A 72,089-nucleotide genomic window follows, 5' to 3' on the forward strand; every position below is an offset into this window, starting at 1 on the left:
AGATCATCAATTTGTTTGAGGTGCAGTCTTTCGGATAGCTCACTAAAATAAAATAAAACAAAGAAATGCAGATGCTGGAAATCTGAAACCAAAACAGAAATTGCAAGAGAAACTCAACAGATCTGGCAGCATCTGTGGAGAGAAAGTGGAGTTAACGTTTCGGCTCCAATGACCCTTCTTCAGAACTGAGAACTGCAGTTCTGAAGAAGAGTCACTGGACTTGAAACATTAACTCTGTTTTTCAAACATGTAGCTCCTTACTCCCTGTGAAGATAGGATCCAAGACTTTGCCAGCAAGAACATGGACCGAACTGTGGACATCTCCATTTCCTGCACATACCCCAATCCCCCACCACCCCACAGGAGTCTGTGGGCTTGATTCCTGATGTTGCGTGATTTGGACCAGAATTTGGTCTCCACACAGCAGACTAAGGCCTAAGAATGACAGGGAGAATGCAGTACTGTCTGGGTTTCTTTGTGATGCTGTTGCCCTTTGAACGGCCTCACATGGCCCAAAAGTGAAGTCACCCTTCCTCACAGAACAAAACACTCACTGTGGTGGCAGCCATTTCCATTCCTATTCTACACTTGTTATTTACAGTGTATTAGAAGGCCATTCCTCACTTCATGTTTCTCAGGGCTTAGCTTCTAACTCTTGGCGAATCACCAAATGTACACATTCCCTTCCTGCTGGTCCTTCCTGTCGACTCCATTGGTTCTGAACTTTCCCACAATCCCACTTAATTCATCCATTTAAATCTTCATTTCCCCGTTTAAACCCCTAAGCCCAGACACATCAAGCCAACATTTTGGTTATGACAGTGAACTGCTCTCCAAGCCCCCCGTTGAAATCAGGGTGTTGCTGTTGATTAGCACCCACAACACATTATCCTTTACCTGCAATGCTCTATCATCTCCTCCCCTTGCATATTGAGTTTCTCATTTCACAATATTTTACTCCCTCTGCATCCCAAGTTCCAAACCCCATAAGTAAATAGCCTATTGTTTCTCCCGCTGCAGTGATCCCTGATAACCCTCCCTTGATTAGTACTGGATATAGCCCCAAGGCTGGTTAAGGTTCACCCTCTTGAGTGACTTAGATTGACAGCCTGAACAATTAGTTACCAAAACCCTAACTGATATTCTTACAGCACACTAAATGACTTCCCATGGCTCCCCGGGCTGGTTACACTGGACCCAAAGTGGGTAGCGTATGGACTGTAAAGGTACAATTCCCCTGACCTCCCCAAGTGACTGACTCCCCATGCAATGACCCCAGACTGACACTGAAAGTAACCTTTGCATTAATGAGCTGACACCCTCTGATTGCAGGGTGCCTACTTTGACTGAAGTCTATTCCCCTTAAGATTTGAAACACGGCCATTTAGTTGAAACACATGAAATGTATTTGGTATATAAGTGGCTGGCATATGATGCAGGTGTGGGACTGATGTAGCATTGTGCCACATAGCAACATGTCCACTCCCTTGACTGAAGGCTGTATGCAACCATCATGACAAACTGACTGGCTTTGCATCTGCGCTAAAAGGCGATTCAAGATAATGCAAGCTTTTAACCTCTGGTTGAAGGGGCAAAAAGCAAAACAGCAAAACAAGACAAGGATGCTGTGAGCATCCAAGTCGGCATAAACTGACTGCGCATTAAGAGAGCAAATGCGCAGTTTTTAAATAACCCATGGTGCAGTCCACAAGTTGAGTCCCTGACCCTCCAAGAAAAGTTTCCTGGCAGCAGCATTGCAGTGAGATGCCCTTTTTTAAAATTTCATTAACAGGATCAGGGTGTTGCTGGCCAGGCCGCATTCATTGCCTATCCTTAATTGCCCAGAAGGCAGTTTAGAGCCAGCCACATTGCTGTGGATCTGGAGTCACATATAGGCCAGACCAGGAAAGGACAGCAGCTCCCTCTTCTACAGGACATTAGTGAACCAGATGGGTTTTTCCTGATAATCAACAATGGATTCATGGTCATTCTTAGATTCCCAATCCCAGATTTTTTTATTGAATTCAAATTCTACGATCTGCTGTGTTGGGATTCGAACCTCGGGCTCCAGAACGTTATCTGGACTTCTGGATTTACAGTCCAGTGATAATACCACAAGGCCATTGTCTCCCCTGGTTGTGATCCAAGTGTAGCATTGAAGTGCTTAACCACACTGTGAGATGTTCAGAAATGCGCTACAATGATGCAGTGAAAGTGCTACATGTTGGATGCCAATGTCCATGTATGCAGTGTCTGCCCAAGGAGTGTACCCTGAGATGGTGCCTGGTACCCAAGATGGAGATTCCAAGGAGCTGACATTAAGATGGACTCATCAAGTGACGACCTCGTGTCAAGAGGTGCGACTGTCAGTGCCTATCTGACTGGGAGGACGATGAAAACTGAGATAAGATTTGGTAATAATGAGATGTTGATGTATGCAAATAGGCCTCTCCCTTCTCAATAACAAGAATCTCATCTCACTGTTCAATGCCTGGTTGGAAGATTGGACATTTTGCTGTCAGCTTCAAGACGTTCTATCCTAAACATCTCCACATAATTACCCTAACTCTCTTACCATAGTTTATGTCATTCAGGGGATGGAAAGCTTCCACTCTATGTATTCATCTTTCATTGATGTGGTGCCTCCACTTCATATACATTGTATTATTTAAGACTGCTACCATCACTTCTAGGTGTTTCCTCATTTCCCATCAATATGAGGTGGCTGTGAATTCATGATAATTACTTGCATATGGCAGTAGAGGGTCAGGAAGCTGCTGGTTTGAGCCTCTTATGCCATAGGCGCCCTTTTACTCCTTCTGGAAGACAATAAAATGGCTCTGTTACTCTGTTCAGGACCCTCCTGCACAAGATAAGAGCAGAATAAGGCCATTTGGCCATTTGAACCTATTCCACCATTCTTCACGATCATGGCAGATTATCTAACTCAAAAGCCTAATTCTGCTTTCTCCCCATAACTACTTCCTGTGGTAATGAATTTCACAGGCTCACCACTCTTTGGGTGAAGAAATGTCTCCTCATCTCTGATCTCAATCGTCTACCCCGAATCCTGAACTGTGACCCCTGGTTCTGGACATACTCACCATTGGAAACACCCTCCCTGCATCTACTGTCCAGCCGTGTTAGAATTTTATAAGTCTCCATGATATCCCCTCTCATTCATCTGAACTCTAGCAAAAATAATCCCAACCAAGTCAAAGCAGGCCAGGTTGCATCAAAGGAGCAGGAAAGCTGATGTTTCGGGTTGAGACTCTTCAGACCTGAAAGATCAACTTTCCTGCTCCTCTGATGCTGCCTGACCTGCTGTGTTCCTCCAGCTCCACACTGTGTTATGTCTGACTCCAGCATCTGCAGTTCTTACGATTCCTAACCTTGTCAATCTCTTCTCATACTCAGACCTGTCATCCCCAGCATCAGCCTGTAAATCCTTTGCTGCACTCACTTGAGAGCAAGAACATCCTTCCTCAGAAAAGGAGATCAAAACTGCACATAATGTTCCAGGTGTAGTCTCACCACGGGACTGTATTACCACAAGAGCACATCTCTGCTCCTGTACTCGAAGCAAGAAGACCAACACACCACTTGCCTTCTCCACCGCCTGCTGCACCTGTATGCTTACCTTCAGTGATTAGTGCACAAGGACATCCAGGTCCCACGGTGCCCTCCCCTGTCCCAATTTACAGCCATCAGTAATCTGCCTTCTTGTTTTTGCTTCCAAATTGAATCACTTCATATTTTTCCAAGTTATATTGCATCTGCCAATGATTAGCCTGCTCACTCAACCTGTTGATATAATGCTGAAGAGTCTCTGCATCCTCGTCACAGTTCACCCTCCCTAACAACTTGGTATCATCTGCAAACTTGGAGATGTTACATTTTGTTCCCTCGTACAAATCACTAATATATTTTGTGAGTCACTGGGGTCCTAGAACCAATCCCTGTGGCACCCATTAGTTACTGCCTGCCAATTTGAAAAGGACCCATTCATTCCTATTCTTTGTTACCTCTCTTGAAACCAGTTTCCTATCCATCTATATACACTTCCTACAATCCCATGCACTTTAGTCTTGCACAATAATCTCCTATGTGCGACTTTATCAAATGCTTTCTGAAAGTCCACTGCCATTAGGGATTGAGAGCCAGATGGCCCTCACTTGCCTGGATGGATATAACTTCAATAACACTCAACAAGCTTGACACCATCCAGGGTAAAGCAGCCCGCTTAATTGGTACCACATCCACAAACATCCACTCCCTCTATCACTGACACTCAGTATCAGCAGCGTGCACCAACTACAAGGTACACAGCAGAAATTCATCAAAGATCCTCAGATAACACCTTCCAACTTGATGGCCAGCGCCATCTAGAAGGACAAGGGCAGAAGATACATGGGAACACCATTGCCTGCAAATTCCATTCCAAACCACTCAGCATCTTGACTTGAAAATATATCACTCCCCCTTCACTGTTACTGGGTCAAATTCCTGGAAATCCCTCCCTAACAGCATTGTGACTCTATCTGCAGCAGTTCAAGAAGACAGCTCACCACACCATCCTCATGGGCAGACAATAAATGTTGGCCCAGCCAATGATGTCTACATCCCACTCATGAATTAAAAGAAGTCCTGATTGACAGTTACCGCACCATGTCAATCCCAGTCAATCTACAGCTATTGAGCACTCCCAATCTTTCCAGTGATCTGAATACCATGGTATCTCCCAGCAACAATAAGGCAGTGGAAAATTATTGTTCCTCTAGGCTTACTTCCTTCACTTCAATCTTCAACACCGCTTTTTGAACATTGCGCCTCAGAGTCTATCCAACATATTTGAGGACTCTCGGGACCTTAAAGGATCTTCAGACAATGTCCTTGCTTCTGTTCTTCCTATCGCATGGGTCATAGATCAAGATGTGTTGTCTAAGTAATTCTGGAGAGTTGCTGCAGTACATCTTGCACTGGAGCCATAGTTGTGAACATTATCTCCAGTGTCAGAGGCACCACTCAAGCATGCTGTCTCGAGTAGCATCAATCATTCTGAGTTTTGTTGTGGTTTTCCAGTCCAATAAATGGGGTACACTCCATCATGGTCCTGATATGGGCTTCGTCCATAATGACAAGACTTTAATTGAGTCAGGGAGGATGTGTCACAAAGCACATAACCTCTCAATATGTTTGATCCAGTTCTGCTTCTGATCAAAAGTGATATCATACCGGATATAGCCTGTAGCTTGAATGTTACCTGCTATTTGTCAGACTGGATCTTGGTGGTATCTGGGTCCTGCTGTAAACTGGGGCATGTTGGGTAACAAGTTACATTATCATCTTATTAAAGTTCTCTGAAGTACCATCAAGGCATTTTCAGATTGCACCTGTTTTCATGAGAAATGGAAAGCAGTACAACATGAATAGGGTAATATTAGACTTAGTTCATTCTGATTGGATTTAACTGTGTTCTTGAATGGATGCAATGGATCAAACCATTAAAGTGATCATTTACTGTGTCACTTTCTATTCATGGCAATCATGTTAATTTTGCCAAGATAAATAGACTTTTTTTTTCAATTTTACTGCAGTTATTAATTTTGTTTTTGCTGCAACGATTAAGTGTTAGTTTCACTAATGCAAGTACTCTCACTGCAGTGAATATAATTTACATTTCACAATTGTAATTATTTTTACTTTGCCTATAGTGAACTCTCATTATAATTCATCACAGTTATCATCATTTTAATTTCACTGCACTGAATTAGAACATTGCTTGGCAGTGAGATTACCATTCACTCCTGAAGATTAACATGAATGTGTGAACAATAAACTGTTGGATTGTTTTTAGCTTTCCCTCAAAAAATATTTACTTAACAGGTATTTGTCTGGTGGGAGTTGATGGGCATTTGATTTTGAGTCAAAAAAGTCTTTGAGTTAAATTACGATTAATGATGACCTGATCCAATGTTCAATGAGTTTTTCTTTTGATTGGGTAAAAGATGCTTGAAAACTCAATGGAAAAAAAGTCTGTGTATGTGGCCTGATTGAGACTTGAAGATTAAACCCCAACTATGTGGCACAATGCAGCTGCTACATTTTGGGGCAAATCTTCAGCTTGAGTGCACCTTTGACCCACTTTAATCACCACCAAAAATGACCATCTGACAGGCGGCGGCAGCCTCAGGTCAGGGAACAGGTGCTGAGAAAGGTCACATTTAATCGCCAGCTACAATACTCCACTCCATTGTTCCAAACAGCTGACAAACAAAAGGGCCAGTAATAGTGACTGACAGGATTCTTAATTGTATGCAGTCAGTCATGACAATTTGATTAAAATATTACTAAAAAGTCTCGCCCCCTGTTTGTTTTGATCCTTGAAATCTAATTTTAAATTTTCAAAAGGAGATTAACTTCACAAGCATGACTTGGATGCCATTAACTTCTACTTAATCTTTATTACTGATGAGAATTTAACATATGTATGGGTTTGTCTCGGTGCTTCTGGCTCTCCGAAGTAATGTCTAGAAAATACAAATGGTGGACCCTAATTTCCAATTAAAGAGATAGTATCCTGTTTTATTGCTTGACTAAATTGTCTGCATTTATAAACCATTTAAAAAAGAAAACATAACCAAACCTTTGATAATCAAAGCAGGTGTCTTCATTGTTTGTTAGCGATCAATAAATACATTTTTAAAAAAAATTTGTTAACATTGTTGGAGAGGCCCTATCCACCTCTGTATATAACACAGGCATGGTTACCAAGCGGAGGGATACTTTTTTACATTCGTTCATCAGATGTCAGCATCATTGGCTAGGCTAACTTTTATTGACCATTCGTAATTCCCAGAGAGCAGTTAAGAGTCAACCACATTGCGGTTGTTCTGAAGTCACACATAGGTGAGACATGGTAAGGACAGTAGTTTCCTTTGTTAAGGATGTTAGACAACTTCACAAACACCAAGCTTCCATCGCATGAATTTACATAATATCTTATTATGGGAAAATTTTCAAACTGCTTTGCATTGTTAATAACTTCTGAAGTAAACAAAGTGTGCTTATATCAGCAACCTGCCATTCTGCACTAGCAATGGTAAACAATACCTTATAGAGAATAGCAAGATTAATAATCCATTAGTCTATTTTGTTGAGGTTACTGACTGAGGGAGGTATGTTGACCAAAGTAACAAGAAAACTCATGAAGTGGTAAAGTGGGGTTTTAAGCATCCACAGACCATAAAACAAAAACAGAAATTGTTGGACAAACTCAACAGAGTTCTGTTGAAGAGTCACCGGACTCTAAACTTTCACTTCCAACAGATGCTGCCAGGCCTGCTGAGTTTCTCCAACAATTTCTGTTATTCTTTCAGAACTCCAGCATCTGCAGTTCTTTATTTTATTCCACAGAATGTGAAATAGATTAACATCTCATCCATTTTAACAATCCAGCTAAATTATTTAAATTGCTTTGAACAATACTTATGCATTGTGTATTTTTAAAGGAGGTGTCTTTATGACATTGATTTTCTCAATAATAGGAAATATCTTATTTCTCCAAAGGAGCAGGTTTAGACTTTGTGATGAGGAGGAATTTCTGTCAAAGGATTGAGAGTGTTTGGAACTCCTTACCCCATAGAGCTGTGGAGCAAAGTCCTTGTACATATTTAAGCCTGAAATAGACATACTCACAACTAGTAGAGGAATTGAGAGTTACAGGGAAGGGGCAGAAAAGTGGGCATAAGGAATGTCACATAAGTGTGCATAAGGAATGTCACGTAAGCCATGATCCTATTAAAGGGCAGTGCAGATTCAAGGGGCTGAATGGCTGATTCTGGCTCCTATTTTTTGCAGTCTTATGATATAGTGGATTGGCAGCCTGTTTTACATGTACACCAATAAATGGAAGAGATCGGAAGCCACTTCTGGAAATCAAATGCCAAAGAATGTTTGGTAGCATTGGAATCAGGATTCTTATGTAGCACAAGAATGAAGAACATAGAAAAGTACAGCACAGTACAGGCCCTTCGGCCCACGATGTTCTGCCGTGGAATATTCCTAATCCAAAAATAAAATAACCTAACCTACATTCCCCTCAATTCACTGCTGTCCAGGTGCATGTCCAGCAGTCGCTTAAATGTCACTAATGACTCCGCTTCCACGACTACCACTGGTAAACTATTCCATGTGCTCACAACTCTCTGGGTGAAGAAACTCCCTCTGACGTCTCTTCTATACCTTCCTCCTAACACCTTAAAATTATGACCCCTCGTGGCAGTCAATCCTGCCCTGGGAAAAAATCTCTGGCTATCGACTCTATCCATGCCTCTCATTACCTTGTACACCTCGATCAGGTCACCTCTCTTCCTCCTTCTCTCCAGAGAGAAAAGTCCGAGCTCAGTCAACCTCTCCTTGTAAAACAAGCCCTCCAGTCCAGGCAGCATCCTGATAAACCTCCTTTGCACCCTCTCCAAAGCCTCCACATCTTTTCTATAATAGGGCGACTAGAACTGGACACAATATTCCAAGTGTGGTCTCACCAGGGTTTTGTAGAGCTGCAGCATAACCTCACGGCTCTTAAACTCGATCCCCCTGTTAATGAAAGCCAAAACACCATACGCTTTCTTAACAACCTTATCCACCTGGGTGGCAACTTTGAGGGAGCTATGCACTTGAACACCAAGAACCCGCTGTTCCCCCACACTGCCGAGAATCCTGCCTTTAAACCCTATATTCAGCATTTAAGTTCGACCTTCCAAAATGCATCACTTCACATTTATCCAGGTTGAACTCCATCTGCCATTTCTCAGCCCAGCTCTGCATTCTGTCAATGTCAAGAAGACAGAGACTTTACAGAAAGACTGTCTGCTAAATTATGTCAAAGGCTGCGGAGAATGTGAAGAGGAAGAGGAAGAAAATCTAACAAAATCACACAGAGAAATTCACTGAAGAGCTTAATGGCTGCCAGTTCAGTGTTATGGCAGAGGCAGGACCTGATAAAAGAGAGAGAGAGAGAGAGAGAATGAATGACCAGGCATGGCTGCTCAGGGACATGGGTTCAATTCCACCCTCAGGCAACTGTCATGTGGAGTTTGCATGTGGTTCCTCCAGGTGCTCTGATTTCCTCCCACAGTCCAAAGTTATGCAGCTTGGATGGATTGGTCATACTAAATACAGGGAAAGGTTAAAGGCTTGGTCTGGGTGGGATGCTCTTTGGAGGGTAAATGCAGATTTGATGGGCCAGCTGATTTCTTTCTGAACTGTAGGGATTCCATGACAGAAAAAAAAACAGAAAAAGTCATAATAAGAATAATGGAGAACAGATGAGCTGTCCTGAAAGCAAGCCTTATAATGTGATAGTAAGTCAAGGAGTAGGTGAGTAATGAGCTCACGGCAACCCATGTCATAACAGGACTGGGTGTGGAGTGTGTGAGAAGCATAGAAGGATGGAATCACACTTGGAAGTTATTAAACTCCATGTTGAGTTTCAGAGGCTGTAGGGTCCACATGTGGAAAATGAGTTGGTGTTCTTTGAACTTGCATTGAGGCTCACTGGAACACTGCAGCAACCTGAGACAGAAATGTTGGCATGGGGGCACAGTAGTGTGTTGAAGTGGCGGGCAACTAGAAGCTCTGGGTCATTTTTGCAGACACAATGTAGGTGTTCTGCACCTTCTTTCTCATCTTTCAAGCATATAGGAAAGAGCTACAAGCCAATAATCAATACATTCAGCCATGCTATGAATACACCTTCATTAGCCATCAATTTCTGGAGTGTGACTCGCATCCAGAGTTTAACACTACTGACTGCATCACAAGCTGGGGGGGTTTTATTGAATACATGACAGCCAAGAGATAGGTGGAAAAGGGATACTAACCAGATAAAAATCAGTCCGATGTCTTATAAGTTGCATCAAACATATTTCAATTTTGTTTTCAGAAGAGGTTTTGTCTTAATGACTATGAATGAGAAGAAAAAAAATCCAAATGGTGTGCCCTGCAGCTTTAAGTGTCCTCCTACTGTTCTCTACTAAAAGTTTATTCATATATAATGGACATAAAATAGAACAATCAGACACACACTGTGTAATGTGCTTCATGCCAAGATGCAGATGACCGTTACTCTGCTCACTTAACTAAACTAAAATGAACCTTTCTTTGCCATGCATTCATTTAGCATTGCTAAAGATTACAGAGGACTGGATTTAAAAACCTTACACCTCTTTCTCAGCAACGGAGAGTTCACAATCTTGGCTTGGCCATTAGATTTGCCCTTGGAAGTAAGATTTTTGCCTTTGAGGGGGATGTTGTTGGGGGAGATGATATTGGGAGATAAATTATTACATTCTTTTCTACCCTACTCACTGTTACGCAGAAGTCCTTGTAAAGCAAAGGTAACCACTTTAATAAAACAAGGAGAGACTCAAAATGGGAGCATATAAGCTGATGAGTTTTTTTTAACACTAGATGCAGACAAGTGGTTCAAAAGTTTATCTATCATTCCGTTGGAAGATTACTGCTTCTGCATTTTTATTCCCATTACTGGTGAAGGTTCTTCCTTGTTTATACTCTCTATCTCAGTCAGCGGTTTCCTATAGGAGTAGCAGTAAAATCTTAAAGACATCTTTACTTTGCTGGGCAGGTGCTAATTGCCTGGAACATCAGAGCCACACCCATCCCACAGAAAGGGGAATAAGAAGATGCTTGATAAACTACCAGCCAAATTACAGTGGTGAAGTAACAACTGTTTCAAGAAAGTTCATGCTGGAGTGTTTAATTCAGGTTCTTTCATGAACTGACTACCTAGAGTCATAGAGTCAGACAGTATGGAAACAGACTCTTCATTCCAACTAATCCAAGCCAACCTGATATCCTAAATTAATCTAGATCTATGTGCCAGCATTTAACCTCAATCCTTCTAATCCATTCCCGTTCATATACCTGACCAGATGCCCTTTAAATGTAATTGTGCCAGCCTCCATCATTTCCTCAGGTAGCTTGTTCCATACATCCGCTACCATTTGTGTGAAAAAGCTAGCCGCTTTGGTCCATTTAAGTCTTTCCTCTCTGACCTCAAACCGAAGACCTCTAGTTTTGGAATCCCTTATGGTAGACAAAAGAGCTTGGAAATTTGTCCTATCCATGCCCCGCATGATTTTATAAGCCTCAATAAGATCACCCCTCAGCCTCCAATGCTTGAGAGAAAGTAGCTCCAGCCTATTCAGCCTCTCTCTTAGCTCAAACCCTCCAAACATGGCAACAACTTTGTAAATCTTTTCTGAATCCTTTCAAGTGTATCAAAATCTTTCCTATAGCAGGGAGACCAGAATTGAATGCAGTATTTCAAAAGTGGCCAAACCACTGCACCATATCGCTGCAGCATGACATCTCAACTCCGATCCTCAACAGACTGACCAATAAAGCCAAACATACTAAAAATCTTCTTTACTGTCCTGTCTACCTGTTACTCCACCTTCAAGGGACTATGAACTTGCACCAGATGAAAGTGTGTAGCAAGGCTGGTACAAGTGAGGGGAAAGCAGGTAAAATGTGCTGAAAGACAGGAGAGGCACCACAGAGAAAATGCAGGGTCAGTGGTGCGTGAGAGAATGAGGGAACATTTTGCATGCAATATTGAGCATGGGCCTCTTTGGGTTATGGGTACAGTAGCAGAATGAGGTTGAGGGGGCAGAGAGAAGGCTGTGGCATTTACACTGGCAGATTGAAAAAGGTCACTGACCTTTATTCTGCATCGTTAGCAATTCTCTGCATCTTGGTACTGATCCAGGTGCTGTGATCAGAGCAGGCTGGCAGAGGCTGGTGTTATGTCTTACACTGCCACTACTCTGGGAAGAGGACACCTCTCCTCTGGACTACCCCATTCACCAAGACCGCCAGGTTCCTGCCAGAGAATCTCCAGTAGGTTCAGTCTACATCCTCGATTGAGCAAGGCACATTCAGAACATTAATGTCCATCCAGGTGCAGAATGGGCTTTTAAAAATGGTGTAGGCGCAAGGAATGCCAGTCCTTAAGTGTAATATGTTAAGTGCCAAGTTGTGTTGGGACTGGCTTGTGGTAAGATGGGGTCAAAACTGGACATGAGAGACACAACAGGAGCATGAATAAAAGCTTATAGTATCCTTGGCTTTATTAATGGGGCATAGAGCACTGTTAGGCCATGATGGGAGTATTGTGTATAGTCTACATGCTTTAGGAATGAAGAGAATGCATTATAGCGAGTGCAGTCAAGGTTTGCAAGAATGTTCCTGTGATGAGAAACTCAGTTATGGGGATTGTTTGGAGAAGTTGAGACTATTTTCCATAGAGACAGTAAGGCTAAGAGGGGGCCTGATAGATGTTTTCAAAATCATGAGGGAATTGGATGTAGTAGATGGTGCGAAACTGTTGCCTCCCTTAAAGGATCAAGTATAAGTGGATAACGGTTGTAAGTAATTTACAAATGAAGCAAGTATGATGTCAGAAACATAAACACTTTCACGTAGTAAGTAGTTAAGGTCTGGAAAAGTGGTGGAATCAAATTTAGTTTAGTTAAAAAACTAAAACTTAAACCAGGTTTAGTTGTGGTGCTCAAAAGAACAGTAGATGATTACTTAAGTAGAAACAATATTTAGGTTTATTTGGAAAAGGCAGAATGCCATTAAATAATGATACTGTTTCAAAGAACCAGTGCTGACATGATAAGCCAAACAGTTTCCTTCTGTACTATAACAATCCTGTGATTCTGAATCTAGATTTAGAACATAGAACATAAAACATAGAACATTACAGCACAGTACAGGCCCTTCGGCCCTCGATGTTGTGCCGACCTGTCATACCGATCTGAAGCCCAACTAACCTACATTATTCCATGTATGTACATATGCTTGTCCAATGATGACTTAAATGTACTTAAAGTTGGCGAATCTACTACCGTTGCAGGTAAAGCGTTCCATTCCCTTACTACTCTCTGAGTAAAGAAACTACCTCTGACATCTGTCCTATATCTTTCGCCCCTCAATTTAAAGCTAGAGAGTTGGTGCAATCACAAAGTCTTGTTTGAAGCCTATCTAGATATGAAAGGACTCGGTCTTCAGACCACTCCAAATGAAATTTGTTTTCATACCATCATACGGGAATCACGAGATAGTGACAATCTCTCAAATCAAAGACAAAGAAGATAATGCAGACCTATTTGCGTTACTCCTGACACTATTCTTGTATTTGTTAAACAGCAAAAATCATGTTAGTGGTTCTCTTGTATGGCTGGAAGCCACTACAGGCCTTTGGAAGAATGGATTTCACCAACAGGTATAAAGATTCATGTGAGATTGTATCCACAGTTTCAGAAGGATAGGTCTCTATAGTTCTGACAAATTTATTTAAAGATGGAACACTTATAGAATTGCAAAAGTCAGATTTTTACTTTTACATTTTGTTCCTTCCAGATATTTGTAAAAGGATGAATGTTCCAGTGAAAGTTCCTGAGAACCAGTTTTTTCAATCACTATAGGAATGTTGTCCAGCCCTCATACCTGCTTGGTCTTCATCTGTTTGATATAATTATGTATCCCAGCAAATGCTGGCAATGTACTCAAATCTGACCTCTCAGGCTGTTAAGGGTTTATTTACATCTATGGTCACTCACCTTAATTAATCCACACTTCTCCTTGTGACTATAAATATTGTCGCAAATTAAGATTCCTAACCTTTGATGTTAAACTGATTGATCTGCAATTGTTTGACTTATCTTAACACCCTTTTCTTTTAAAATTAAGAGTATGATATTTGTAATTCTCCACTGCTTGTTTTAAGAATGTTTGTAAAGACTTCTCTGAGTTTGCAGCAACTTCAAAGAAATTAGTTGTATATTCTATATCATATTTGTGGAACATGAGAAATACTGACCCTTGACCTGGAAGCAGTAGCAACAAGAAATGGTTAGGATCAAAAATCGTATAGCCAGAAACAAAGGACAGCTGCAACAGAGAGGAGAACATAAAAGGCATATTTGCAAAGAGCTCTGTGTGTATGTACATAATACTGTTGAGCAAAATAGAAATCGGAAGATATTGTTACAGCAGGGTTTGTCAACTGGCCACTTTTACTACTTGGGCTTTGTGTGAACCAATAAAATGGTTTCATGGGGATTTGGTAAAGGAATCACTGTGGAATTTGTGACAAAAGGACTGCCATGAACCTAACTAAGGAGGTTCCCTTGCCTTTATTTTTTTATGGGATAAGGGCATCGCTGGCCAGGCAGCATTTATTGCCTATCCCTAATTGCCTAGAGGGCAGTTAAGAGTCAACCACATTGCTATGGGTTTAGAATCACATGGAAACCAGACCAGGTAAAGATGGCAGTTTCCTTCCCTAAAGGACATTAGTGAACCAGATGGGTTTTTGCCCAACAAACAGCAATGGTCATGATTAGACTCTTATTTCCTGATATTTATTGAATTCAAATTTCACCATCTGCCATGATGAGATTCAAACCCATGTCCCCAGAATATTATCTGGGTCTCTGGATTAACAGCGATAATACCACTAGACCATCACCTCCCCTCTGAATTGTTGATCTCCTCTGAGGACCTTAAATAAAATAGGGGCTGCCAGTGAAAGTGGGGCAATTTGGTTGTGTGGGAAAGTGAGATATCCTAACTTTCAGTGGCTGATTTAGAGAACTTTGGTACTACACATTGTGCCACATGACTGTGAGGAATTATGCAAGTGCTGATGGCTGTGTAAGGCATATCATGTTGCATTGACTAAAGTGAAATTTACCTTTTTTATATGCAATTCACTTTGCCTGTTAATTAATTGTTAATTTGCATTAGTTCTGGTAACTAACAAAGTAAAAGATATTTTTTAAAAATGCTGGTGGTAGTTATATAATTAGAGAGTTGGCCAATAAGTTTGTTACAGTTTGTGACAGCCTGACAGGAATCATGACAATTTAATATTAGTAGTTGTGCTACAAATATTTCTAATCCTTCGCAAGTACGCACTAATCTGCCCAGGCATGTTCAAGTGTCAGAAGGTAATAATTGTATGTAACTGTTCCATAGAGTCAAATCATGCGGTACTATAGTGCATAACTCTATGAATAGTGTCTCTCCATGGTTACTTGACACTTGACCCCTGGTGTACTGTAGCAACTAGCATACTGGAAAATTTGCTTTAATGATGGTCTTCGGTTATAGAGTCGTAGAATCACACAGCACAGAAGCAGGTTCTTCTGTTCTGTGTAGAAAAATTGCCCCATGTCTTTTAGAAAATCTCACCTTAAAAATATGCCCCCTAGTCTTGAAATCACCAACAATAGGATAACGAAACCTGCCATTCACCGAATCTATACCCCTCCTAATTTTATAAACGTCTAAAAAGTCACCCCTCAACTTCCTACACTCTAGTGAAAAAGGTCCCAGCCTATCCTATCTCTCCTTGTAACTCAAACCCTCCAATCCCAGCAACATCCTGGTAAATCTCTTTTGGTTAGCAGCACTGCATCTTGATATTATCCATTATTATGCTCATTACTATAAATTAGGATCGAACCTGTCAGTAAAATACGAGTATAGGAAAAAGCCAAGTAAAACATACACACTGGAAGTTATCATCTAATAACATCTGGAGGAATGTCTGAGGTTTAATGGAAATAGAAAACAAGAGAAGGGCATGTTAATTGAAGGTTAATTGGGTTAGAACTGGTGTCATAAATATGGGAATTAAGTTATCAGTTGAGATGAGTGTGGTTCACTGAAATAAAACTTTCACTGTAAAGTTTGAAGTTGGACTTGGATCAAAAATATGTATCTTCCAGTATGTAATGATGGGAGAAGAGGATAGTTGAGACAAAATGCAAATTTTCAGGTTATGATTACCCATTCCAGTATCTGAATCTGTGCCTTATACACAATGAAAGAATAAAGCAACTGTGATTAATTGTAGCCTAAGCACTTCTTTTTGCATGCAGAAACCCAGGTAATTGAGAAGTCTGAACAGAAGCAGAAGAAAATGTATATGAATGAGAAAAGATGGAGGATTATGAGTGGAGTTTTAAAACAGATGCTGGAGAAGGGAGAAATCTCAACTTGAAACAGCTGGATAGTAACACTCAGCTATCTGATTGGCTTACACAGAAAGAAGCAAGGTCTCAGAAACTGTTGGACACACTGGAAGAAGGATACTTGTAGTCTAACTGTGCAAATAAAACAAAACTGGAAGACAGTCTGTATTTTGTATGTTTTGTTTTGTTTCGTTTTAAATTATTGTTTTACAGTCACTTGTTTCAAAAAGAAAAACGACTGAATCCATTATCACCTAAAGCCTGAAGGAGTGCTTGAAACCTTATGGAATGAGGAAATAGGTGACTGATGTGTTAATTAAATTGGGTTAAACTGGTCAATTGGATGAGAATGCTTTGCATAAATATGGGGACATAGAAATCAGTTGGATAAGTTTTATGGAGTATGGTTAATATAAAAAAGGTCTCTCTAAAAATGTGAACCTGGAATCTGTTCATAAACATTTATGTTCCGATGTATAACATCCTGCAATGTATGGCCAACATGTAATTACTTCATCACTATCTTTCTGTAAAATGAAGGCATGTACATGCATTAAGCATTGCCATATGGAATAGCACGTCTACAATTTGGCTCCACCTCTGTGCATCAAAAATTAGAACATAGAACAAAGAAAAGTACAGCACAGTACAGGCCCTTTGGCCCACGATGTTGTGACTCAATTGCTTACAGCTGAATAAAATATAGTTTTCAACATATTTCTAGGACATGTGGAATAGTAATTCAGGCAGACAACCCGAAATACTGGATAATTTCTCCAAACACTGTCCAGTCTGGCATGACCCGGCTCAGAAAAGTTTGGGAAACTATCAAGTAAACTCCAAGAACTGCTGAGTAAGTTCAAGGAGCTGCTGACTCATGATTACCAAATGAAACAACTTAATTCTAAAATCATCTCTGAGGTCTGTAATTTGTAATTAACAAGAACCCAAGAGAGTGATGAATTAACCTTGGGATGTGACCAATTCTGCAAGCTTCTGGCATGGGTTTTTAAAATCAACGCAATAAATCATGAAATCTCAAATTGAATCAAATGCAAGTTGTGCTTAAAATTCCCAGATCTTTGAGATAGAACATAGAACATAGAACATAGAACAGTACAGCACAGAACAGGCCCTTCAGCCCACAATGTTGTGCCGACCATTGATCCTCATGTATGCACCCTCAAATTTCTGTGACCATATACATGTCCAGCAGTCTCTTAAATGACCCCAATGACCTTGCTTCCACAACTGCTGCTGGCAACGCATTCCATGCTCTCACAACTCTCTGCGTAAAGAACCTGCCTCTGACATCCCCTCTATACTTTCCACCAACCAGCTTAAAACTATGACCCCTCGTGCTAGCCATTTCTGCCCTGGGAAATAGTCTCTGGCTATCAACTCTATCTATGCCTCTCATTATCTTGTATACCTCAATTAGGTCCCCTCTCCTTCTCCTTTTCTCCAATGAAAAGAGACCGAGCTCAGTTAACCTCTCTTCATAAGATAAGCCCTCCAGTCCAGGCAGCATCCTGGTAAACCTCCTCTGAACCCTCTCCAAAGCATCCACATCTTTCCTATAATAGGGCGCCCAGAACTGGACGCAGTATTCCAAGTGCGGTCTAACCAAAGTTTTATAGAGCTGCAACAAGATCTCACGACTCTTAAACTCAATCCCCCTGTTAATGAAAGCCAAAACACCATATGCTTTCTTAACAACCCTGTCCACTTGGGTGGCCATTTTAAGGGATCTATGTATCTGCACACCAAGATCCCTCTGTTCCTCCACGCTGCCAAGAATCCTATCCTTAATCCTGTACTCAGCTTTCAAATTCGACCTTCCAAAATGCATCACCTCGCATTTATCCAGGTTGAACTCCATCTGCCACCTCTTAGCCCATCTCTGCATCCTGTCAATGTCCCGCTGCAGCCTACAACAGCCCTCTACACTGTCAACGACACCTCCGACCTTTGTGTCGTCTGCAAACTTGCTGACCCATCCTTCAATTCCCTCGTCCAAGTCATTAATAAAAATTACAAACAGTAGAGGCCCAAGGACAGAGCCCTGTGGAACTCCACTCACCACTGACTTCCAGGCAGAATATTTTCCTTCTACTACCACTCGCTGTCTTCTGTTGGCCAGCCAATTCTGTATCCAAGCAGCTAAGTTCCCCTGTATCCCATTCCTCCTGACCTTCTGAATGAGCCTACCATGGGGAACCTTATCAAATGCCTTACTGAAGTCCATATACACCACATCCACAGCTCGAGCCTCATCAACCTTTCTAGTCACATCCTCAAAAAACTCGATAAGGTTTGTAAGGCATGACCTACCCCTCACAAAGCCGTGTTGACTGTATTTGATCAAGCCATGCTCTTCCAGATGGTCATAAATCTTATCCCTCAGAATCCTTTCTAACACCTTGCAGACGACAGACGTGAGACTTACCGGTCTATAATTGCCAGGGATTTCCCTATTTCCTTTCTTGAAGAGAGGAATTACATTTGCCTCTCTCCAGTCCTCAGGTACGACTCCAGTGGAGAGCGAGGATGCAAAGATCTTCGCAAGTGGCGAAGCAATTGCATTTCTCGCTTCCCAAAGCAGCCGAGGACAAATCTGATCCGGGCCTGGCGACTTGTCAATCTGAATGTTTGACAAAATTTTCAGCACATCAGCTTCATCTATCTCTATCCATTCCAGCATGCACACCTGCTCTTCAAAGGTTTCATTCACTACAAAGTTGGTTTCTTTCGTAAAGACAGAAGCAAAAAACTCATTTAGGGCTTCCCCTACCTCCTCAGGCTCCACACACAAGTTCCCTATGCTATCCCTGATCGGCCCTACTCTTTCTTTGACCATTCTCTTATTCCTCACGTAAGTGTAAAATGCTTTTGTGTTTTCCCGGATTCCTTCTGCCAAGCCTTTCTCGTGCCCCCTCCTGGCTCTCCTCAGACCATTTTTGAGCTCCTTCCTTGCCTGCATGTAATCCTCTCTAGCTGAACTTGACCCTAGCTTCCTCCACCTTATGTAAGCTACCTTCTTCCTTTTCACTAGAAGCTCCACCGCTCTCGTCATCCAAGGTTCCTTAATCTTACCCCTTCTTGCCTGTCTCAGAGGGACATATTTACTCATCACTCCCAACAACTGTTCCTTAAACCGTCTCCACACGTCTATAGTTCCCTTACCATGGAACAACTGCTCCCAGTCCATGCTTCCTAACTCATGTCTAATCGCATCATAGTTTCCTCTTCCCCAATTAAATATCCTCCCATTCTGCCTAATCCTCTCCTTCTCCATAGCTATGTAGAATGTGAGGCAGTTATGGTCACTATCACCAAAATGCTCTCCCACCACAAGATCTGATACCTGCCCCGGCTCGTTTCCGAGCACCAAGTCTAGAATGGCCTCTCCCCTCGTCGGCCTGTCAACGTGCTGCGTTAGGAAACCCTCCTGAACACACCTTACAAAAACAGCTCCATTCAAATCTTCTGCTCGAAGGAGGTTCCAATCAATATTAGGAAAGTTAAAGTCACCCATTACAACAACCCTACTGCGTGCACACTTTTCCAAAATCTGTCGACCTATGCTTTCTTCAATCTCCCTGCTGCTATTGGGGGGCCTGTAGTAAACCCCTAATGAGGTGACTACTCCCTTGCTGTTCCTAATTTCCACCCATACTGACTCAGTAGGCAGATCTTCCTCGACAAAGGAAGCTTCTGTAGCTGTGATACCCTCTCTGATTAGTAGTGCTACACCCCCTCCTCTTTTTCCCCCCTCCCTATTCTTTTTAAATGTTCTAAACCCTGGAACATCCAGCAACCATTCCTGCCCATGAGAAACCCATGTCTCTGTTATGGCCACAACATCATAGCACCAGGTACTGATCCATGCTCTAAGTTCATCACTTTTATTCCTGATACTCCTTGCATTAAAGCAAACACACTTTAACCGATCCCTTGGTTCCTTCCCAGGAAAATCCTTCCCACTAGCTGGTCTACCTCTTGCTACTGCCTCACCTGCATCAACGCTCACCTCTGGTATACAGCTCAGGTTCCCACCCCCCTGCCATACTAGTTTAAACCCTCTCGAACTACTCGAGCAAACCTTCCACCCAGGACATTTGTCCCCTTCCAGTTCAGATGCAACCCGTCCTTCTTGTACAGGTCCCACCTTCCCCAGAATGCATCCCAATTATCAACATATCTGAAGGCCTCCCTCCTACACCAGCTGCGTAGCCACGTGTTCAGCTGCGCCCGCTCCCTGTTCCTCACCTCGCTATCTCGTGGCACCGGTATGAGATGGCTGTCCTTATTTTGTACAAATTACACCCAAAGAGTTTCCTCAATGGAAAACGAAAACCTACATATTTAACTTTCTTTCCCAAGAGAGTGTGTGTTTCTGATTGAATTCAAGCTCTCCATAGAATTTTCCTGACAAATCTTGTAAAACAGCATGGTTGTCAGATTTGAAGGTTTCTACCTGTGTCCAGAACCAAGCGCCATTTTTCTTTTTATGAACTGGGCCATTCAGATATGAAATCAGGAAGCAATTTTTCACACAAGAGGTTGAGGCTGGGAATCAGTTGAAAACCTCAAGGCCAAGATTGCAAAATGTATGTTAGGCAGGAAGTGTGAGGATTACAGAAAACAGATTTTTTCTTTAATTAATCATTCAGAGGACAAGGGCATTGCTGGCTTGGCCAGCATATATTTTCCATCCCTACTTGCCCATTGAGCAGTTAAGAGTCAACCATACTGTTGTGCGTCTGGAGTTACATGTAGGCCAAACCAAGTAGGGGTGACAGAATGTAGGAGAAAGTTACTGCAGATGTTAGAATCAGTACAGTTTCCTTCCCTAAAGAACATTAGTGAACCAGGTGGGTTTTTCTGACAATTGACAATGAATTCATTGTCATCATTTGACTCTCAATTCCAGATTTTTATTGAATTCAAATTCCACCCTCTGCTGTGGCAGCATTTGAACACAGGTCCCCAGAACATAACCTGAGTCTCTGGATTAACAGTCCAGCAATAATACAATCAGGCTATTGCATCCCCTATAGGGTGAGAGAGGCAGATGGTATTGTGATACAGATCCACCATGAGCCAATTGAACGGACCAGGTGGGCTGAATGTTCTGTTCCTGTTCTAATGCATATATACGCACACGCGTGTATTACACAAACAATTTAATATGTCTTTCAAACCAAAACATCACATAGCTCATTTTGGATCTCTTACATTCATTGACAAAGGAGGACATTGTGAATTCTTCTACCACACAACCTACATGTAATCATCCAGGCCTCATTTTGCTTCCTATCACCCTCCCAAAATATGCAAGATGGAGATTGTCATCACTTGTATTCGACCAGTGGGAAAATCATGGTATCCCAATATATTCTGCCACATCATATTTCTCAGGGGTCATTATTTTTCAATTCTTCTCTGAAGATCACAATCCAGCACTTTAACAGCAAAACCAAACAATGTGAGGTTTTCATGAACGGCAATTGCACAACCATATTTACACCACAAATATTTCAATACCCATAAAGTGCAGCATAGCATTCGTTTAATTGGGCATGACTACATATTAAAATAGATTAAGCTATTTGCTATATTGAAATACTCCAGACCGTTATGTGCTAGTGTTGCACTCTGGCCAGGGACATCCATCTCCCGATGCCATAAATAGCAAGATCAGTCCATTTAAATAGCCTTCAGCAGTTTGATGGAGAAATTCCCATGTAGCACTGAAGCAATGCACAAGCTGAGCTTGGAAAGTAGGAACATAGCTTTTAAAATGTCAAGAATGGTATGATTGCAGAGCAGGTGAGGACAGCATCAGGGAAGTAGAAAAGTGTTTGCATGCTTTTGTATTGTATCATTCTATTATTCAATAGTACCTGTGGAAGAAATTCTCAAATGTTAGCCCTTACCTGATTCCAACAATTTGCTTTAGAAAATGCTGCAAACAGTGTCTTTGATTGACAGGTACTGGAAAGGACACTCCACACATCAGAGTGCTCAGTTTCTACCAGCAAATTAAACTGGTTTTGATGGATCACCTGTTTTTCTTGCTATTATTTTCTTTTGGAGCTATTATGGATGTGCTTATTCTGTTGAAGCCTTGGATGGTGGTGACATAAGTAGTGTAGTACAGGCAGCAAGTGATGAGTTGTATGTCTTGTTTCTCCATGAAGAAGCACACGGCAGAATGCTGTTATACTCATAACCTGAAGGGGACCAATGCTCAAAACTCCATCCACCTAAACCAAAATCTCTGCTTTGCTTCAAAAAAAAGTAATGTTCTGGTAGAATTTGAAAGGGAAAGAAAATTCTTGGGAAAACTCAGCATGCCTGGCAGAATGCATGAGCAGCTAAGTTTTCCATAAGAGCATAAGATGTAGGAGCAGAAGTAAGCCATTCAACCCCTCCAGCCTGTTCTACTATTCAATCTGATCCTGGCTGATCTGATAATCTTCAATTTCAAATTCTTGCTTTTTTTCTACAAATCTTGATTCCCTTTTTGATTAAAAATCTGTCAATCTCAGCCTTGAGTTTACTTAATGACCCAACGTCAGCCCTCAGCAGTAAAGAAATCCACTGACTCACTACCCTCTGAGAGAAAAGAAAATCCTCTCGATTTCTGTCTTAAATGTGTGACACCTTACTCTGTGTCGTAGACTCTCCCACAAGGGGAAACAATCCTGCACACATACCTTGATCAGGACCCCAAAAATCGTTCATGTTTTAATATGGTCCTCTCTCATTCTTTCTAATTCCAATGAGTTCAGGTCCTTTCAAGGCCAATATGACTCTTCTTTAGAAACAAAACACGCTGGAAAATGGTTAATTTCATGCTGTTGACAAAGGGGGAGTAGGAGGGAGGGGCCCAGAGCAAGAGAGAAAGGGAGTGCTAATGGTGGTAAAGGAGATATACACATGTAAAATAGGTTTACATTTCAGTCTATCGACCCTACTGACAGCAGAGTCAACAAGGCACAAATAAAACTGAGCTGGGGCATTGGAAATCTAATCAAATGAAGGTAACAATTTCATGCTCTGAACATGTTAAACTCAATGTTTAGCCCTAGAGGCTGTAAAGTACCAAAGCAGAAAATGAGGTGCTATTTTTCCAGTTTGCTTTGTTGGAACACTGTAGTGGGCCCATGTTGGAAATATTAGTATGGAGCGAGATAGTTGATTAAAATGGAAAATATTTAGGATACTTGGGCTCATTCTTATGGGCAGAGTGGAGGTACTCTGCAAAGGAGTCATGCAGTCACAGAGGGTATAACATTTTCCCTTTCACCTCCTTTCTTCTCACTGTCAAAGGATCTGCCTTTCGGTCTCATCAATGTAAAGCAGACTGGGAAGACCCGTTACCTACTAGTACTGTCACTGAACCTACAATCCAATAGCCAGGCCTCATGTTCTCATGACACAAGTTCAGACCTCACAATTGTGGAGACAATTTGAAATCAATAAAACAACCTGGAGGGAAAAGAAAGTTGACCTAATGATGGCCAAGTAATCCAGTCAATTGTTGAGAAAACACATCAGGTAAATTCCCATTTGGGAATTTTCATCATCCCATAAACAATTAAACAAAATAATCGGGAGCATTGAACATTGCAGACTGGAGTCAAAGAAGTACAAATAAAATGCAGCGTTATCAGGAGAGTGTGTGTAGGTTGGGGGCCAGGGGAGGTCCTGAAACAGTGAGAAGGAAGGAGGTGAAAAGGAAAATGTTATACTATTTGATTGCTTGAGAAGATCCCACGAGGGAGTGAGGAAGTGTTAGGAGTAATGCATTAGTAAACCGGAGTATCTTGGCGGGAGCAGTTTCTATGGAATGCTCACAGTAGAGGGGAATGGAAGATACGTTTAATGGTGGAATCCTGCTTGAAGGATGACGAAAGATGGTTTTTGGAATGCAGAGATTAGTGAGATGAAAATTGAGGACAAAGGCAACCCCCTATTGTTGTTCATGATGGATAGGAAGGGATGAGGGCACAAGTGTGGAAAATGGGTTAGATAAAGCTGAGGGACTGTCAACTGCAGGGGTTCAGTTCTCATTTGAGAACAAAGGAAGAAAAGAATAGACTGGGAGAGACACATGTTGTAATTGTCCCCTTTCAAATGTACAAGAAGAGAGATTAGGAGCCACTTTAACCCATATCTGGGTCTGCGAAGGAAGAAAGATATGGTTATGAGCTGATGGCTTGCGTATGCTAATGTCTTCATACTCATGTTTAATGACTGCTGTAAAAGAACAAATATACATTCACCCCTGCTCTTTTGCTCCGAGTGTTCGAAACCAGTTTGCTTAGAAACTGGCCAGAAGCAAACAGAGATAACGAAGGACCCTCTTGGTCTGACTGCCGCCAGGATAAAAAAAACAACTAAATTGCCAAGTCAAGATTCCCAAAAACTTCTATTCTGCTTTCAATGTTCCATTATTTACTCTTCACAAATGATCCATAGATGCTGATCTGTATGTCTTCCAACATTTAATCTTTCTTCTGGTTGCACAGGATCACAGAATTGTTCTGGAGGCATATGGCCCACCATGATCATATCTGCACTTCTCATTTTAACTTCTGGTTTTCCTTGTAATCCTACACATTTTTAAAATTTAAATAATGATCCAATTTCCTCTTGAATGCCTCAATTGAACCTACCTCCACTACTCTTCCATTTCCTCACAACTCGCCTGTCAACAAGTTTGTTCTTACCCTCCAACTGGTTCTTATGCAAAACACTAGACTGTGCCCTCTGATTCCTTGATTCATTTACAATTACGAACAGTTTCTCCCCATCTACTCTTTACTTCTCATTTCCAATATATACAATTCCAATCTATATATTTGTGTGCTGCGTTATTATCTCTTCTCGGATTTAGACGCAAACAAATACACTAGTTTGTAAGTTTGAATGAGCAGAGTTAAATTGGTTCCTTTCAAAACATAATTTCATTTGGCTTGGGAGGAAGACATCCAAAAGGGAGTGAGTCCTTTGTAAATTAACCTTATCGCCATCAATCGAGGAGGTGGGTGGTTAGAGAAGTGGAGTCAGTTCATTGCTTCTCACCTGGGAGCTTGACAATTTGAACTATACCATCTGGAACATTAATAACTTGGAATAGCACTCAAGGTCTGGTCATTACAGTGACCATTACTGAAATTAGCTTTATAATCCCGACCTATTATTTGAATTGGATATATGGCTCATGGTTGGTGGGATTTGAACTCGTGTTTGGAGAGGCAACAATTGATTCAGGATGATCAGCATGGTTTTGTGGGGTGGGTGGGGGTGGGTGGCAATCATGTCTCACAATCTTGATTGAGCTTTTTGAGGATTTAACCAAAAAGATTGAGGGCACAGCGTTAGGCGTGTTTCAAGTGGAATTTAGTAAAGCCTTTGACATGGTTCCACATGGCAGACTAATTAGTAAAGTTAGATCACATGGGGTTCAGGGTGAGCTTGCCAATTGGATACAATATTGACTTGATGACAGGAGACGGAAGGTGGGGTGGAGGGTTGTTTTTTGAACTGGAGACCTGTGACCAACGGTGTTCCACTGGGATTAGTACTGGATCCACTTTTGATTGTCATTTAATGATGTCATATAAATGATTTGGATGAGAATATAGGAGGTATGATTAGTAAATTTGCAGATGACACCAAAATTGGTGGCATAGTGGACAGTGAAGGAAGTTATCAAAGATTACAAAGAGATCTTCATCAACTGGGCAATTGGGCTGAGGATTGGCAGATGGAGTTTAATTTGGATAAATGAGAGGTATTGCATTTTGGTTATGCAAACAAGGCTATGACTTAAACAATTAATTGTAGGGCCATGGGTGGTGTTGTAGAGCAGAGGGACCTCGGGGTTAGATAATTAATTTTTTGCAATTTGCATCTCATGTAGATAGGGGGGTTAAAGGCGTTTGGCATGCTTGCCCTCAATGTTCAGACCTTTGAGGATAGGACATCATGTTGACACTGTACAGGACATTGGTGACGCCTTTTCTGAGTACTGTGTGCAGTTCATGTTGCCGTATTATAGGAGGGATATTATTAAATTGGAGAAGGTCCTGAAAAGTTTTACAATGATGTTGCTGGGAATAGAGGGTTTGAATTATAAAGTTAGAAGGGTTGGGACTTCTTTCACTGGAATAGAGGGGGTTGAGGTTTATAAAATCATGAGGGGCATGGATAAGGTGAAAACTAAGGTCTCTTCCCTAGGGTGGGGGTAGTTCAAAACTAGGATGCATATTTTTAAGGTGAGACAAGATAGCTTTAAAACAGACATGAGGGGTAACTTTTTTGCATAGACAGTGGTTAGTACATGGAATGAACTGAGAGGAAGTGGTGGATACAGGTACAGTATGGATGTGGGTCAAGTGCAGGCAGTTAGGACTAGTTTAGTATGGAAACATGATGGTATGGACTAGTTGGGACGAAGAGTCTGTTTTCATGCTGTGTTACTCTGTGGCTCGGACTATGTCTGAACTCTGTGCATTTACCTGACTCTCTAGATTGGTAATCCATTTTCATTCTCATTATGCCACCGTCTCCCCTAAACTGTCTATTAATAAAAATCGTCTCGTTGCCCACTGCTATCTAGTTGTGGCACTCTGTTTATCAGGAGGATCAACCAGACATTTTGGTCTCGTCTTTTCCTGAAGGTCATTTTTAGTATCTTTGCCTCAGAAGAAAATTGAAAGTCATCACAATGTTAACATTTTCTACATTCTAGGGAGGTATGCCAGTTAATGCTTCAAGTGAGAACACATAAAAGGAGTGAAAAGCTTACAATTGTTTATTGCCATACATGACCATCTTATGCTGTCAAATGGAGACAACAATGTGAAGCCACGAAGGCAATATAGGAAATGCGGCAGTCAACTGGCACACAACATGCTCCCACAAACACCAATGTGATAACAAGCAGTTCACTATTGGTTGAGGATTAAATGTTAACTGGCTTCTCAGGTTAATTTCCCTGCTTTGCTTCAAATTTTTATTAATTGACAGGTTGTGGGCATCGCTGCCTAGTTCAGTATTTATTGCTCGACAGCCTAATCGCCCAGAGAGTAGTTGGGAGTCGACCACATTGCTGTGGGCCTCGAATCACATGTGGATAAGAATGGCAATTTCCTTACCTAAAGAACATTAGTGAACGAGGTGGATTTTTCCGACAATGATTATTGTCATCATTAGACTCTTAAGTTCAGATTCTTATTGCATGTTAATTCCATCATCTACCCTGGCAGAATTCAAACCAGAGTCCCCAGCAAATTACCCATGTTTTTGCATTAATAATTTAATGTTTTGTGCAGGCTCATGGATAGTGTTGCCAGAGTGCGTTGCATTGCCCTTGTGTGTTGTGCTCTATACAGTTGGATTAAGCAATGAGGTGATGTGCTGTATGCTGAGGAACTGGTGGAACAGGAACAGTTTTCTGAGGAGGAAATTGAAGAGGAGGAAACAGTTATTATCCTTGACATGGCTCAGCTGTGTGGAAGGACTACAAGCCAGTCAGAAGCTCATCGACACTTAATTCCAATAGAGGAGAGCTGGTTGCCGCAGACTGTCATTAACTTTGAAATGCTCATTGGTCATGCTGCTGAAATCTGGGGGTTTGCCCTGTTGGGGCAACCGTTAGCCTCTATTGGTTTTGCTTGCAAATGCTTTTGCTGTCTGCAAATCAAAGCTCACGCATGTATTTGTCTGATTGCTCGCCTGTCTGTGAAGTTCTAAAAGATAAGACGAGCTGAAAATGTCCATGGCCTTTGGAGACAAGGTAACACCGACTTAGAGAGTATGTTCGGATGTACAGATAGTGTGTGGTGTGGTGGTTAAACAGTGACTAAGGTGAGAGAATGGGGTTGTACGCACAAGGGTGTGTCACCCATCCCATGCACATGCAGTGAGCAGAGCAGCTTTGAGGTTGCTGGGTGACAACAATGCCAGTGAAGGTGTAATGCTGAATTGCCAATACTTATCCAGGTGCACAGGAGTCTTTTAAAGATAGCAAGGGTGCAAGGAATGCTGTTATTTTTGTAAACGTCCATGAAGTGGCAAGTTTACTTGGGAAAGGCACATGGTTTCTGGGTCCAGAAGCAGAAAAAGTGGAAGCCCAGAGATGGATAGGTAGTTAATGTATCCAATTCAGTAAGATATGGTGAGAAAACCTGCTAGGCTTCTTCACAGAAACCCCTCCAAAATTTTTGATGCAACTCGACTTTAGCTAAAAAAGTGCAAGATCCCCCCCAATATCTATCCAGCTGGATTCAAAGCAGGCGGACATTCTATAGTACCAGGCCACTGGGAATGAAAAAAATGAGCAATACTTAGTTGCAATGACTTACAATAAACATTGAAAGACGTAGATGATGTTATAAGTCACCAAGTGGTGTTCAGGCATGTCATGAATACTGTGAAAGCATGTAGGCTGCCTATATTGGTTTTCTATCTAAATATTTCAGAAAGCTACCTTTCCTACTGGTAGGTTAATGGAAGAATTGGACACATGATTGCTTTATGAGACATACCACATTTTTTAATGCTGCTAAACTACACTAAAGTGGTCAGTTCAAATTAGGAGAGCCTAGGCCCTTTTTAGTTTGTTCTTTGCAATAAAACCTCCTCCTTTCTGTTTCTTTTCATAAATTATGGTTTCCCAATCAATTAGTATGCTGCCCATTCCGTGTCAATTTCCACTAGGATACATATCAAAGTAACTTATGTTACTATCCACCAAAATTAAAATATCCTTCCCTGATTACTGCCTTGCCATGATTAGCTGACTACGTGTCGGGTCACGTTTGAGCTGTGAGCCTGTGGCCTTTGATTTTTTGCATCAAAACCTTTCAATACACTGAACCTCATTCAATACAGCAACCATTTCTCTGTGATACTTAAAGAAAAACATATACCCATTGGCTTACTGTAGTGGACTTATCCCTCGATTGTAAGTCTGTCACAGGAGAGGATTCACTTGGCTGACTCACTGATCAGAAGCGTAGCACAATATGCGTAAGGACTGGAAACAAGCAGCATTACAATGTTATTTTAAAGCAAGGAGATTGTTGATTATTACTTGATGTGGGTTTTATCTTTACCTAATGCAGTAATTTACTAATAATACTTATTTTTTCTCTCATAACGTAAGAAATTACATCTTGGGTAATTTGGTATTGAACAATCCAACAGATATTTATTACAGCTTTGAAATACATTAATATTACAGTCAAAGGGGTCTGGCTTAATTGTATTATCACTGGGCTGTCAATCTTGCAACCCAGGTACTGTGCCAGGCACCTGAGTTCAAATCCTGCCATGACAGACTGTGAAAATTGAAGTTATGTTTTTAAAAAAGCCTGGAATTAAGAATCTAATGATGACCGTGAATCCATTGTTGATTGCTGGAAAAACCCATCTGGTTCACTAATGTCCTTTAGGGAAGGAAACTGCTATCCTTACCTGATCTGGCTTACATGTGACTCCAGACCCACAGCAATGTGGTTGATTCTGAGCGGCCTTCTGGGCAATTAGGGATGGGCAATAAATGCTGTCCTGGCCAGCAATGCTCTCATCCTATGAATGAATTTTAAAAAGTTACAGGCACAACATGTGTCTGGCCTAACATTAAGTTATTAGGCTTAGTCTTATTGCTATTGCAAAGAGCAGTATGCTTCTATCAGTATGTCATGCTTCAAGTGGTTAGAGCTAAGACAGAGACTGAGATTTTATACCCACAGGCATATATTATGATGCATTGACGAGATATATAAGCATTTCTCTTAAAGAAGAAGTGGAAGCCCGGAGATGGGGTAGGTAGTTAATGTATCGAATTTGGTAAGATATGGGGAGAAAACCTGTTAGGATTCTTCACAGCAACCCCTCCAAAATTCTCGATACAACTCGGCTTTAGCTAAAAAAGTGCAAGATCCCCCCCAATATCTAACATATTTACTGTAAGACAGAGCACAACATTCCTCATTGTAAATACCAACTGCAGACAATGAGGCTGGAATTGATCTGTGTAATAAAAACCAAAAGAACTGTGGATGCTGTAAATCAGGAACATAATTAGAAGTTGCTGTAAAAGCTCAGCAGCATCAGATCCCTAGGTTGTGGGAACAGGCCCTTCAGCCCAACAAGTCAACACCATCTCACCCAGAGCTGTCCCCCTTTAGCCCATCTAATCTACACAACCCTGAACACTCTGGGCAATTTAGCATGGCCAATCCACCTAGCCTGCGCGTCCTTGGATTGTGGGAGGAAACTGGAATACCCGGAGGAAACCGACACAGACACAGGGAGAATGTACAAACTCTGCACAGTCGCCTGAGAGTGGAATCATACCCAGGTTCCCGGTGCTGTGAGGCAGCAGTGCTAATCACCGAACCACCATGCCACCCTATGAAGAAAAAATCAGAGTTAAAGTTTCAGGTCCGGTGACCCTTCCTCAGAATTGAAAGTGACAGTGAAATTAATGTCGGTGGACAAGAAGGAAGATTGGAATGGAAATCCCATTGGAGAGAGGAGCAGAATTTCTTCAAGGTGGGCATGCTGAGAAGAGATGTGGCAGTGACTTAAATACTAAACAAAAATCGAAAGAACTGCAGATGCTGGAAATCAGGAGCAAAAACAGAAGTTGCTGAAAAAGCTCAGCAGGTCTGAAAGCATCGGTGTAGAGAAATCACAGTTACCGCTTTGGGTGCGGTGACCCTTTCTCAGGGTTTCTCATGCAGAAAATGGGGAAACAATTTGACAATTTAGCAGTGGGATGGCCTGAATCCAGTGCACACAGATAAATGCATTCAATCTCTGTTGATACATTCTGCCAGACACCAAGAGCACATGTGAGGCCCCTTAAATATGTAAATTAAGTATCCAATGACCATGTACAGCTACCGTGGAGAACCTGGTTAGTGGAGTGTGTGCCAGACATTACAGTGGCTCTGCGCAGGGTACTTCAGTGGTTTTTTGCAGCCCCCAGCTGTAGGCAAAACCTGCTTCTATTTTAAAGGAGAATACACTGGGTGAAGAGCTAGGAGGGACATGAATGCAGCATAGAGCCAAAGCCATAGTGTCTAGCTGGGGTGGGGTTTCATTGAGGGTTGTGTGTGTGTGGGGGGTATAACTCAGCAGCAAAGCAGTTAATTTTTTTGTTGAATTTCTTTATCTATGACTATGTGTACTGAAAAATGTTCACGAAAGGCAATATCTACAGTCCAAATGGTTTAACACAAATAACAACTACAGGCTTCTGTTCGCCGGCATGAGATACAAGAAAAATCAATCAAATCTGTGGAAGGGGGATTTGGAAAAAACATGTACTCTGCACCTGATTTGAATTGCGCCTCCCTGTGAACCTCAGCCAAATAATTTTGTACATTAAAAATTGGTCAGGGATGATGAGATTCCATTTCCATGGTTGACAATGCAGAACCACTGAAAGAATACAATTACCAGTGCCAGCGTAAACCCTCGGAATGTCAAGTTGATGTAAATGATCAACTACTGACAAAAAAGAACCACGCAGAAATCTCTTCAACTTCTTTTTCCTCCACCACTTCTCTTTCTTTAACGCTTTCAATGGCTGGAGCCAAGCACCCCGGAAATCTGCATCCCTGATTTTAATCACAGGCTAACCAGAAAGAAGGGCTACAGACCGTTAGTTAAAAATTAGGCACCATTGTTTTTCTTTGTGTGTTTTGTATTCCTTATTAATAGATCAACTAAAGATTGAAGCAGGCAGCTTTGTCGACCCCACTCCGACATTCAATAAAAATTTGACCAATCTCATCTACTCCCGATAACCTTTCACCTCCCTGCTTATCAAAATATGTTGGCTTCTGCATTTAAAATATTCAAAGGCTCTGCTTCTGCTGTCTTTTGAGGGAGTGATTTCCAAACATTCATGATGCTCTGAGAGTGGAAAATTCTCCTCATCTCTGTTTTAAATGATGTCTCCTTATCTTGGCCCCTAGTTCTAGATTCTCCTGCAAGAGGAACCAACCTTTCCACACTCACCTTGTCAAGACCCCTGAAGACGTTGTATATTTCAATCTTAATTTTCTAAACTCTGAATGATACAAGCCTAACTATCCAACCGTTCCTCTTAAGACAACCCACACAACCCAATAAACCACCTCTGAACTGTTTGCAATGCATTTAAATCCTTTGTTTAAAAGGCGAACAGTACTGCATATACTACTCCTAACGTGGTCTTACCCAGTGAACTGTGTAACTGAAGTATAACTTCTCTGCTTTTGTAATCAGTTCCCCTTGGGATACATTAGACCATTTTATTAGCTTTCCAAATTAGCTGCTTTACCTGCATGCTAACCTTTAGCTATTCATGAACTTGTACACCCAAATTCCTCTCCATCTCAGACCTCTGTAATCTTTCACCACCTAGATGATTTTTCTCTTTTATTGTCCATGTCAAAGTAGACAAGGCCAGTGTGACTCATTTTATGGAAAGGAAATAGCCTTCCACATATGTGATATAGTTTGGAAGGGATATAACTCACATATTCACCAGAACACTTGGGTTTGAGATGTGCAAGTCTATTAAAAGGCACACAAAAAATCCCTCTATAAGTTATTTTAAGCGAAGTAATTTTTAAAAACAACAGTGTTGGTAGCTTGAAGGGGAAACTAGATAAGTATGGAAGGGATAAAGAAACAGATGTTGATATATAATTAAAGTTAGACTAAGTGGAGTGGGGGCAGGATTGTTGTGCATTAACGCTGGCAGAGAGCAGTGGTAACAAATGGTCTTTTATGTGCGGCAAGTTTCATCTGATTCTGTATAAACTGAGCTAGCACCTTCATTTGACACCAACTTTCTGACTAACAGCATGTGGTGCAATATCAGTTTGAGTGCATACAAAAAAAATGAAAGCTTTTGCTTTACCCAAGCTTGATGGTGCTTACCTTGTTGAGCACAGCAACTCAAGAAATGTCTTTTGATATCTTAAGGTTGGCTGCATGCTTTTAAAATGATTCTCAAAGCAAAACTGCAAGATTTTTGCAAAGTTACACTCACAGAGCTCTTCAACGTACAGGCCTGTACAGGATAAATGTGGTTCTTACCCCCGATAGGCAACTCTCAAAGCCCAGGCTGATTGGTCCAATTTGTAGTTCAGTTCCTCATTTCTTGTTTCATTGACGGATCTTGGTCAGTCCAGAAAGAATTGCCCTTAGAGGCCTAGAATTTCTGTTTGATTTCCCGGGGCTTTTCGGTATTGCAAATGTGCTTGAAGAGAACCTAGTGGAGAATTCACACTATTCAAGTACAGATGTACAGGAGTACAATGAAAAGTTTTACAGTGTCACCTCTAATGGTGCCATCTTAGGTACAAGTACTTAGATAATCTTAGATACAAAAATAAGAACGAGAAATATAGTTGCTGTACTTTACAGAAATGATACAGAAATATTGCTGGGTAACTTCTAAACTGAAATATGATAATCTGTTACTCAATAATGTGGAGAGTACACATATAGATGGAAACAAAGCACAATTTTTTCATACACCCAACTGTTCAAAATATTGCCTCATGTGATGAACAAAAACAAAAATGTAGTTTTCGCATACTATTCAAAAATTGATTTTGGGTGAAATTTCTTCTTGAATGGAAAAGATCTTTTCTCATAATCTTAAATTGTACAAGCTGTTTTAAAATATGTACTTATCTAAGAAGGTGATTTTATTGATGGGACAGTAATTACAAATGAATGAAAACTACTTGATGTTTGAAGGTTATTAAGGACAGCCTTGAATTTATAAGGCACATTATCACATCTCTCAGAAACTTTGCAATATGCTCTATATGAGTTACTTTGAATGAGTGACTACTATGATATTGACAAGCCTAGCCATCATTCAGTAAGACCTTGCAAACAGCAGTGAGCTGAATACCTTGTTAATCAATATGTTGATAATGACATTGATTGAATGAAATGGCCAGGACATCTCCCCTTTCTTCTTTGCATTCCTACTATAGGATCTTTAATGCTCTTCTAAACACACAGACATCACATTTGAAGGGCGACACTTCTGATGGTACCGTACTCATGCAGCAGCTTATGTTATGAGTTAAAGTAACGGACCAGAAATTTGTGGACTCCCATTTTCATTTATGACTTGGTATGTGTTATTTCCAGTGGAGTAGTGCACTCAGATTTGATGTGCCCTATTCATCTGCTTGCTTGCAGCTTGTAGCTAAGCAGGCCCTGTGCTGCTTCCTACTTCTTTGCATTGGCTGCTGCCTCTGAGCTTAGCAAGAAGGGCCTAGCAGCAATGTGCAGACGCCATGCAGTGTAGTCAACCTGCTCTTTTTCAAGGATGCTGTACCTCTTAAAGGGAAGCTGCACTGAATAATAATGGTGCAAAGTAAATGACAGAAGTGTGAACACCAGGGCAGAGAGTAAGTTCCTGGATAATAGAACTTGCGCTGGAAGCATTATTTATTTGTAGAGCTAGGAAACAAGAAATTTGTCATAGTTCCACAGGGAGCCTTCTGGGGCCATCGTCAGAGAGATTTAGAGCAGATGACCAGTAAGATCAATTCCCAATGTTGGGAATCTGTGGTGCCAGCAGTGCCCCAGGTTATTTGAAGATCTTATGCAAGTTGTCTACACCAGTGAATACATCTTTACATGGCAGTGTCGACTCAACATACCACCAATCTCCCACAAGGCCCAATCGCTGTAAGCCCATAACTCTTCCAGCAACATTTCCCTGAGATCTAGATACTGTACCTACCCTCAAACTCCTTCCAACGCCCACACTCTCCTTCATCACCTTTTAGATTCTCAGCTATGGCAGGCATATCGCCCCAAACACAGAGTTATACAATCACTGACAATTATTCTATCTCTTACAGGGCACAAAAGTACACAATAGAAGGCAGTAGAGGTTGGCACCAAGGACTGAATCTCTTAAGCTACACAGAGGAGTTGGCTCTTAGCATCAACTGCTTTCCTTACCTGATCTGGCCTATATGTAACTCCAGATCCACAGCAATGTGGTTGATGCTTAACTGTCCTCTGGGCAATTAGCGATGGGCAATAAATGCTGGCTTAGCTCTCATCCCATGAATGAATAAAAAAAAGGAAAGGAAAGGAAATAGAAAAGGTATGACACTAGTGAAGAAACCCTATCACTTTATCAAACATTCACTGACCCACACACTGTCAATGGACACACTTTGGAGCTTCACACAGTGTTGGGATCAGCATATGCTGAGTCACCAGATGCTAGTGATCTGCCTGCCAGACCTGGCATAAGGGATGGTTCTTGCAAAAGCTCAAAAATGGGCAAGACCACAGAAGAGTGACAGGGGACTAAGCTGGCTACGGTGCACAGGAGAATACGATGGACTTGCGCAATGAGCATCACTGGCCTTCTCCACAGTCCCCCGTTAAGACTTACAGGGATCATGGAGGTTTCTGGCTGTAAAGTTGTAGAGGTCATCGCATGGAATTTACCCTCTCTGCAGCCCCTGCTCTGTCACCTCCACCATGTGGCAGATCTTAAGGCATTGCAGAATTTATACCTCTGTTTGGATAGGTCATCTTCCATCCCTGTGGCAATTCAGCAATACTTCTTGCCAAATCTGAGAATTTGCAGCACCTCCAAAGACATGGCTGCATAGTTGTAGTCAGTTTGCAACAATAGGAGCTCTCACAAAAATTAGCTTTACCTGCAATTTTGGCGCCTTTCATGTTTCGGCAACAACACGCAATCATAGAGTCATGGAAACATAGAGGTGTACAGTATGGAAACAGACCCTTCGATCCAACTCGTCCATAACACCAGATATCCTAAATAAATTTAGTCCTATTTGCCAGCATTTGGCTCATTTTCCCTGTAAACCCTTCCATATACCAATCCAGATGCCTTTTAAATGTTGTAATTGTACCAGCCTCTACCACTTCTTCTGGCAGCTCATTCCATACAGGCACCACTCTCTACATGAAAAAGTTGCCCCTTAGATCCCTTTTAAATCTTTCCCCTCTCACTGAAACCTGTACCATTTAATTTTTGAGCCCCCCACTCTTTTCTATTTACCCTATCCATGCCCCTCATGATTTTGTTAACTTCTGTAAGATTACGCCTCAGCCTCCGGCACTCCAGGGAAAATAGCTCCAGACTATTCAGCCTCTCCTCATAGCTCAAACCCTCCAACCCTGGCAACATCCTTGTAAATCTTTTCTGAACTCTTTCAAGTTCCACAACATCCTTCCTATATCAGGGAGACTAGAGCTGCACACAGTATTCCAAAAGTGGCCTAACCAATGTCCGATACAGCCTCCATATGGCCTCCCAACATATATACTCAATGCACCGGTCAATAAAGGGAAGAATACCGAATGCCCTTTTCACTATCCGTTCTTCCTGTCATGCTTGATGGTTTTCAAGTGATAAGAAATTGCATGGATTTGCACAGTCCAGATAAGCTATTGAGACAGCAGCAAGTTGTTCTGTTTTATTCAGACTGTGTTCGACACCAGCCTTCCAGAACACGCCTGTGGGCATGTTTTTGGAGTGCTCAGGAAGCAGCCAGTAACTCAACATGCCCTGCATTTTCTGACCACAGGGCTGGTTTGAATGGACCACTTTTAATGCTCACAGTCCGACAAAATAAGCCGGGCTGATGCTTTGAAAAATAAGTGAGCTGAGGCCTACTCAGAAAATCCATTTGTAACAATGGTTACTGACATTACTCACTGAGGAGCTACGTCTGTGGGGAATTCAGTATGCTTCACAAATCCCCCACAGATCATATTTTAAACTTCTATTTAAAGTGGTTCCAGTGGAACTGGTTTAAATTGCTCGCTTTTTGTGCTGTGGAGTATAACGGCATTGATTCTCTCTGCAGTACATAGTGAATTCCTGTTTCTAGTCGGGATTTTTGCTTATTTGAGCTAAAGGGCTTTTGAAAAAGGAATAGTGCAAAAATAATCATAGGATCCCTACAGTGTGGAAACAGGACCTTTGGCACAACAAATCCACATTGCCCCTCAGAACACCCACGCAAACCCATCCCTCTTTAACCCATCTAATTTATACATCCCTGAACACTATGGGCAATCTAGCACAGCCAATCCACCTAGCCTGCACATCTTTGGACCGTGGGAGGAAACCGGAGCACCCATAGGAAACCCCCGCAGATGACAGGGAGAATGTGCAAGCTCCACACAGACAGTTGCCCAAGGGTGGAATTGAACCCATGTGGCTGGCGCTGTGAGGGAACAGTGCTAACCACTGTGCCACCGTGCTGCCTCTAAACTGAGGGTGATTGCATCCTAATTCACTTTAGCAGAAGGTCCCAAATTCCTTTTGGATATTCTTTGAGATTTCATTACACAGCCACTTCCTTTTAGCTATCCTCAATCATTTAGGGCTCTGTGCAATGGTAGTGCCCCTAGCTCTGAACCAAGAAGCTTGAGTTCAAATCCTACCTGCTCCAGAAGTGTGTATTAACATCTTTGAATACAAAAAGAGAAATTGCTAGAAAAGCCAACAACAAGGTTCACCTGACCTTTTAATTTCTTTCTTCATTCACAGGATGAAGGCATTGCTGCCAGGCAGCATTTATCACCCTTTCCTAATTGTCCAGAGGGCAGTTAAGAGTCAACCACATTGCTGTGGGTCTGGAGTCACATGTAGGGCAGATCAGGTAAAGATGGCAGATTTTTCTTCCCTAAAGGGAACTAGTAAACCAAATGTGCTTTTCCAACAATCGACAATGGATTCATGGTCATCATTAAAGTCTTAATTCCAGATATTTTATTGAATTCAAATTCCACCATCTGCTGTGGTGGGATTCAAACCCAGGTCCCTAGAACATTATCTGGGTCTCTGGGTTAACAGTCCAGTGATAATACCACTAGGACATCACCTCCCCCTTAACCTGAAATGTTAACTGATTTATCTCTATAGATGCTGCCAGACCTGCTGAACTTTTCTAGCAATTTCTTTTTGTTTTCCTTTACGATTTATAGCATCTACAGTTTATTCGGCTTTAATATCTTTGAATATGTTGATTAAGACAACAGCTACCTTCCCTATCCCCACATTCCTCCTTTGATCATGCATTCTTTCCATTCAAAGAGTGCTGCACCTTCCTACATCAGTTGAATAGCACACAGGCTTTATCCCTGATTGATAGTTTAAATTTGTCAGTAAAGCAGTTTATTTTTCCTTTCACAGCTCTCAGATATCCATAATACTAATAATTGCAAGAGCCAACAAAATTTAAGACAAATCCGATCCTGCTGATCACCACCCTGTCAGTCTCCCAGGAATCAGAAAAGTGATGGAAAGGGTGGTTGGCAGTGCTGTCAAGTGGCACTTCGTCAGCAATAACCTGCTCACTGAAGCTCAGTTCAAACACCATCAGGGTAGCTCAGCACCAGACCTCATGATCCAAACATGGACAAAAGTGGTGAAATAAGAGTGTGAACGATGCTAAATGTTGTGCATCAGTGAACATACTCATTTCTGACCTTGTGATGAAGGGAAGACCATTGATGAAGCAGCTGAAGATGTGGACCTATAGACATTATCCTGAGGATCTATTACAACGAGAATGTTCTGGGACAGGCATAATTGACTACCAACAATCACAATCAGCTTCCATTGTAGTAGATATGACTCCAACCAACAGAGGCTTTTCCCTCTGATTCCTATTGATGCTGGTTATACCAGAACAGATTATAGCATACATAGTCTAATGCTGCCTGTCAAAGAGGTTACCTTTGGCCCAAATCTGAACAAGTCCCACCATATAAATACTGTGACTACAAGGGCAGGTCAGAGATTAGAAATTCTAACCTACTAATAAATGCCCATAATCTATAAGGAACAAACCAGGAGTGGAATTCTTCCTAATTTTTGTATAAGCCCAGCTCCAACAGAATTCATGGAGCTCAACATGATCCAGAGCATTGCAGCACAGCTGACTGGTGTCTCATCCACCACAATGAACATTCATTCCCTTCACCATAGACGTGCAATAGCAGCAGTGTCTTTGATAAGATGTACTATGACAACTCACCAAGGTTCCTCAGACATCACCTTCCAAACCCACAAGTTCAACCATTTAGAAGGACAAAGGCAGAAGATGCATGGGCGTACCATCACCTAAAATCTCCCCTCCAAGCCACATATCATTCAGACCTAGAACTATCACCCCTTTTCCTTCCTTGTCACCTGGTCAAAAGCCTGAAACTCCCTTTCCTAACAAGACGGTCAGTGCACCAACACTACATGAATGACAGCAACTCAAGAAACCAGCTCCATTGTACTTTCTCCAGATCAATTTGGGATTGGCAATAAGTGCTGGCCTAGCCATTGATGTCCCATAAACAAATTAAAGAAATTACGCAGCTTTTGTTTGTGCAAACCATTATGATTAATCAAGACGTGCATCTGTTTGGGGGTTTAAACAGTGAGCATTGACTGGGAACATTCAGTACTTGAAATTGCAATAAAGTTTTAAAACAAATAAGTCACAAATTGTCAGAGCACAGTGTTTTGCAGAACAATCACAGCAAATGTAAAGCACTACACAAGAAGGGGTAGGGAATCAGAACATTGTGGCAAAGGAAACAGCATTGTCTGGAAAATGTATAAAATACATTGAACAGTGGATCGAGATGGGACAGTCTGGGAGGAATGAAATGAGGGAAGGAGATGGCAAAGGATGAAGGGATGGTATGGGAATATGGATGAAGATTACTTGAAAGGAAAGAAGGAATTATATGGAATAAGAGTGAAGATTTGTAAAGGATGGAATGGCATGAGACAAGGACAAAAAATAGTACTGCAATGAAGACGCCAATTGCCCACAATTGTTTTGTGCATCTCTAATTTATAGTGCATTGTCAAAAGCATTACATGAAAGTTATTTGCTTTATTTTATATTTTTTTTCGCCTGGGTTGCCCTAGAGGTAAATCTTCAGTTTCTGGAGACTTCAGGATATTTCTGGAGGATTGGCATTGCTACTTCAGAAGTTAATTGAAAAACGGCACTGGAAAAACTCCAGGACCCCTGTAGGTATGGGTAACCAAACAACTTGGAGAAAATCAGAATCATTGAGCCAAACAATAATTTTTTGTCCAAGGCATTCGAAAGGTCCCCACATGCATCGACATCTGATCCAAATTTTTTTTATCAGCATCTACCAAGGCATTTCTCATTCACTTCTAGAGTAAAAATTCCCAATCTCGGGATGAGCTATTTCCAGTTCTCCATTTCAAATGCTCACCACATTTAATTAATACAGTCAATCATCTGCCAAATTCCACCCGGAGACAGCAGCATATGCTGGAAGTCTAATCACTTCTGTGTAAAATCCTGGGTTTTGTTAAGTGTTTTAATTTTTTTTGTGCTTAAATTGAATTGCTGAGTGAACGTTTAAGTAGGCTATGCTACAAAGATTTGCAAATTAGTTATCTTTAACCACACTTAATAGGGGCTTTCATCTAAGCAGGTCCAAATGACTTATATGTTTGTCAAGATTTTGACCTGCATTAAACTACATGGGCTAATTTTAAATTTAGAATTTCTTATGGAGCATTGCCACTTTGTGCTGAGACTAAAACTGTTGTGTAACGGAAGGTATCTGTATTTATTCATAGCCATCGCAACCTCAGGACTATCTAAAGGGCTTCACTGATAATAAATAATAATGCACTGTTGAAATGTTATCACTGCTGAATGAAAGGAAAACAGCAGCCAATTTGCAGTTAGCAAGAATCCACCAATGTAAATGTGATAATGACCATGTAATCTTCTTTAGTAACGTTAATTGAGGGATAACATGAAGCAGGGCATGAGGGAAAACTCCCATCGTTCTTCCTTAAAATAATATTACACATTGACTTGAGAGGAATGATAGGCATCCGTTTAACAACTCATTTGAAGAACAGGCACTAATGTTGTAAAGGAGTGCAGCCTCAGTGAAGTGCACTCACAGTAGACCTTCTCAATCTCCTGGCACAGGAAGCTAGGGTAATCCATGGCTGATAGTTAGTTAGACTGGGAAACTAGCCTCAATTCATTGAGAATTGAAGCGAAATGCTCCAGAAGAAGAGATCCTCATCTGGATTGATCTTGCACAGAATGTAACATCAATATCGAAACAAACCACATTTAACAAAGTACATTAGAGACAATGGGAACTGCAGATGCTGGAGAATCCAAGATAACAAAGTGTGGAGCTGGATGAACACAGCAGGCTAAGCAGCATCTTAGGAGCACAAAAGCTGACGCTTTGGGCCTAGACCCTTCATCAGAAAAGGGGGAGGGAGAGAGGGTTCTGAAATAAATAGGCAGAGAGGGGGAGGCGGATTGAAGATGGATAGAGGAGCCGGAGGGAGGACGATAACTTCTTCGGGTTAGGCATCTCCGGAAGAGGCTTCGCAGTGAGAAGTTCACACTTGGGAAACCTGCAGCCCAATGGTATCAATGTGGATTTCACGAGCTTCAAAATCTCCCCTCTCCCCACTGCATCCCAAAACCAGCCCAGCTCGCCCCCTCCTGCCTAACCTATTCTTCCTCTCACCTATCCCCTCCTCCCACCTCAAGCCGCACCCCCATTTCCTACCTACTAACTTCATCCCACTCTCTTGAGCTGTCCGTCCTCCCTGAACTGACCTATCCCCTCTCCACCTCCCCACCCATACTGTCCTCTCCACCTATCTTCTCCTCTATCCATCTTCGGTCCGCCTCCCCCCCTCCCTATTTATTTCAGTATCCTCTCCTCATACCCCTCTCTGATGAAGGGTCTAGGTCCGAAACATCAGCTCTTGTGCTCCTAAGATGCTGCTTGGCCTGCTGTGTTCATCCAGCCCCACACTTTCGTATAACAAAGCACATTGCTGGATGCCTTGGCCTCTGGATGTTTCTTGTAGGAAATTGACCCAAAGTGATGGGCAATTTCACTACAGTGTAATTAATAAAGTGTCATACCTCAAACTAATTAAGTTCCACCTGCTCCATCTCTTAACACAGAGAATGAGTTTTGGGACCATGGGAAAATCCCACTGTAAATTTATTACATCCTATCTGGGATGATTTCTCCAACCTCAACTCATATGTATATACCCACAGGCAGACAGTCACACTCACACTCACACTCTGTGGTAATTAATTCAGATGATAGTCTTGAGAGGAAACAAGAGCCCAATGTACTATACTACATTAATTGCCGATCAGGCTCTTTATTGGCCACCAGAGGACCTTCACCAGAAGCAAGGTCCAATGAGGCGAATTCTGGCCAATTGGCCAAGAGTTGCTGACCAATTAAAGGCAGTGAGAAAGCCATAAATTGTTGGCAATGCATTTATTGTGGACCCACGACCAGAGAGGGACCCTGGGCACTGGCAAGTAAGTGTATGAGAGTGCTCATGGTGTGAAGTTTGCAGAGTAGGAAAGATCAGTAAGGCCAGGGCCTGGTTTTCAGCCGCTTCCCCTCCACACCCCGCCCTACTCCATCTCAATTACCAGCTTTGATCCATCAATTAAGTACTTACTGGGAAGGCAATGGTTTTGCCCTTGTCACTGGACTATTAATCTAGAAACCCAGGTAATGTTCTGAGAAGCAGTGTTCAAGGCCCAACATGGCAGATGGTGAAATTTAAACTCAATACAACCTAGAATTAGGAGTTTAAAACCATTGTCATTCGTCATATGAAATAATATGGTTCATTCATTCCTTTAGGTAAGAAAATTGCCTCCGTGCCAGGGACTTATATAGAGCAGAATTTGTTAGGGACACCCAGGAGGATTTTTTGGAACAATATATAGGTAGTCCTATAAGGGAAGGAGCCATGAGAGACCTTGTATTGGAGAATGAGCCTAGCATATTCTTGTGAGGATGAAAGATAAGGATGGACAAGGTTGAGGAACCTTGGATGATAAGAGATATTGAAACGATTGTTCACTGCTCGCTGAGCTGGTTATTCCATGGTGTGCAGACATTTTGTTACCATTCTAGGCAACATCATCAGTTCAACCTCTAATCAAAGTGTTGCTATCCTGCTCCATTCTGAATTTACATGATCCTGTCGTGTGGTGGGTCACGTTGGTTCTGATTTTCAGCAGTGGTCTGTGGACGCGGTCTGTTTCTATATATTTGTTAATGGAATCCTGATTTGAGAACCTGGCCTCTAGAAATTCCCTTGGATGTCTGTTGTTCACTTGTCCCAGTATGGTCACTTGGTCCAAGTCAAACTGATGGCCCTCATTGTCTGTGTGTATTGAGACAAGTGAACATTGTTGGCCATGTCTTTTTACTGCCAGCTGCTGTTTGTGTATATTCTGGCTGTCAGTTTCCTCCCCATTTGTCCAATGTAATGTCTATTGCACTCGTTGCATGGGATTCTGTATATCATGTCAGTCCTGTTTACTGTTGGTATGGGGTCTTTAGTCGCATTGACAGTGTTGATGTAGACTTATGTACAATCATGACTGTATGCGATCTATGAAGTACAGTTGCCATTTCTGATATATTTTTGTTGCAGAGTCCTGTGGAGGTGGTATCTCAGTGATGTATTGATAATGACCTCTATCATGTTGTGTGGCACGAACAAATGGATTACATTTTAGATCAGATTATCATCAACTCAAGACTGGGCATCCATGAGGTGCTGTGGGCTATTAGCAACAGTAGAATTATATTCCAGCATAATCTGCAACCTTGTGATTCAGCCAACCCCTCTCTGTTACTGCGATCAAGCCAAAGGTCAACACTGAGCTTAATGAAGAATGCAGGAGGCAATGCCAGGAGCAAAACCAGGCACACCTAAAAATGACATGCCAACCTGATAAAGCTACCAAACAGGACAAACTGTGTACCAAACAGCATAATCAGCAAGCGTTAGACAAAACTATGTAATTCCACCATCAGATCAGAGCTAAACCCTGCAGCACAAACAGATATTGCTGGAAAACCTCAGAAATGAAGAAGGATCAGTGGACCCAAAAACATTAACCCTGCTTTCTCTCCATAAATGCTGCAAGACCTACTAAGCTTTACAGGCAATTTCTGTTTGTGCTTCTGATTTCCAGAATCTGAAATTCTTTGGAGACTTTTTGGCTACGGTCTGCACTCCTGCCACATCCAGTCATGAATGGTGGTGAATAATTGAACAACTCACTGGAGGAGGAATCTTTGTAGACATCCCCGTCCTAAATAATGGGGGAGCACAGGGTATCAGTGTTAAAGATAATGTGGAAGCAGTTGCAACAATCTTCAGCCAGAAGTGCTGACTGGATGATTCATGTCAGCCAATCCTACTGGTCCATAACACCACAGATACATCCTTCAGCAAATCTGATTTGCTAATTTAACTTGTTTGGAGGTACTGAGTGCTACTAAAATGATGGGACCTGACAACATTCTGTCAATTGTACTGAAGACTTGTGACCCAGATCTTGCTGCTCCCCTAGCCAAGCTCTTCCAATACAGTTACAACACTAGCATTACCTGACAATGTGGAAAATTGTCCAGATATGCCCTGAACATAAAAATCCAATGGTGACAATTATTCCCAACCACCATCAGTCTCCTCTCAGTCATCAGCAAAATGATGGAAAGTATCACCAACAGTGATATTGAGCAGCACTTGCTCAGCAATAAACTGCTCAGTTTGGGTTCAGCCAGGGCCACTCAGCTCCTTACCTCACTATAGTCTTTGTTTAAACATGCACAAAACAGTTGAATTTCACAAGTGACTGTCCTTGACATCAAGGCCATATTTGACTGTGAGTAGCATCAAGTGGCCATACCAAAACTGGAATCAATGGAAATCAGGGGAAAAGGGTCCATTGGTTAGAGTCATACCTGGCACATGGGAAGATGGCGGTTTGTAGAAGTCAATCATCTCAGTTCCAGGATATCTTTGCATGAATTCCTCATGGTAGTGCCCAGGACCTAATCATCTCCAGTTGCTTCATCAATGACTTCCATCCAGCGTAAGTTCAGATGTGGGAATGTTTGTCAATGACTGTAGGATGTTCAGCAACATTCCTGACTTCTCAGATATTGGACCAGCCCATGTCCAAACGCAACAAGACCAGAACAATTTGCAGGTTTGTATACAAGTGTCAAGTTCATACTCAAGTGTCAAGTAACATTCATGTCACACAGATGCCCACCTGCACCATGAGAGAATCTGACCTTTGCTCTTTGATACTCAATTAACTTACCCTCAGTGAATTCCCCATGATCACTACTCTGGGGTTACCACTGACTAGAAGTCGAACTGGGATCACTATATAAACACAATGGCTGCAAGAGCTTTGGAATCCTGAAGCAAGTACCTCAACTCTTGACTCCTCAAAGCATCTCCACCATCTACAAGTCAGAAATGTGACAGAATGCTTCCTATTTACTTGGTCAAGTGGGCTCCAACTACACTCAAGAAGCCTGACAGCATCTAGAACAAAGCAGCCCATTGGTACTATATATACAAACAGCCACTCCTCTACCTCCACATTCAGTAGTACCATCTATACATGCACTGAAAAAATTCCAAGAAACCTCAGATAGCAATTTCCAAACGCATAACCAATTCCATCTCAAAGGCAGATATATGAGAACATTATCACCTATAATTGCCCCTCCAAGCCACTCATCATCCACCTGTACTGCCTCAGGAGGCTAAGGAAGTTTGGCATGCCCATAAAGACTCTTACTAATTTTTATAAATGCACCGTAGAAAGCATTTCATCCAGATGCTGGTTTGGTATAGCAACCATTCTGCCCAAGGCTATAAGAAAGTACAGAGACTTGTGAACGCAGCCCAGTCCAGCACACAAGCCAACCTGCTGCCCACTCACTCCATTTATACTTCTTGCTGCCTTGGGAAGGCAGTCAATATAATCAAAGACCCTTCCCGCCCTGGTTATAATCTCTTCCAACCTCTTCCATCAGGCAGGAGATACAAAAGCTTAAACACATGTATCAACAGATTCAAGAATGGCTTTCCCCCACTGTTATTAGACTTCTGAATGGGCCTTTAAAAATTTAATTTCATGTTGGTCTCATCTTTTTGCAACTTCTCTACGACCATAACATTGTATTCTTTGCTCTGTTCTATTATCCTAATGCACGTTGTGCAGTTTGATCTGCCTGTACTGCATGCAAAACAAATCTTCTTACTGTGCCTAGGTAGATATGACAATAATAAATCAAACCAAAAATCAGTATTGACTTGGAACTAACTCACTGTTGCTGGAAAAAATCCTGAAACTTCTTCTCTCACGGCATAGTGAGTCTTCCTACAGCAAATTGGCTGCATTAGTACAAGGAGTCAGCATACCACTGGCTTTTCAAGGACATCTAGCGAATGTGCAGTAAAAGTTGGCCCAGCCAATGCTGCCCACATGCAATGAATAAATTTTTAAAAATTCCGTCCTTAAGCAGACCCTAACCTCTGCCAACTCAGGAACCTGCAAGGAAAATATACAGTTTTCACATTTCGGTCTCCCTGCATGATAAATCCACCTCACGCAGTCACAATAGAATGAGTTTCTTAAGCAGGAATTAATTGCCCAGTTGTAGGCCTCAATTAGCGAAAGGGCGATCATGACTCCTCCAACCTTTGCCTTAACTGGAATAGAGGTGGCAGAGTCACATGCAACACTTTACCAGATTAAATGTCCACCCTTGTCCTACCAAATTCACCTTGAGGTGCGGCATTGATATCTGCACAATGTTTCCCATGCAGTTCCATTCAACAATGAAAGTACCAACAAAATCAACTGCTTCACCTCACTCCCCATCTACAAACTGTGTGCATGAAAATATTGAAACATCTGATGTTACCGCATTTGAATGCAGAATTCAAATCTGCATCCGTTTTCTCTTGCTTTAAATTTATTTGGACACCTGTAATTATTTGAATGCCATTTGAGGAAAGGAAACAATAAATTTCTAAGGAAAACATTCCTTCATTTTCAAGTTGACCCAGCCCACCTAGTCAATCTGACGTACAAGTAAGAGATGAGTTAAAGGGATGTAAACATGAGTTAAAATACACTTCCAGATTGTCACAGTTCAAAAATTGTTTGTATTTCATTGGTGTTGCTTCACAATATAATCATCTCTAACATACTCCTGGCTTTTCTCCTTCCATATTCAGCAGATTTTAATGCGCGAAATTTGGAAGGATGGAATCAATTTTTTCCAGCAACAAAATGGAGCTGTTGTCTCTTGTTAGAATAACTGATTTGTCAGATAAATTGACAGTAAGTTGGTTACGTTGTTAAATAGAATGGGAAAATAACTGAACAGAATATAAAGTGGATACATTCAAGAAGTGAAGATGAGGTTGTTAAATATAGAACAATTCAATGGCACAAGGTGAGGGATTATGGCTACAGTTTGTACTTAGCATGCCACCAAATTTGAGTCACTTGGCTTGATTTTGATCCCTACTCAGGCTAGAATCAGGGTGGGAGGGTATGCAGCTAAAATATAGCCCCACCTAAGTGCCAATCCCGTTGGCCCATTCCGCAGCACATTGGATGCAGAGGTATGATAGTACCAGGTCTGTCCACCTGCATGGGAGCAAATCTTCCAGTCAGCCATGGGAGAGAGGGGGAATGCCATACAGTGCTTCAGAAGAAGGCCAAGTTCCAGGTCTCCTAAATATTATTCTTACTGTGACCCCACTTCAAGTGTGCAAAGGTGTCACAACCTCCATGAGAACTCTGATTCTGAGGGCTCTTCACGAAGGGAGCTGGCTGTTGTAACTTGGTCAGAGCTTCTCTGCGGCCTTGGATCTTGTGTCCCCATATTTGAAGCCTGTAAACCCATCTGGGATCCTGACCCCTGGTTTTGGGATCTTGGTTTAGAGGCCACCCCTGCCTTCCCTGCTCCTACAGCCATGGGGCAATAATCCCCCCTTTCGATTCCCCAGAAAACTCACTCTACCCATACCCCTCCTCATAGTAGGGGCCCACCAGCACAGCCTATTATTTTACCTTAAATTTTTAAAAGGTTGGAGGAAGAGTCTCTCCATTCTGAAATATATCTTGTCAGTTTTTGAACTTCCATTACAAGTCACTGGTATTTTCAAGCTGTATATGTTCTTTTTGACTCTCCAACTTCAAGATACAGATTACCTTATGACTATAGATTGATCTCACAATGAGTGACTGTTTCCCACATAATGTTGGTTTCTGATTCACATTTAAAGTGGCGATTTCTGAGGCTCACAGAGAGTATTTTGGCAATAACTCTGGGGTTAGACTATTGAACAATGGATGGTGCCTAAATTATTTGCATATTGAGTAAGGCAAGGGGAGTGAATTTTTGCAGATTCGGTGTGAATCAAGTGGACTGCTTGGCTTGGATGGTGTCAAGCTTCTTGGGCGTTGGTGGTGGTGAATTCATCCAGGCAAGTGGACAGTATTGCATCAATCTTCCACCTTGCAAGTGGGGAAATAAGAGGTGATTTGCTCACCACAGTTGCTCCTCTGACTGGTTCTGTTAATGGCAGTATTTATGTGATTTTTGTAGTCCAGTTTCTGGTCAATGGTGACATCCAGGAAGTTAATGAGGGATTTAGCATTGACTATGCCATCGAAAATTAAGGAACAATGACCAGATTCTCTCTTGATGAAGATGGTCATTGCTTGGCACGTGTCAGTCAAATCCAGATCTTATCCTGATCTTGCTGTAGTTGGACATGAATTGCTTCAATATCCAAGGAGTCATAAATTTGCTGGACATTATGCAATCTTCAATGAATATCCCCACTTCTGATGTAATGATGGAGTGAAGCTCAATGAGGACTGAGCCTAGGACACACCTTGAAGAGTTCCTGCAGAGGTGCCCTGGGCTGAAATGATTGACTTTCAATAACCACAACTAACTTCTTTTGTGGCTGCTATGGCTCAAATCACAGCCAAGTCTTCCCCCTGCATTTTATTCGCTGCAGATTTGCTCGATGCCACACTAGGTCAAATGTAGCCTTGATGTCAAGGGCAATCATTCTCACCCCTCCTTGGAATTGAGCTCTTTTGCCCATGCTTGGACCAGAGCTGTAATGAGATCTGGAACTGAGTTGCCCTGACGATTCCCAATGAGTAGGTGATAACACAGTGTCGAGCCGGAGGAACACAGCTTGCCTCGATGGGTACAGCACCAACAACACCCAAGAAGCTTGAGACCATCCAGCTTATTCCTTTGCAAGTGCTGCTTGATAGTACAATTGCTGACGCTTTGCATTGCGTTGCTGACAATTGAGAGAAGACCGATGAGGTGGTAATTAACGAGGTTAGATTTTCTTCCAATTTTGTGCACTGGGCATACCTGATAATTTTCCATATTGCTGGGCTGATACTTGTGTTGCAACTACACTGAAAAGCCTAGCCAAGGGTACAGCCTTTTCTGGAATGTGAGTCTTCAGTGTGATTGTCAGAATGTATTCAAGACCCATAGCTTCAACAGTATCTAGTACCTTCAGGCATTTGTTGATATCACATGGAGTGAGTTGAATTGGTTGAAGACTGGCATCTTCCCTGCTGGAGATCGCCAGAGGAATTAGATCATCAACTCAGCACTTCTGGCTGAAGATGGATGCATACGCTTCAGGCTCATCTTTTGCACTGAAGTTGGCTGCTGCCTTTGTTGAAGATGGCGATAGTTGTAGAGCCCCCCTCCTCCTGTTATTTGTTCAATTGTTCATCACCCTCAGTGACTGGCTGTTGCAGGAATGCAGAGCTTAGATTTAGATCTGACCTGATGGCTTTGAGATTGCTTTATCCTGTCTATTGCATGTTGCTTCCATTGTTTGGCAAATCTATAGTGTTGTTCCTTAAACAGTTTGGCACCTTGGTTTTATGTATGCCTGGTGCTGTTCCTGGCATGACCAGGAACAGTAATCATTGAAGTATGCCAAACAGTGGAGGCTATGTGCAATATACAGAGCAAATCAATCTCAAAACCATTGGATTCGATCTAAACTCTGCAGTCCTGCTACAACCACAATTGAAGCTAGGTCAATCTCTAAGCTTGATGGCAATGGTAGAGTATGCTGGGCCATGCAGTTACAGATTGTAACAGTTTAGAGTGTTATGTGAGGTGGTGTGGCATTGGGAGTGCCATGTTAGGGTAAGCTGGGCATTATCAGTCAAGTTTATTCAGGATGGGAGGCTTCATGGGAATTGAAATTACTTCAGGTCAATCAGATTAAGGTTAGAGTTAGGCATTTGCATCAGAGAGTGAGTAGGATGGGTTTGAGACCTGGAGTATCGATTCAGAAGTTGGAAGTTTGGCAGGTAGGATGAGGGATGATCAGTTAGGGGATTTGGTTTTGGGGGAGGTATTGACCAGTCCCGAGCAGTTTTAAAGTCGGTGTTGGAGGGATGATGAGTTTGCTCGGGTTCATTTCATAGTTAGCTTGGATTTAGACATTTCTCCAACCTTCATGGTTCATGGATTCAGTAAGTAGGTGAATGAGTTGGTAAAAAAAGGCAGCACGGTGAATCAGTTGTTAGCACCATTGCCTCACATGCCAGAGGCATGGGTGCGATTCCAGTGTCGGGAAACTGTATGTGTGGACTTTGCACGATCTCTCTTTGTCTGCATGGGTTTCGTCTGGCTGACCTAGTTTCCTCCCGCAGTCCAAACATGTGCAGGTGTCATGGTTTGGCCATGCTAATTTGTTCATAGTGTCCAGGGACATGTAGGCTAGGTGGATTAGCCATGGGAAATGCTGGGTTACAAGGATAGGGTCGGGGGGAGGGGACGGTTGGTGAGTCTGTGTGGGTTTAGGTGGGTTGCTTTTTGGGGGGTCAGTGAAAACTCGATGGGCCAAATGGCCTGCATCCAAACTATAAGGATTTTATGATTCTAAGTGAGTTGAACCTTCTGAGTTCTAACTCAGGATTAGGGACATTTTCAGAGCGTGCCACTCTAGGGTAATTAACTACTGGAAGCTTCAACTTCCCAGGCAATTTCCACGGAATCAGCTGTGTTCGGACAGCTGTGTGGTCCTGATGTATAACTCCAGCCCATGTTGCTTTCTCATGTAAGGTCTGGGCCATGGTCTCTCATGTACTGTAAAATAACTCTTACTTAATTACTGACCATTGGTAAGTCACCGAGTCCAGTTGGAATACATCATAGATTGCACAAAGAAATAATAGCCAATAGCAAAAACATTGTTAATAATCATTCAATTTTCATCAGATGAGTAGGAGTAGTTCCAGGGGATCTTCCTGTAATGTTATGGGACACGGGTAAATCAAGAAACCATGTACTAATTAGCGTAACGTCAGTCATCGTGAAGTTATTGCAACTCATTAATAGGAACCCTTCCATTTTGAAAGCATAGGACAGTCAAGGGAAGCTAGCATGGATATATTGAGAGAAAATAGTGTCTGAGCAGTATTATTGCTTTCTCTAATAACATGAGGTAGAAAGGTAATGAAGGTAGTACAATAGACAAATACATGTGCTTGCCTTTATTGCTGAGGCCATTGACTATAGGAGTTGGGACATCATGTTGACGTTGTATAGGATGTTGGTGAGGCCACTTTTGGAGTAGTGTGTGCAGTTCTGGTTGCCCTGCTGTGGGAAGGATATTATAAAATTGGAGAAAGTTCAGAAAAGATTTTAGCAGGAATAGAGGGTTTGAGTTATAAGGATTGTCCACCAGCATATAGGAGGTTGAGGGGTGACCTTAGAGAGTTTTCTAAAATCATGAGGATCACAGATAAGGTGAATAGCAAAGGACTTTTTCCTGGGCTAGGAGAGTTCAAAACTAGGGGGTATATTTTTAAGGTGAAAGGTCAAGTATTTAAATGGACCTGAGGGGCATTTTTTCACACAGATTGTTATTCATATGTGGAATGAACTGCTAGAGGAAATGGTAGATGCAGGCACAGTTACAAAGCTTAAAAGACATTTGGACAGGTACATGAATAGGAAATGTTTAGAGGGTTATGGGCCAAATGTAGGCAAGTGGGATTGGTTTAGTTTGAGAAAATTGTTCGACATGGACTATTTGGTCTGTTTCTGCGCTATATAGCTTTATGACTGTATGACTCTAAGACACTCATCACAGTGCCACGTAATCAACAGGAGAAATAATATTTTCTAATGTCCAGCAGCTACAGATTTGCTGATGCTACACCTATCTTACAGGTAAAACATAAATGGCTAAGCTCCCTGCATCACGTGGGAAGCATGATGTGTGCTATAATGATGACAGCTGAAGTACAGGTGCTCAGGGACAGCCTTTTGCATCTGTAAAAATGCATTTGTTTCAGGATTACTTCCCAGAATTACCTTCCCCAAAGGACAGTCAGCAGGTGACAAGTTGCCAAGTATACAAGTAGACTACTCTTTGTACCTGACAGGAACACTTTGAGGCCCTTATAGTGATTGTATTGAGCTCAGCCAACTAGGCCTCATGAAATATGAGTTCCCTGATCGGGGCTCTTAATCTGGTTCAATCAGGGAGTCCTGGTTGACATAGAAGTTTGAATGTCAGGGATACTACCACTCTGGTGCCTGAGGTCGTATCGTAGTCAAGGACTGTTCATATATAAATACAGGGTGATTTGGCGATGGGATACCAGCCTCTGTTATGTTATTCAGCCCTCACCATGAAAGTTGTTTTGAAAGTAATAATGATAATAGTCACAAAAATAACGTGGAGCTGGGAAAGGTACAAGTGTTCCTTGTGGCCCTACAACAGTGACTGTTGTTGAAATTCGATCATCTCCCTTCCACTCTTTTCCAAACATCCATTCCACCCAATCCACCCACACTCAAACACCGATTTCCTCCTTCCATGACTGAACTGGGGACCACAACTGGTGATTTACATTCATTCTTCTACCCTGTCATTCACCAGTCTAATTTAAATGATGCTTGAGGCCACTTCCAATCAGGTCCCGGGCTACCTGACCCAGGCCTTGATGATCATCACCCTTTCAAATTGAACAGGGTGCAATCGCAAGGGTTCTGAGAAGTTTGAAAAATAAAACAGGCTCACAGTAACATTGGGACTATGATAGCAAGCTCAAGGGGCATTTTGAAAGTACATCAGCAATAAATAAGCACAAGTCACCTACCGTTATTGAAAATCCACAACAGAGCTTTGCATTGCTTGACATGTTTTATTCACTTATGTTGGTAAAAACATTGGTAACATCTACCATGCAATGGCTTCCTTAGGTTCAAATAGCACAGGCTCGTGAAGTTTCAATTTAGTTATGTACAACTGTGAACTGATATTTGGATGATGGATTCTCACACCTTTCCTCTCCTTCACGCATACAAACTAAATATGTTTAATCAGAATCAGAACTAACCACGGTGGAATTTCAATATGGAAGTTATCCTCAAGGTTCAAAGATGTTCATGGATTTTAAAATGGTCTTCTGAAACTTGTGCTCACAGATATAGTTCTGGTCAAAAAAATGTATTCTGCGTAATATCTACATTCTATTTTCATGCAAGATCCTCCCCAAGAGAAGGGTTGCATTTCATCAACTCAACAGCTGTCATTCAATACCTTTAGATTAGATTCCCTACAGTGTGGAAACATGCCTTTTGGCCCAACAAGTCCACACTGCCTCTTGAAGTATCCCACCCAGACCCATCCCCCTATCACCAACATACCCCTGAACACTATGGGCAATTTAGCATGGCCAATCCACCTACCCTGCATATCTTTGGACTGTAGGAGGAAACTGGAGCACCTGGAGGAAACCCACGCAGACACGGGGAGAATGTGCAAACTCCACACAGACAGTGGCCCAAGGCTGGAATCGAACCCAGGTCCCTGGTGCTGTCAGGCTGCAGTGCTAGCCACTGAACCACCGTGCTGCCCAATGTTTACAATTATGTTTATCCAATTATGTTAACAGCAACATAAACAATGCGCACTTATGCTGTTCCTTTTAACATAGTAAATAATCTCAAGGTGCTTGCCTGGACCATTATCTTACAAAAGAGAGACACTTGGTGGAATGTTAGACCAGGTTTAGTAAAATATGTCACTTTTAGTATGCATCTCGAATGAAGAAAGGAAGGTGGAGAAATTTAGGGTGGGAATTTCAAATTAGTTTTTACTGTCATTTTTAATGTTATTAAGTTTTCGCCTTTAAGTGTTAAAGTCTTAAGTTTTTATTAAGTTTTGTTGTCAGTTTTAATTTCAGAACTTAGTTATTCTCCAGGCAAATATCAATTAACTTTGGCCCAAATTTTCCAGAGGCTAGACAGTTGTTATTCCAATGCGGATCAGAATTTCATATGGTAATCCTGTGGAATCCTCCTCATCATGGCAAACTCTAAAGGAATCATTTGGGAAATTGAATTTTCCACTGGATAATTCCACTAAGCTTGGAACCCTGTGCAAATCTCCATTTAACTCGGAGAATTCAGAGGGTTCTGCAGAAATTAAGCAAAACAGTTTCTCAGGAAATGTTAGACTATTAAATACATAGTCAAGTTCCTGACTAACTACTTAACTGACTAATCCCTCACATACCCCAACTAGACCTTCCCCAGAACACTGAAATCTCCCAGACCCGGATTTGACAACCTCAGGACATAACCGCCCACTGTTCCCCTCACCACCCCAACTCCAGACCCAAACACCTTTTTTCCCTACTTTACAACCTAATCTCTGGCTTCACCTGCTGTGGACAAGTCTCTCTTTCTGTAACACAGAATATACCTCCTTTCCCTGAACTTTAGGACTCCAGACTTGACCCACATTCATTCCCTGGCAGCTGAATCTCCTTCTCTACCACTTGACCAAATGCGCCTCCATCCCCATCTCCAGGGCCTCAACTTACCCCTTCCCCCATCAGGGAAATACACCATGCACTCCTAATCCTCCAACCAAACCAGCATTCAGCTAACCCGCCATCACTAATTTCTCCCATCTACCCAATCTACACAAGTGCAGCTCCGAATGCGATCCCACTTCCGAGAGACATCCACAAAGCTAGTCACCTTGAGACCTCCCCTGTCTAAGAATACTTAACTGGTGTAGGAGCAGTGCTTAGCAGCAGCATGTGGAGGCTACCAACTCAATCATTGGGATCTCCCGGTGAACTACTGACACTTTATGACCCAGTGGAAGAATTGACGGTGCAAAAGGCTGCAACCCCATTATCAAAAGCCCTGTGGAGTGGCTTACAACCCAATCCAATTTTCCTGCTGCTTTGGACCTCTTCATATAAGTAATTCCCCTTAGGCAGGCAAGAGTGGTTCCAGTGCCCTTGTGCTCATCTGGCTGCAAAAGGAGCATTCAGATGTCTCTGTGAGGCACTAACCTTAGCCTAGCCATAGACCTTCTGATCAGGCCTGTGGCCTTCACACAGTTATCCAAAACACAATGGCAAGGGCAGAAGCAGCTAATTGGCATGAAGCCTCCTGACCGGCTGTACCAACAGGAATGCTGATAACAAGAGATAATGGGAACTGCAGATGCTGGAGATTCCAAGATGATAAAATGTGAGGCTGGATGAACACAGCAGGCCAAGCAGCATCTCAGGAGCACAAAAGCTGACGTTTCGGGCCTAGACCCTTCATCAGAGAGGGGGATGGGGGGAGGGAACTGGAATAAATAGGGAGAGAGGGGGAGGCGGACCGAAGATGGAGAGCAAAGAAGATAGGTGGAGAGGGTGTAGGTGGGGAGGTAGGGAGGGGATAGGTCAGTCCAGGGAAGACGGACAGGTCAAGGAGGTGGGATGAGGTTAGTAGGTAGCTGGGGGTGCGGCTGGGGGTGGGAGGAAGGGATGGGTGAGAGGAAGAACCGGTTAGGGAGGCAGAGACAGGTTGGACTGGTTTTGGGATGCAGTGGGTGGGGGGGAAGAGCTGGGCTGGTTGTGTGGTGCAGTGGGGGGAGGGGATGAACTGGGCTGGTTTAGGGATGCAGTGGGGGAAGGGGAGATTTTGAAACTGGTGAAGTCCACATTGATACCATATGGCTGCAGGGTATGGCTGCAGCCATATGGTATCAATGTGGACTTCACCAGTTTCAAAATCTCCCCTTCCCCCACTGCATCCCTAAACCAGCCCAGTTCATCCCCTCCCCCCACTGCACCACACAACCAGCCCAGCTCTTCCCCCCCACCCACTGCATCCCAAAACCAGTCCAACCTGTCTCTGCCTCCCTAACCGGTTCTTCCTCTCACCCATCCCTTCCTCCCACCCCCAGCCGCACCCCCAGCTACCTACTAACCTCATCCCACCTCCTTGACCTGTCCGTCTTCCCTGGACTGACCTATCCCCTCCCTACCTCCCCACCTACACCCTCTCCACCTATCTTCTTTGCTCTCCATCTTCGGTCCGCCTCCCCCTCTCTCCCTATTTATTCCAGTTCCCTCCCCCCATCCCCCTCTCTGATGAAGGGTCTAGGCCCGAAACGTCAGCTTTTGTGCTCCTGAGATGCTGCTTGGCCTGCTGTGTTCATCCAGCCTCACATTTTATCATGCTGATAACAAGGTTGGGTTTGGGATCCCTATACAGGCCTGATATTGAGATTCTGATTATCACCCACAAATCCAGTCCAAAGTTTCTGCTGAAGAATGGACCATGCACATAACCTGACTTACAATTTAAAGCTTCTTAGGCCCTGGATCAAAATTTTTTTCTTCGCCTCAGGATCAGCAGAGCACTTCCTTAGTCATAGCTTAACATTGTACGTTTTATTTACCATGCTGTCTATATTCAAGAAGTGGATGAGTGTGAGACTGGTGAAATAATGTTGATTTTGGTATTTTACATCAATGGACACAATTTGCAATCCAATCCTTTATTTAAGACTTTAAACAAAATGAAAGCTATCAGATGACAAAGCTGATGGAATTAGGGCCTTTACCTTGCCAGGATTCTATATTTGAAACAGTGCTGTTGTCTCGCTCATGGTCCATTGTTACCAATGCAGCTCCACCAGAGAACAAGTTTAATGAGCAAACTGAAATGAAGAGAAAGGCATAAACCAAAGATTAATGTTCTTCTGAGGGTCGAGACTGAGAAGAGCTCAGTGAAATTCTACAAGAAACTGACAGTATTTTAGTTGCACTCTTGTCTGCTTGCATATGTTAGATCAATTAAATATTTCCCAAACTTGTTGCAATGGGACTATATTTAAAGGAAGTTCATACACACACACACACATACACACACACACACACACACACACACACACACACACACACACGTGCACACACATACACACAGACATACATACATATACAAAGGCGTACATACACAGACACACATACACATACATACAGACATACATACATATACAGACGCACACATATACACACATGCACACAGACACACAGACACGTGCGTGTACACAAACACAAATCCGCGTACGGAAGTAATGCTGTGTATACATTAGAGATTTTCTTTTCATCCATATGATCATTTATCACGAAAGATTACATGTGATGGTATTACATTAACAGTGTAAAAATGAAAATCTCTAAAATTACATTAAATTAGTGCAGTTCTCATGGCTAATGTTTCTGAGCCAAGCAGTAGAAATAAGTCTTTTTGTGTTTCACCAGATACAGACTAGAAGCAGCAACAAGCAATGAGACAGAGTCAGAGAGTTGAGGACCCAAGTGGCAGGAAAGGTTGATACTTATAGGAAGAACATTGCGAGGCAAAGTAAATGACCAGTGAACAACTGATAGGTCACAACAAGGGCACAAGGTTCTGAGAAAGACTGTCATGAATGAGAGTGTATTGTTGGAGTGCAGAGGAGCTCACGGCACACAAGTTGGTGACTCCAAAAATAAGAAAACGACATGTCCCTGGAGGTTAAAGAGTAGCTTGAAATTTCTTCCATAGGTTTTTGCTTTTTTTTTGGTGGAATATGGAACAGGTTGAAAAGAAAGTATTCCCACATATCAATTGGAAGCAACATAAACACGCAGAAATATAGAACTGGTACTACAAACACGAGTAGAAAGCTGGAACATGATCTTAGAACCAGACATGAAACATTTCAGGGATGGCACAGTGGCTCAGTGGTTAGCACTGCTGCCTCACAGTGCCAGAAACTTGGGTTTGCTTCTCACTCTTTGGTGACTGTCTGCATGAAGTTTGCACATGCTCCCTGTGCCTGCATGGGTTTCCTCCCACAGTCCAAAGATGTGCAGGTTAGGTGGATTGGCTGTGCCAAATTCTCCATCGTGTTAAAAAATGTGTAGATTAGGGGAATGGGTCTGGGTGGTATGCTCTGAGAGTTGGTGTGGACTTGTTGGGCTGAAGGGCCTGCTTCCACACTGTCGGGATTCTAAGCTAAATGTTACTGTCTTAAACAACAAGAACATTTTAGTTTCTTAAATAACAATAATCAAAGTGAAATATAGCCACAACACATTCATAGCAGAACCGCAATAAGAAATTTTGCACGTTATGGTGTAGCTGACAAAATTTATACGCAGACATTAATTAACCTTTAGCTAAATACTATGTTTAAAACTTAGATAATAAAACAATGGGGCTTTATGTATAAATATTATCACATTTGCAAACGGGTCAGGAAGTGGCACCAAAGCAGTGATTCCTTTAACTAGGTTCTCGTAAAAATTAACAAAGGTGATGATTAGCTTTATCTGAGAGTTTTTGATGACATCATAGCAACAGACATGATGTTGCAACTGATTCAGTCACAGGAGGAATGGAGAGGTTAATAGTGATGATAATGTGCAGAATGTTATTTAGCTTAAACTATGTCTTTACAAAATTAGCATCTTTCTTCGTAATATATTGTTCCAAGGAACAATTTCGTATGAAAGGGTCTGATGCCTCAGAGAAGGGCAGAGCAGAGATGTTACTTTATCACTGTTATGCTCCACAAATAAATGGACAAGCAGCAAATGAAATGGCTAATGATTAGTGTCCATAAATCTCTCACATTTCACATTAGACATATTTCCAACAGTCATTTAAATTGACCAGAAACAGGCTGGAGCTTCAGTATAATACGTTAAAGGATCATTTAGTGAAATGTCTCCATGATTTCTCACCATTTACATTAGTTCCAAACTGTAATGGCCACATGCACCTAATGTCCAAGAGCATTTGTAAGCAATTATCCTTGCATAGATTCCTACTTTCCTCTAACTCACTCAGTTGTAGACAGGAATCTTTGATTCTGTCATTTCCATACTTTGTCTCTGTTCTGGAATGTGAACAGTGAATTTTGGCTTTAAGCTAGCTGAAGAAAGTTTGCTTACTTTATGACTTCAAAAGGTAAGCACAAGACAAGTTTCAGAACTGTTTAAAAAGCCATCATTATACAGTACAATTGTGTGGACACAGATTGCAGTTGTCAGCACCAATGTGTCACTGCCTTGTTGGTGAACTGGAGCTTAACCAGGCAGAACTCATCAAACACGTTTAGTTAAATGCATTTCTGCAGCTGCATTAGTGGGTGGTGTGTAGATAATGACATTGCCACTCCCAGGCTGCAGATTTTAGCCCTTGAAACATCAGCTGCCTTACACCCAGCAGGTGCTTTGCTTCTTCCTCATCAAAAGCATCAAACTTATGAGATGATGTGAGAGAATTGCTTGATGCCTGAACACTAATTCCTCTTTGGCCCATTATAGTATCAGCCCACTACACCTCTGAATCCCACTACATCTATTTTGGCACTGGACCCAAAGGAGCAATTTCAACTTGAGAATGATAAGCACAAAGTTGACATATACAATTCAGATATTTGAGGCACAGTTAGGAAGAGAATCTATTTCTATTAGTTTGAGTGTGTAGGATGAGGGCACATAATGAAACAATTAGAGACGGCCTGGTCAAGAGTTATATCAGGTAATATTTCATCAGCCAAAGGGTGGTAGACATTTAGAACTCTCTTCCACAGTGACAAGTGATGCCGGATCAATAGTTAATTGTAAAACTGGGACTGATTCTGTTCGACAAAGATTCTGGTAGTAGATCAGCCATGGTCACTTTGAAAGGAGAAGGTCAGGCCTCTAAAATGACCATTCCTGTTTCTAAGTTTTGATTAAAGGAAGACTAATGAACGCTGATGTTCATTAAACAGCAAGTGTTTTTATGGTAACAAAGCAGCATGTTTGAGTCATACCATTCCAAAAATTGTCAGGCAATGCCAGTGCAGGTCATTTAACAAATACAATAATGAAGAACAAATTACTTGACGTGAATACACCCGTTCCAAAAATGACTTGAATTAGTAAGTGAAATAAGTTGTATGAATCTCTCGCTGCCATTGCAGAATGTGCATTCTTTATGGCTCCTTGTCTATGGGGACCCATTGAAAGCAATCTCTCTCCGAACTGTTCTTTGAGTGGTTCGTAAGGAAAGCTTCATAATAAGAGGCTTGTAACATTTTAGAAAGTTATTGGAATAGAAGATTGAAAGGCAGTTAGAGGTTGCAATGCAATCTCTGGGTTCAGATGGTGTTGGAGCACTTGAGTGTTATTCTTGCATTGGGATGATATGGCTGTGCCTTTTGATTATGCAGTGGCCATTGAACTGTTTCTCAGTTATCTGTGATTGCTTCTTATCTGGTGAATAGATGTGCTTTGTAAGAACACTCCCGTGCCACCTTCACAATTAGGGACTGAAGGAGTTAAATGATTATGCAGCAAATTAGAAAATTCATAATTTATCATTACACCCAGTCAAAATGCCACCCAGCTGAGTCGCACTCCTGCAAAAACGAGGAAAAAAAGCCACAGAGAAGCTGTCAAAAAACTGCCACAGCCGACGGACAAAATTAATATGCAAATATATGCAAGAAATTAAAAAGCAGCATTACACAGGCAAATGAGGTAGCTACACTTGAATTGTTAGGATTATGAATAATTACTGCGAATTTTCTGCTCCTAATATAACTTGTTTTTTGATAAACAAAGACTTAATTATCAAGATGCGCCGGAGAATTTCCGTGGCACTCATTAATCTTGCAAAAAACAAGTCCCTGGTGTCTCTCGGTAATGAAGAACGCGTGCCCGGAATTTGCAGAAAGATCAGAGGCACCAGGGTGCCAGGGTAAAAAAACAAATTGACAGTGCCACTGCATCCCCTTACACAAACCCCTCCCCCATTCCATGCACACTTCAGCACCATCACTTCTCCCCTAAACTATCAGAGGGACCTATTTCTGTCAGGCACAGAGCTACAAATCTAATTTATGTTGCTATCTGCAGATGAGGAACAGTTTGATGATTTGCTGTGAGGTGCTATCTTCTGAATGGCTGAACTCAGCCTGTTTTGCTATCAATGATTACCAGCCGCCTTGGGTTCCAGAGTTGGACTTTTGCGGGAAGATTGTGGCCTTTAGGACTGAACTACAAAACAAATCCTGGACTCCTTGCTCAGGAGATCCACTCCTTAACAATGTGCTGCCAACTTACAGTGTCCATTGAAGGAACAAAGGCACATATTGTCAACTTGTGTCTGCTTCCAAGGTCATGAATGAGCTTGCGTCAGTGTTTTATTAATCCAAATGGCATCAAAATGTAACTCTTTACATAAAGTTCACAGGACAGAACAGACATTTGGCCCAATATACTCCAGACAAGCACCCTTTCCTGTTACTTTGTCTTCATCGATTACCATATCCTGCTATTCCCTTGACCCTCATGTGTCAGTCCAGCCGCCTTTAAAATGCAACAATTCATTTCTTGTCAACCATTCCACATTATTGGGAATTCTACATTTAACTACTCTCTTCATATTTGAATTGGTGTTCTTTTATATTAGTTTCCATTGAACATGAGGCACTATCCAATGATGCAGCTACTTAGAGTGGGTCAGGGGTCAGCTTCAGTAGATATTACAAAGCAAGCGATGAAGTCAAACTATGACAGCAAATTACTAAATTGGAAAATGAAAGTCAGGTAATGGTACTAAGGGACAAAGAGCGTAAAGCCTAAGACTACACTTGCAGTCATGACCGGATCCTAAAAAGGTCACAAAAGAAAGCTTACGACTCTGTACTTGAATGTGCAAGGCATTCATGATAAATTAAATGAATTGATAGTGCATATTGAAGTGTAGTACTGTAGCCTGATAGTCATTACAGAGATGTGGCTGCAAGATATCAAGGTTTGGGTTCTGAATATAGAGGTGTACATGATGTTCAAATAAAATAAGAAGTAAGGTCAAGGCGAAGGGATATCACCCCTAATCAAATATAATATTGATGCAGCTGTTATAGTTAACCTTGTCAGGATGTAGAATCTGTTTGGGTGTCTAAGTGAAATAGCAGAGGAAAGAAGTCAGATGTGGGAGTGACCCCCTATAGGTCCCTGAACAGTAACCACAATGTAGGAACAAGTATACAAGACGAAATATTGGGTTTTTGTGAGAAAAAGATGGCATAAATCCTGGGCGATTTAAATCTGCACACAAACTAGAAAAATCTATTTGGTAAAAGTATCTTGGATGCACAGTTCATAGAATGCTTTCAAGATAATTTCTTAAGGCAGTACTTTGTGGAACCAACTAAAACACGGGCTAAATTAAATTTAACATTATGCAATATACCAGGATTAATTGATGTCCTCAGAGCAAAGTCAGGCCTAGATTCAATGACCACAATGTGATTGAATTTTTCACCCAGTTCGAAAGGGAGCAGATTGGGTCTGAGACTAGTCCTTTAAACTTAAATGGAACATCTGTAGGCTGAGCTAGCAGAAGTGAATTGAGATATTAGGTTCATGGTTAGGTCAACAGAGAAATGATGGAATGCATTTAATTGGATATTTCATAATACTTAGAATAAATACCTTCCTACTATCAAGAAACATACCAAGAAAAGGACCCACCACCCAGAAATTAAGTAAAATATCAAACTTCACGGGGAAAGTATTATATAATTGAAAAAAAGATGAGTGACAGTTCAGATGGCTGGTCAGAATACAAAGAACAGCAGAAAACTATTTAAAGGTTAATGAGCACAAATGCATCAGAATAAAAGAGGACACTAGGTAGACATGTCAAAATAGATAGCAAAAATTTCTATTTAAAAATGAAAGGTGTGAAGAAAGTGAATGTGGGTTCTTTAGAAGGTGAGAATGAGGTGTTAATAGTGAATAAAAAGGAAATGGCACATGTAATTAGTAAAGATTTTGCTTATTTCTTTTCGATAAGGGTACTAAAAAAAATTCCAGTCATGCTTATAAATCCACAGGAAGAGAAAACTGGGTGAAATTATAATCCCCAGGGAAATGGTACTTATGAAAATGATAGACCTGTGTGTCGATAAGTCTTCAGATCCTGATGAGCTTCATCCTAGTGTGTTAAAACAGGTGATTCATGAGGTAATAAATGCATTGGTGTCAATTTTCCAAGGATGACTATATTCTGAACAGGTTCTGTCAATCTAGAAAGTAGTCAACATAACCTCTCTGTTCAAAAAGAGAGTCAGGCAATAAAACGAGAAACTATAGGGCCTGTTATGGAAAGATGTTAGCATTGATCATTCAGGACATTACACCTGGATAATTAGAAAAAAAATCAAGTGATCTCATGGAGTCAGCATGATTTTGTGAAAAGGAAATGTGTTTAACCAATTTATTGACATTCTTTGAAGGAGTAACATGTGTTGTGGATAATGGAGAACCTGTTGATAGGGTGTATTTGGATTCCAGAAGGCATTTTGAAAAGATTGCACATAAAAGGTTCTTGTGCAAACATGGAGTTCACACTGTAGCAGGTCACATACTGGCATGGACAGAATATTACCAGAAACCAGACAGTATGCAAAACCCTTCTGATGAAGCGTCTAGGCCTTCCTGCTGCTTAGCCTGCTGCGTTCATCCAGCTCTATACCTTGTTATCTCTAATATGCAAAACTGGGTCTTTCTCATATTGACAGGATGATGAATGGTGTCTCACTGGACTTTCAACTACTTACAAATTATATCACTGACTAAGATAAGGTAATCAAAGTTATGGTAGCTGAATTTGCAGATAATACAAAATTAGGTGTACATTTAGAAAATGACATAACAAAGGTGCAGACCAATATGGACAGGTTGAGTGAGTGGATAATTATCTGACAGGAAGAATACAAAAGCATACTATTTAAACAAAAACCAACTGCAAAATTCTGGGATGCAGAGGGATAGAGATGTTGTTGTGCATAGGTTGGGACGCTGACTCTGTATTGATACTGCTGCCTTGCAGTGCCAGGGATCCACGTTTGATTCCCCCCTCAGGTGACTGGGGTGTGTGGGGTTTGAACTTTCTCCTTGTGTCTGTGCGGGTTTTCTCCGGGTTCTCTGGTTTCCTCCCACAGTCCAAAGATGTGCAGGCTAGTGGATTGGCCATGCTAAATTGTCCATAGTATTCAGGGATGTGTAGGCTAGGTTAATTAACCGTGGGAAATGAATGGTCAGAGGGATAGGGCGGATCTGGGTGGGATGGTATTTGGACGGTCAGTGTGGACTTGATGGGTCAAATGGCCTGTTTCCAAACTGTAGCAATTTTATATTTTTAAAAAGTCACGAACTGTTTGTACACAGGTATAGCATGTGATTGAAAAGGCGACTGAACGTTCCCCTTTTCTCCAGGAGGAATTGGACATAAAAGTAAAAGTGTTATACTTCAGTTATACTGGGTGTCAGTGAGACCACATCTCAAATATGGTATGCAGTTTTGGGCTCATTATCTGAGGAAGAATATCATTGAATTGATGGTAGCTCAGTGGAAATTTATATCGATTGATATCTGGAATGAATGTGATAATAGGAACAACAGATGCTGGAGAATCCGAGACAACAAAGTGTAGAGCTGGATGAACACAGCAGGCCAAACAGCATCTTAGGAGCACAAAAACTGACGTTTTGGCCATAGACCCCTCCTCAGAAATGGGGGAGGGGAAAAGGTTCTGAAATAAATAGGGAGAGGGGGGAAGCAGATTGAAGATGGATAGAGGAGAAGATAGGTGGAGAGGGAACAGACAAGTTAAACAGGCGGGGATGGAGCCAGTAGAGGTGACTGTAGGTGGGGAGGTAGGAAGGGGATAGGTCAGTCCAGAGGGGACGGTCAGGTCAAGAGGGCGAGATGAAGTTAGTAGGTAGGAAATGGGGGCGCGGCTTGAGGTGGGAGGAGGGGATAGGTGGGAGGAAGAACAGGTTAGGGAAGAGGGAATGAGCTGGGCTGGTTTTGGGATGCAGTAGGGGGAAGGGAGATTTTGAAGCTTGTGAAATCAATGTTGATACTATTAGGCTTCACGGTTCCCAAGCGGAATATGAATTGCTGCTCCTGCAACCTTCGGGTGGCATTGTTGTGGCACTGCAGGAGGCCCAGGATGGACATGTCATCTAAGGAATGGGAGGGGGAGTTGAAATGATTTGCGACTGGGAGGTGCAGTTGTTTATTGCGAATCAAGCGTAGGTATTCTACAAAGCAGTCCCCAAGCGTCCGCTTGGTTTCCCCAATGTAGAGGACGCCACAATGGCTGCTGCGATCACAGTATACCACATTGGCAGACGTGCAGGTGAACATCTGCTTGATGAAGAAAGTCTTCTTGGGGCCTGGCTTGTTGTGAGGGAGGAGGTGTAGGGGCAGGTGTAGCACTTCCTACGGTTGCAGGGGAAAGTGCCGGGTGTGGTGGGGTTGGAGGAGAGTGTGGAGCGGACAAGGGAGTCACGGAGAGAGTAATCCCTCTGGAAAGCAGACTAACACCTCCCTCTCCTTCCTGGAACTCTCTGTCTCCATCTCAGGCAACCACCTAGAAACCGATACCCATTTCAAGCCCACCGACTCCCACAGCTGCCTAGAATACACCTCCTCCCACCCACCTTCTGCAAAAATGCCACCCCCTATTCCCAATTCCTTCACCTCCGCTGCATCTGCTTCCAGGATGAGGCATTCCACTCCCGTACATCTCAGATGTCCTCGGTTTTCAAGGACTGCAACATCCCCCCCACTGTGGTCGAGAACACCCTTGACCATGTCTCCTGCATTTCCCGCAAGTCATCCCTCACACCCCGTCCCCCGCAATAACAACTAAAAAAGAATCCCCCTCGTCCTCACATACCACCCCACCAATCTCCGGATCCCATGCATCATCCTCCGACACTTCCACCACCTACAATCCAACCCCACCATCAAAGACATTTTTCCATTCACACCCCTGTTTGCTTTCTGGAGGGACCACTCTCTCCGCGACTCCCTTGTCTACTCCACACTCTCCTCCAACCCACCACACCCGGCACTTTCCCCTGCAATCATAGGAAGTGCAAATGAATAAACCATGATCTTATTGAATGGGTGAGAGGCTTGAGGGCCAAATGGTCCATTTCTGTACCTATTTCATATGTTCATATTTCTGGGATTGCAGTTGTACTATAAGACCATAAAACATAAGTACTCCTGCATTACATACAACCGCTTCATTGAATGTATAATACTTTGGGAAGTCTTGGGGGTGTTGGAAGGCACCATATAAATGTACTTCCTTTTCCTTAATTTCACATTAATACAATGCTTTAGTCATACCACAGTGAGTCGTGCAATATTAGGAGGCCAGTCTGAGTCTAGCAGAAACAGCACAGTGGCATTGTGGAAGAGGCTTTCCAATGAAGGGTCTAGGCCCGAAACGTCAGCTTTTGTGCTCCTGAGATGCTGCTTGGCCTGCTGTGTTCACCCAGCTCCACACTTTATTATCAGTGGTATAATGTATCTGTAGCATTTTTAATGTACCAACATTCTCAGACAGTTCATAAAAGCATTCTAAATCAAGATAATATGCTCAGTATAAACATTAGGATAGATGACAAAAGTAGTTTTAGATTTTAAGGGAGGAAAGAGTGGTGGAGATGTGCAGGGAAGAAATTCCAGCGTTCAGGGCTAAAAGCAGCTGAAAATGCAATCCCCAATGGAGGAGGAAATAAAATCGAGGATGCTGAAGGAACTGAAATTAGAGGAGCGTAAAAGGTTGTAAGGCTGGGGTAAGATCACAGAGAAAGGACAGAACCAGGCCTTGGGGGAATTTGAAACCATTGCTGAAATAGTGAGATTGTTTAACTAGGAACTCCTGTGGGTTAGCAGACACAAGAATGATGAGGAAACACCTGTTGTGTTTGAGAGTAGAAGTTGGGAAGCCTGTTAGCAGCTGGTTAAAATAGTTAAGTTCAGGGATTAAAAAGTGAATTGAAGGTTTCAGCAGCAGTGTATGCATCAACCAAAGCTAGGGGGCAGCTCTCCCATTTAATATGGAGACAGGAAGGAGGTTTTTTTTCTCCCAGAGGATCATGGAACTGTGTTCCCCAGGGAACAGCAGAGGCAGGGCCACTGAATACTTTTAAGGCAGATGTAATTCTGGCAAGATAGTAGCAGAGTAAGCGACTCCACTTGGAGCTTCACTTTGCTTGCCATTTCCTTTCTTTTTCTCTTCTTCTCTCTCCTCTCTGCAGTATTTCTATTCCTCACGCCCCCACTCCCCACCCTTTTAACTGCTTACCTAAGGAGTCAGGAAGGAGTATGGTCGCTACCAGGATCCGCATGATGGGAGCTGAACGCACAAGCCTTGTCCTGTAGCAATAGCGATTAAGCGTGGACTGGAGCAACAGAGGTGGATCAAGAGTGGGCTGGTTCGGCGGTAAAAACAGGCCGGTGAGGCAGTGATGGTGAGAGCTGGGCCAGTGAGGCACTGACGGTGAGAGCGGGGCCAGTGAGGCAGTGACGGTGAGAGCTGGGTCAGTGAGGCAGTGACGGTGAGAGCTGGGCCAGTGAGGCAGTGACGGTGAGAGCGGGGCCAGTGAGGCAGTGACGGTGAGAGCTGGGTCAGTGAGGCAGTGACGGTGAGAGTGGGGCCGGTGAGGCAGTGACGGTGAGAGTGGGGCCGGTGAGGCAGTGACAGTGACAGCGGAGCCGGTGAGGCAGTGACGGTGAGAGCAGGCCGGTGAGGCCGTGATGGTGAGAGCTGGGCCAGTGAGGCAGTGACGGTGAGAGTGGGCCTGTGAGGCAGTGACGGTGAGAGTGGGGCCAGTGAGGCAGTGACGGTGTGAGTGGGGCCGGTGAGGCAGTGACGGTGTGAGTGGGGCCGGTGAGGCAGTGATGGTGAGAGCGGGACCAGTGAGGCAGTGACAGTGAGGGCTGGTGGTGAGGCAGCGATGGTGAGGGCTGCCGGTGAAGCAGTGATGGGGAGAGCAGGCCCGGTGAGGGAGTGACAGTGAGAGCGGGACCGGTGAGGAAGTGACGGTGTGAGTAGGTGGGTGAGGCAGCGATGGCGAGAACAGGCTGATGAGGCAGTGATGATAAGAGCAGGCCAGGAGGCAGTTACGGTAAGAGTGAGGCTAGTGAGGCAGTGACAGTGAGAGTGGGGCCGGTGAGGCAGTGACGGTGAGAGTGGGGCCGGTGAGGCAGTGACGGTGAGAGTGGGGCCGGTGAGGCAGTGACGGTGAGAGGAGGCCAGTGAGGCAGTGATGGTAAGAGCAGGCTGGGAGGCAGTTATGGTAAGAGCGAGGCTAGTGAGGCAGTGACGGTAAGAGCGAGGCTAGTGAGGCAGCAATGGTGAGGACAGGCCAGTGCGGCAGCGACAGTGATAGGAAGCCGGTGAGGCAGTGACGGTGAGAGCAGGCCGGTGAGGCAATGGCAGCAGTTGGCGGCGTTGCAATTGGAGCGATGCCTGTGCCATTGTGGAGATGGGACTTGGTATCTGAGATCTGGACTTTTCCTTTTTTCCTGCTTACCTTTTGGCCCTGTTAAAATCTTCTAATTCTGTTTTTTGTAACCAAATGGTGGCCAGTGAATGGTGACTTTGTGCACTTTTTGCTCTACCTATGTATTCATATCCTTAGTACAAGTGACAAATTAATAAATTGAAATCTAGATAAATGCATGATTAACAAGGAAGTTAATTGTTATCAGGGCTAGCTAAGAAGGTGGAATCAGGCCACAATTAGAATCAACCATGATCTTATTAAATGGCAGAGAGGAAAAGAAGCTGAATAGTTTATTACTGCTCCTAATCTGTGAGTGCCTATGTACATTGAGACAAGGGTGGAAATCAGTGATGTAGATATGTTATCCTGCAGGTAAGTAACCATGCAGATACATAACCCTGCAGGTATGTGACCATGTGAATATGTTGTTGGAAACTCAGCTCCGAGTCAAATATGACACCAAGTTTGTGAAGTTTGGAGAAGATCGCTGATGAGCAGATCTTGTAATGGAAACCAATTACAATAACTTCAGTCTTCCCAAATTGAAGGAGATTTCTAGTATTGTATTCGGATACACCAGGTGACAGTTTAGAGAATGTCGAGAGAAGGAGTGGTGAGATAACGGGCATGGAAATGCATAAAGCCTGAGGCCCCATGGCCCAATTACTTAGTTTCCAAGTTAAAAAATCAAAACGGTAACATACTCTTCTTTCTAGATTGAGATCTTTCAGTCTGCACTTGGTGGCGATGTCTCTAAAATAAAGAGCAGACAGGACACTCCTTGGAAATGTGGTGATAGTTGTACATCATTTTTAAGCTTCGGGAAAAATTCAGCTGATTTCAAATAGTGCTGGTCCTGAAAACAGGCGACCAGATGGCTAAAAATCAGGGGGCTGGTAGTGAAAGAGCGGTGTAAGGTTAGGATGAGTACAACTTCAGCAACCCCTGATGAGCCTATTAAATTCTCAAGAGCCTGCTCTCATAAAGCAGGCACAGGGCTATTCTACTATGTCAATCCAGCAAAGGACAATACTCAAATACAAATGAATGGAACTTGCCACCTTGAACGCTTAATTTTGATGTACCAGAACTTAAACAGCTAAATCACATCTCCCAGGTATCTCACCAGCCCTGTTCAATTAACATTGCTCTCAATGTATCTACCTCTGCGTGATTGCAGGGCTGATTTTGTCTATGGATGTAGCTGAAATAACTTCTGTTTCGATTTATGGAGTGGTGCTAATTAACTCTGATTAATCTCCAGAGATTCCATAAAAGGCAGTGAAGATAAACTGCCCTCTCTTCTTCAGTGACTGGGAATGAGATGTGGAGTGGATTCTGCACTCGGTTTTTCACCTCCACAATATTAAGCCCAGTGTTTTGAAGGAACATCTTGTTTATTGACTGTAGGTTGGTCTGAATGCAGTTTATAACGGGCTTGGGTTGCAAACTCTAAGCCTTCTTATTGGAGCTCAGGATCAATGATAGTGCTGCTTGAGAGAGTACAGGAGTTTTCGTGTAGGAAATGGAGAAGCATAACATTGGAGCATAATGGAAAAACAGTGATAGAGACAGAGCTTTACACATATGTATACCTTAGCTATTGCTTATTGTGTGTTCACTCAATGCTGATATCTGTGCTAATATCTCCAGCACTGGCTCCAAGAGTACAAATTTCAGATAAAGGGAAGCCACAACCCTCAGCTGATCAATCTAACTGGATGGTTCATATCAAAGTATGGTTCAGACTTGCACATCATCCAGATTTGGGAATCCAAAATATCTAAAATAATGATGAAAAGAACGGGACCAGTGTCTCTGTTAACAAAACCGACTGTTTGAATACTGTGCCCACACTTACACTTTGTGCTGGGATGATAGAATCCTCAAATCTTCCAACACAGAAGGAGGCCATTTGGCCCATCTTGCATATCAATTCCTTGAAAGAGATGTTCAATTCATTGCCTGTTCATTCCCCTGTGCCCTATAATTGCCTCCTCGTTATCTAAAGGTCAGGTCGAGCTTGTACAGATGGCTGAACCCTTCCTACCTGCCTAACCAGGATCGGATATTGTGAACCATTTTTCATATCTCTACACCTGGCAGCTCTCATTTTTTCTTGTATTCTTGCCAAACTTTTTGATACTGAAAATCTGTTTTCTGGAAAATTCTCTTTCCCTTCCTGCATATTTCCTCACTTGCACGTGCGCCAGATGGCGTCGCGCTTTGTGTCAAAAGATAACAGGAGCGGCTTTAGAGACTGCTACCCAAGCTATTAAAGTGAGTAAAACAGTAATCAGACACCATGAAGGGCTATTATAACCACTCATGACATAATTCAATGGAGATTTCACCATCATACACTGCCAGCAGGTCATTATTGCAAGTCTTTTTTTTCTTTCAAAGGACAGTAGTTAACAAGTTACAATGCACATTTTGGAAATGAGCGTATGGATTTATGTAGTGTTTGCCTTTATCAGGCCCAAAACATAGGTCTATATAAAAGCCACACCAAGGCTGCTCTGCTACTAGGCCCCTGGGGATGAAATACACACTTCCAGCTTTATATTGCAAACTTCTGAGAAGCCTTATTTTATTCCACTCCACCTTAGTGCAATTGGGAGAATAAAACTGATAAGATCACATATTGACTTAGATCATAATTTCATCCTGTTACAAGAAGGTGTTAATGTGAGAAAGTGCAGGCTTCTAACATGCTGCACTAAGGGTGAAATTAGGCAACGTGCTAATGATATTCAGTGTGCTCAGCATTGAAAATATGAATAATTGAGGAAAATTGTATGTTTGAATCAGGATTATATATTCAAGTGTTATGCCTGGATCAGAAGCTCTATGCAACGGCAGTGAATAGGAAGTGATTTGGTACATTAGAAATCTACACTTGGGCCAGGTTAAGTGTTTCTGGGGCCAGCTGTACTCCTAGCTTCCCACTGTTCACACGTTTCTAAGTAGCACTGGGCCTGCATTGAGGGATACTGAATTCTTTTTAAGAATGGACTCTGTGACAATCCAAGTCATTTATTTATATGCTGGACTGTTGCCAGTTATCCCCTCCCAGTCCCGCTTACTCCTTCTCTTCATACTGTAATATATTGTGTCAGCTAGAGTTAGGGTGTGAGAGTCTCGCCTTTGAACGAGAAGGCTGTGTGGTAAGGTCCCCTCCAGTGTCTTGCACACAGGATCTAGGCTGACGGTTCAGAGTAATATGATGGGATTTTCTGAAATATCTGAGGTGATGGCTTTCGACCAAAACAGCTGCGCTTTCTGTGGACTT

This window comes from Stegostoma tigrinum, chromosome 10 (genome assembly GCF_030684315.1).
Source record: "Stegostoma tigrinum isolate sSteTig4 chromosome 10, sSteTig4.hap1, whole genome shotgun sequence".
In the NCBI taxonomy this organism is placed as follows: Eukaryota; Metazoa; Chordata; class Chondrichthyes; order Orectolobiformes; family Stegostomatidae; genus Stegostoma; species Stegostoma tigrinum.